Here is a 72089-nt window from a genome sequence, read left to right on the forward strand (position 1 = left end):
ATAAAAATTTAGTAAGTATTACCATTTTGACAATCGCTAGTCTGTCAGCCAATGACAAAGGAAGTTGAATCCACCGTTCAATTTTGGTCATAATGTGGCTGACAGCTTTACCGTAATTTTCTCGTAGAACAATTTCGGGATCCCTGTGAAACCACATGCCTAAATATCACACTGAGTCTTGCTGCCACTCTAGGGGGAATTCTGTAGTGTGCGGGGTAAAAAAAGTGACTTATTCCAATTCATTTGGAGCCCAGAGTATCGGCCATATTTAATGTATTCTCTCAGCAGTGTGACTAGATTACTCTCAGGATCTCGGACGTAGAGCAGCATATAGTCCGCATACATAGAGATGTGTAGTGGTCTCTCTAAAAATTGCAGGGCCGAATAATGATGCCCTTGTCTAATTTTACATGCCAAAGGCTCCAATGCCAAGGCAAATAGGAGCGGTGATAATGGGCAACCTTGCCTTGTTCCCCTTTCTATTTCAATGATATCGGACACATAGTTATTAACTCGAATACGAGCAACGAGCTTGGTGTAAAGTATCTTGATCCATTGTTGAAAGATTGAGGGCAACCCCATTCTCTGAAGTACCGCTAAGAGATAGGGCCATTCTATCGAGTCGAACGCTTTGGCTGCATCCAACATCACCGCAGCTGCTTTGGTGGAGGGTGTCAGGTAGTGTGCTAACGCGAACAATGTTCTCGTGTTATGGGCGGTAGATCTTGTCGGGAAGAATCCAGATTGGTCCGGCAACACTAACGCCATAAGGGGTTGTAAGCGCACTGCAAGTAGTTGGCTAATATTTTAGAATCTACATTTATTAGTGACAGTGGTCTGTAGGAGTCGCACTGCGCAGGGTCTTTCGCTGGTTTTAATAGAGTCACCAATACTGCCTCACGCAGGGTAGGCGGAAGCACAGATTTCTCGAACGCATCCCCATACATTGCAACCATGTGTGGCGCTAACAGATCCGCAAATGCTTTATAAAATTCACCCGTGAATCCGTCAGGGCCAGGAGCCTTGCTATTGGGTAATGACATGATAATCTCGGTAACCTCTTCTACAGTAATTGGGAGGGAGAGGTATTGTCTATGGGTATCCGACAGCCACGCAATGGCCACGTCTTCCATATAGGCCATTATCTCCTCCGTAGTTGCAGTGTGGCGCGACTTTTAAATTGAACCGTATGTAGCCACAAATTCCCCCAGTATGCCCTCATCGGTAGCCTGCAGCTGCCCATCTGCGCACCGAACCTCCAGCACTGCCTGAGGGGCATGGCCTTGGCATATTTTTGATGCCAGCACCTTCCCAGGTCTTCCCCCCTCGCCAAAAGTCCTGTCTCTTGCATGTTTCGTTCTATATTTAACTTCGACCTCAGCTAAAGACTGATGTTCTGTCACCACCTTTCTGATATCTCCCATCAGTTTCGGGTTTTGTGATTGTTTGTATTCTCACTCTAAATTCTGTAGTTTATCTTCACTTTTAGTTAACTGCTGACGAATGTCTTTCAGTATTCCTGAATTAGTGCTTAAACACACTCCACGTACAGTCGCCTTAAAGGCCTCCCATAGTAGACTTGGATCGTCCGTGGAAGGTTCATTAATGAGAAAGAATTCAGATATGGCTTTTGAAATCGTGTCCTTATAAAGCGAGTCTGTCAGTGTCCTTGCATTGAAACGCCAACTATATGGTGGTGGTATATAATGGGGCAGTTTAAGCGACAAGAAAACTGGGTTATGATCAGATAGCGTTCTTGGAAGATGTTTAACATCAGTAGTCCAGAGCGAGACATTGTTTGAACCTACCCAATAGTCTATTCGAGACCAACTGTTGTGTAGAGCAGAAGTGTGCGTTGCTTCCCTACCCTTTGGGTGTTTGATACGCCACAGATCATACAGTGCGAGTTCCATCATGATGTCATTCATTTTTCGCATGGCTTTCTTGTGAGGTTCCACTGTGGAGCCTGATCTATCTAAATGCTTATTCAGTACTAAATTAAATCTCCTCCCCATATGAGCGTCCTATCTGCTACATCATACAGCTTCTGCCATACTTCATGAAAGAATTTAGGTGCATCTGTGTTGGGTCCATATGTAGATATGAGCACTACTTTTTGCCCCCGCAGCACCCCCTTGAGAATGACATATCTGCCCATGGGGTCAATGTCAAATGCATCTAAAGAGAAATTCCGCCCATCTATGCCCTAGTCTGCAGTTGGTATAAGGGGCTAAGTGTGTTTCTTGAAGCATAGCGATGTCAACATGCAGCATGCCTTATCTTTTTTGGATTTTTAAGTCCCCGCACATTCCATGATACGAAATTTAGATGTGTTGATCGTAGCCTATCTGCAGTCATAACTCAAGCTGATATCTGATATCTGATCCCCATGGACGAATATCTCTCTCAGTACATGCATGGTGAATACAGGTATTTTCCCAACATTGAAATTCAAAACATCCCTTGATTGTGCCGTTGCATCTTAAACACTCTGATCTGTAAAACTTACCCCCATCCCCCAACCCCCTTCCACTTTAGCATCCCAATCATGCTAAAGACATACCCTTTCAAATCCCACAACAAAATCATAACCAAGTCGGGGAATACCCATTGAAGGGTCTACCATGGGCACACAGCACCATCCATTGTGATGGATGTGGTCAAGGTAACAATAAAAATACAGCGGAAAACTTAGTAGATGGTGATCATGAAACAGAAGTTCTTTGGCACATATCAGCACACAAAAGAGTCTTAATCTGCTCTGTCTCTTGGCACTGTCCCTGATATATACGTCAGTGTATTAATGCAGCAGAGGATAAGCAGGTATTGTACCCCATTAGTATAGCAGGTTACCAGCATGTTACCTGTAGGGACATAAGTGTAGGTCATGGAGGTGTCTATGTCAGGGTAAGCAGCGATGAGTTGTATGTTCTTACCATTGCATGTTGTAAGTACACAATTCCCATGTAGCATGCGGAAACCATTACCTTCAAAGATCCACCCCAGTCTCTGCATGCCATGTGCAGCTCAAATGTATGAACCGTTGATTCAGGTGTCGGTAATGGAAGGTAGCTTCAACTAGTCCCAGTTCCCAGTATCCGTCCTTATTCCGCACTTGTCAGACGATCATTCTCAGTCCGAGTCCTGAGTATGCTCCTCCCGTCGACGATCTCTGCGTTTTGCGTTGATTTTCCTGACGAAGTCCATCGCAGCTTTCGGAGTTTGGAGCAACGTTGTTTTCCCTTCCCATGTCACATTCAGCTTTGCAGGGTAAAGCATAGCATATTCCACTTTTAACTCGCGCAGTTTTGCTTTAGCTTCTGCGAATTCCTTCCTTGCTTGCTGAACCGCCATGGTGAAGTCGGGATAGAATTCCAACTTATTTCCTCTGTACAGTATATGCTGCTTCTCTCTTGCCATTAGCAGTGCTGAGTCCCTGTCCCTGTAATTTAAAAGTCACGCGATGTTTGGGCGCGGGCTGGGTCCAGGTGGCGGACGCAGTGCTAAAGATCTGTGTGCGCGCACCACAATTAGGACATTGGAAAAGCTATCCTTCCCAAATACTGACCGGAGCATGTCTTTAATATACTTTTCCATTCTACCTGTATCTGTGGATTCTGGCACACCCGCTACGCGTATATTATTGGGACGCGATCTTGCCTCCAAATCCTCAGCCTTAGCCTTAAGTACTTCCATGACTTTTTCCATTTCTTTGCATTTGCTAGTAGCAGTACTTGCCTCATCTTCCACCAGTGAAATTCGAGTTTCTGCGTTGTCTAGACGTTCGCCTTGTTTTCTAGTTTCGCAGCCATGCAATCTACTCGCTGGGTCAGATTGTCTAGTTTCCCATTGATGTCCTGTAGACTGGAGTGTATTGCTTTAAGTACAGCCTCCATGGTGCTAGTGGAGTCTTCTCCCTGTTCTGGTTCTGTGTCCGAATGCGACACCGCACCTTTGGATGGTTTCTTTGATTCAAACGTAAGTTTGGGCTGCTGCTTATCTGGCTTTGGAAAAGGGGGTGGTGATGAACAGAGTGTCTGAATTAAGCAGACCACTCTTACCCAGTCCAAAGATCAGGGCTTGATCCATCACCGTTTTTTAGCTCACTGCATCATCCCAGCTCAGAACTTGGCTATATGCAAATTAGTCTGACCCTGGCCCAGTGCATCATGGGAACAGGGCAGACCAAACTACCAAGCCAATTCTTATACTGGGAAGGAAACAAGCTACCGGGGACCGGTTTCTGGCATTTCAGCCGTCTTCGGCCCGGCTTGCTTGAATCCTGATGGTGCAATGAGCTAGGGACTCACATCTGAGTATACCCTTCCACGCTTATGGTGGACAAAAATGATTCAGAAAAGGGGGTGGTGATGAACAGAGTGTCTGAATTAAGCAGACCACTCTTACCCAGTCCAAAGATCAGGGCTTGATCCATCACCGTTTTTTAGCTCACTGCACCATCCCAGCTCAGAACTTGGCTATATGCAAATTAGTCTGACCCTGGCCCAGTGCATCATGGGAAATGGGCAGACCAAACTACCAAGCCAATTCTTATACTGGGAAGGAAACAAGCTACCGGGGACCGGTTTCTGGCATTTCAGCCGTCTTCAGCCCGGCTTGCTTGAATCCTGATGGTGCAATGAGCTAGGGACTCACATCTGAGTATACCCTTCCACGCTTATGGTGGACAAAAATGATTCAGAAAAGGGGGTGGTGATGAACAGAGTGTCTGAATTAAGCAGACCACTCTTACCCAGTCCAAAGATCAGGGCTTGATCCATCACCGTTTTTTAGCTCACTGCACCATCCCAGCTCAGAACTTGGCTATATGCAAATTAATCTGACCCTGGCCCAGTGCATCATGGGAACAGGGCAGACCAAACTACCAAGCCAATTCTTATACTGGGAAGGAAACAAGCTACCGGGGACCGGTTTCTGGCATTTCAGCCGTCTTCGGCCCGGCTTGCTTGAATCCTGATGGTGCAATGAGCTAGGGACTCACATCTGAGTATACCCTTCCACGCTTATGGTGGACAAAAATGATTCAGAAAAGGGGGTGGTGATGAACAGAGTGTCTGAATTAAGCAGACCGCTCTTACCCAGTCCAAAGATCAGGGCTTGATCCATCACCGTTTTTTAGCTCACTGCACCATCCCAGCTCAGAACTTGGCTATATGCAAATTAGTCTGACCCTGGCCCAGTGCATCATGGGAACAGGGCAGACCAAACTACCAAGCCAATTCTTATACTGGGAAGGAAACAAGCTACCGGGGACCGGTTTCTGGCATTTCAGCCGTCTTCGGCCCGGCTTACTTGAATCCTGATGGTGCAATGAGCTAGGGACTCACATCTGAGTATACCCTTCCACGCTTATGGTGGACAAAAATGATTCAGAAAAGGGGGTGGTGATGAACAGAGTGTCTGAATTAAGCAGACCACTCTTACCCACTCTTACCCAGTCCAAAGATCAGGGCTTGATCCATCACCGTTTTTATCTTATCTGGCCCATGGGGACGCGGTACCTTCACCTATGAATTTCAGAGACTGTACACATTCTCGCGGTTTCGTCAAGAGGTTCTTTGTTCGATAGTGCGGCAGATGACGCCGGACTATTTTATAAAGTCGAGTGCATGCCAGGACATGTGGTGTGTTTGTGCTCGTTAATGATTTGACACAATTCTCACTGCAACCATCAATTCCGTAGGTTCTGGAACTTCATATGCGACGACACCAGTCGCCTTTGTTGCAGGGACCGTTCTGAGCCCGGTGGTGATGCCCATTGGGTGCCCTAGAGCAAGAGTGTCATTCGTTCAAGTCTGCGCAACAATTATGGCAGTTGGTCGTGATATGACCAGTCCTAGGTGTTCTCAGTATAGATCATTACTGGTCCAGCCATAGAGACCGTCTTTCCACCTCCCAGCACCTCACCTCAGCAAGCCAGAGAGTGCCGTTGATGTGTTTATTGTGGTCAGGCATTCAGACGCGCTATAATAATTGCCGCCATTTTACAATCAATCCATGCTGCAAAGTTTAGCCTCGCCTCACCTGTCACTAATAATGTATTCACAGCCTCCACGGGCACGCAGACACGCACACCTCGACTTTATGCACTGCAGAAAAGGGAACAGACCGGTGTTGCATCTAACAGTTAATGTCTTATGTACCTGCTCATGTCCTGTCCGCCATTTCACGTTTTTTGGGAGCGCAGCTGGTCAGCCAGGGACTTGCGGGGGTGTAAGGCTCCCAACCGCACGGCCCCACAGTAATATGCAATTTCGCTGACAGCGGGAAAGCTTTAGCTAATAATGTTCATTTGTGGTAAACTCGCCCGCCCCCGCACCTTGCATTCGGCTCCGTCATTGCGCCCCGGCCACACTGCGGTTCATCCAGCCGTTCTCCTTCTTCCTCCGAGATATAAACAATACCTCTGTGGTGTTTGCGGGGGAGTATCTGGTAATTTACGATCTGCGGCGAGCGGAATGCACACCACAAGCGGTTCCAGTGCAACATTAACCGCGTTCAGGGCTCCGTTTTTCCCACCTCCATTATCTGCGCGTCTGCATCAGGCGGTCGCCATGTTGTCAGTAGGTCACTTAACCCGGGCCGATCATGCCAAAGTGAACACCGATGTCCATGGCACCATTCCGCTCAGTATTTCACCCTCTAATCATGCTGCGTGCCTTCCGATTCGCAATTCTGTCTGTTTCATGATGAAAAGACACTGCTATCCGCTATTTAAAGGCCATTAGGTGAGCTTGACCGGCAGAGCTGTCTCAAGAGGCAGCCATTCCGCAGTGCGCCTTCTAGCGCCCCCCAGTTATTCAGGATAATCTTAACTGCAGACGTAAGCAGAAAGTACAGTAGTGCTTTATCCTCATCAATTAGTGTATCCTCACCTAAATAGCCAGTTATTAGAGTATTAAATTCTTTTATAAGAATACAAGAAAACAATTTGCATACAAATTTAAATATCTTGTTCCAGTATACCGCAACACATTTACAGCGCAGTATCAGATGGGCCAAGTCTCCTGTTTCCTCTTTGCAGTTCCAGAAATCAGGATCAACCCTTATATTTAGCGAATGTAGGCGAGCCAGCATCCAATATGTCTTATGTAGGACTGGGGATATTTTATTTTTGGTGAAAGAGCTCCATAATTGTGGCCAACTGGATTCAGAGATCGGGTTAGAGGAGTGTGATTCCCAAAAGGATACAAGGTCCTTATTAAGGGGTAGATCAGGATCGCGGACAGACTTGAGTACGTCGTGACCCCAGAGGAGGAGGGAACGTCCGCATGGGCTGCGGCGTTCCCTCCGTTCAGATTGGGATGTGACCGCCAGGGTGGCGGTCACAAATTCTATTTTTAACATTACGGCGAGTGCAGCCTCAAGCTGCACCCGCCGCAATGTTAAAAATCCATGCATCGCATTTGCGTGCACAAAGCGGCATGCACCGCGCGGTGCCTGCTGCTTTGTGCACGCAAATGCAGGGGGGTACCATAGGTACCCCACATGTGCACCCCCCACCCACCCTTCACCAAGGGGGCCCGCAACGGGCCCCCGAAGTGAATGTCCATATGCTTTTCCACGTCGGAAAAACCGCTGTGGAAAAGCATATGATTTACTCCATCCTAATATGGCTGGCGGTGTCTGATAGACACCGCCAGCCATGTTAGAGCTTTTCCGTCGCGGTCGGGAGGCGACTGCGGCGGAAAAGCTACAGACAGATTTCAAGACCCACCGCCATCTTAATATGGCGGTGGGTCTTTTGGGCTCCGCAGCGGTTTTCCCGCATCCTCCGGGCCGGCGGTGGGTTCCACCGACCCGGAGGATGCGGGAAAACCGCGATCCTAATCTACCCCTAAGTGTTATTTTGTTTGGGCAAATTATTTTATAGATCCTAGAGACTTGATGACACAATATTACGATTGTCCCATAGCAATTCTGATTTAGAGCGTCTCATACTGATGTCCAGTTTATTATCTAGTTTCAGTAGAGCTGCTTTAGTATTTTTAAAAATTGATTTTGAACAGACAAGGTTTGTGTGTTTAGAGGTGAGTAGGGCTACCGGGTCAAGGTTAATAAGTAAAGATTTTTCAACCTCTAACCATACTGGAGAATAATTAATGGGGGGCCAAATCCAATACAAGCCTTGTTTTACCAGGAAAGCTTTCTGGTATGTTTTGAAGTCGGCTAAGTTGACCCAGCAAGGGATTCGTCCAATCAATTCTGGCCTTTTTACCTTGCCATAAACATTTAGTTAGAAAGACATATCGGTTAATAAAAGAGGGAGCATAGTAATTAGATAATTCACTAAGAGCGTGATCATCATCTTAATAGTTTCAATTCTACCCCATCAAATAATACATTTTGGCGACCACGTGTCTAAGAGAGTTTTAATTTTCCCAGTGTGGAGGTTTCTTTCCGAAGTAGAGTGTGGATTATATTGCTACCAAATTTAATACCAAGATATTTTATGAAGCCTGGTTACCACACAAGGCCTGAGTTGCCTAAAATGTCCCTGGTACTACGTACATTTAGGGGCTTTACTTCTGATTTATCTCTGCTTAGCTTTTATCCTGAGAAAATTTAGTATTTCTCTATGGTTAGCAACAATGCACTACTCAAATGACTCGGGTCTTCCGTACCGTAAGTATAACATCCACATAGGCATCTAGTGTAACGAGGGTGTCCTTGAAGCATATTCCTTTTATCTCGCTATTAAGATATCCTGTATTAAGGGCTCAAGGGCTAATAGAAAAAAGTGAGGGAGAGAGAGGGCAGACTTGTCTAGTACCTTGTTCAAGAGTAAAAGCTTCCAAGTGTGTCCCATTAATTGCAATACGGGCAGTAGGCATTGAATACACAGCCATTACCATATTAATGTAGGACCCCAAGACTGAAGGAGTGCATACCCTGTTTTAAAAACGATCAATATACTTTGTCAAATGCTTTCTCAGCGTCCAGGGTGATTGCTATAGTCGGTACTGACCGCAACTTTGCGTGTTCTAAGACATGGCTCAGCAAGTGGATGTTATTGTTAGACATTTGATTTTTAAGGAATCCAACCTATGACCTATGTATAAGATGTAGAAGGACTCCATTAAGTCTTGTGGCAAGTATTTTTGCATATATTTTGCAATCCACATTAATTAGAGATATTGGCCTTTTGGTTTTTGGGCAGTAGAGGGTCCTTCCCCTCCTTGGGTATAATCATAATGTTGGCTTCCTTTATCAAATTGGTTGTGTGTCCTTTCTGAGCTGTAGTATTGAATACTTTTAGCATGGTTGGCTGGATTGACCCTCCAAATGACTCATGAAAAATGCTGAGAATCTGTCAGGGCCCGTAGCCTTATTATTTTTCAATGATTTAATGGTGTTGGATACGTCCATGTCAGGAATGGTTTTTCCCAGTGCTAGGTTCTCTGCCTTAGACAGCAGAGGGAGGTTTAATGTATCCAAGTATCTGCTGCATTCTTCTGTATTAAGGGTTTGTTCGTTCTTATACAGATTTTCATATTATGACTTAAATGTTGTCGAAATGTATTTTTGTTTAGTCTGTGTTTTGTTATTGTTGTCTTTTATTGATGAAATAGTGTGTTGTCTCTGTTTATTTTTGAGATAGGAAGCTAGAAGCTTGCCTGCTCTAATACCTTCACGGAGTTTGAGGGCTATAAACCTGTTGATCCATACTCCCGCCCATTTACTTAGTATTTTATTATATTCATATTTCTTTTATACTAATTAGTTAAGGAGATTATTGTTGTCCAGCGTGTTAGCGTTTGAGGTCTCCAGGAGTTTAATTTTATGTTCCAAAATAATTAACTCAAAGCTAAGCTTTTTTTTAATTTTTCTTTTAACCCCAATGAACACTCCCTTAATGGTTGCTTTCAGAGCATCCCAAAGGGTGAAAACGTTAGTCTCCGGAAGATCATTATGCTTAAGATATTCTTGGATTGCTTCTTCAGTTCTCTTTTTGTCCTCAGGATCTGAGAGGACATCTTCATTAAAACGCCATCTTTTAGGAGAAGGTGTAGTGTGGCTACCAACTACTTTGGTATTAATACATGAGTGGTCTGAAACTAACCTGGGTGAGCTGTCTGTATGATCGATTAGATGCATGATAGTGCCAGATATTAGTATAAAATCTATCCTGGTATAAGAATTATGTGGAGCAGAGTAGAATGTATAGTCACGAAAGTCCTGGTGTTGGAGACGCCAAGAAACTTTGAGATTGAATTTAGAACAAATTTTCTGAATGATATCATGAGATCTAGTGACTTGGTAATTACACTTGGATTGGTGGTCTATTATAGGAGCTAGTGGTAAAATCAAGACTCCACCAACTATGATAAGATCATCTTGGGGGAAATTTTCGATAGTGTTTGAGATGTTTTCCCAGAAGTTGGGTTCATCTGTATTAGGGCCAGATACATTGACCACAGTCCCTCTACCCCCTCACCTCCCTCCCTCCCCAACTCCGCATTTCCCCCAGTGTTGATGGTATATTTAGCATCCTAGCACCAACCAGGCTCCCTTGCACCATAGTGCAAGAGTGCCTGCATTGTCTGAGGGAAGTGATTGTTTATATACAGGAAGGTGTCTTTTCCTGCACATAAACAATCTTTAAATACAGGAAGGTGTCTTTTCCTGCACATAAACAATCTTTAAATGGCATTTTGTAGCTTAATGCAGCACACATCAAAGTTGCAAAACATCCTGGGCCTCATTTATGAAAACCTTGCGCCACCGGTGCGTCACTTTTTCCCATGTTAAAAGTGACGCACCGGCAGCGCAAGGCCTTCATAAATAAGGCCCCCTATTTTTAAATGATTGTTTATGGCAATAAGGGACACCTTCCTGCACATAAAAAATCATTGTCATTTTGCTGTTTCCATGTATTCTGCACAATGCAGCACACATGAAAACAGCAAAAAGTGATGAAAATGTATTAAACAGTTATCCTCATTGTGCCAGGGTAAGACCAGGTTTTCCCTGGTCTTAATTTTGGCACTGCCAGATATTTACGCCCTGTGTAGATATGGGGCAGCATCCAAATCAATGGGTGTTGTGGTGCAACGCCCACTGAAACACCCTTAGTCCTCCCCTTTCAGGCCAATTATAGCGTGAAAGTGGGACTTATTTACAAGGCAGCGTTAAGCCAAGTTAAGTGACTTAATACTGCCTTCTAGATAAGGTTAAGTCCTCATCGCCACCACAGCATTGTGGAAAGTAACGTTGTGGTGACAATAAGGCTTGTAAATATGCCCCAGAGTCTCCTCCCCTCGCAGTTCTGGACAATACGAAAAACCTCACCAGATGAGGGCACACTGTTTGAAACTAAATGCTGAGAAAACTGAGCTCTTGCTCTTCGGTGGGGCTAAACAGATCTGAGATTCATCCTGGAGGCCAGCTTCTATGGGCTCTGTTTGAGAACCTAAAAACATAACCAAAAACTTAGGTGTACTGATTAACGACTCACTATCCATGCAGGATCATGTCACTGTCACATGTAGCAAAATGTTCCGGCCTTCTTAAACATCTAGGGAGGCTTTTTCGCTGGATCCCAGTTAAATGGTGCAGAACTGTAGTTCAGGCTCTAATCACTAGTAGACTTGACTAGGGAAATGTCCTATATGTTGGAATGGCTTATGCTCTCTTTACTCATTTGCAGGTGATAGATAATACTGCTGCCAAACATATCACAAGCAAAGACGGATACAGTTCTGTATCGGCCTGCCTAAAAGAATTACACTGGCTGCCAATTCGCAAGAGAACTAAATTAAATTCCTTCTGCCACACCCAGAAGGCACTCTACAGTTCTGTACCATTGATCCTGCAATCCAAGTTGGAAATCTATAAACCACCAACAAACCTGAGATCACTAAATCTAGCACTAGCCAAAACCAAACACATGAAAAAGCAAGATCTGATGGATGTTCATTTAGCCACCTAGCAGCGGCCCACTGGAACACCCTACCTTTGGACCTTTGCCTCACCATCAACAATGTTATGTTCATAAGAAGCCTAAAATATGGCTTTTCCCGGAGTAACCCTTTCTACTCTTAGGACCATTTCTTTACTATCCCCATTGTATTAGATGGCAGGACACGTAGCACATAAGTGCCATGATATCCCTCTGGGGATGTATGTTGGTGCTCTACAAATAAAAATAAATATTTAATAAAACAGGAATCCTAGAATGAGCAGGCCAGTCAGACCCCTCACTGCTGTTGTTGCTGTTGATACAAAGGTTTTGCAGCTTCCTTATCAGAAAAACTAAACCTTGTCTGGCCCCCCACAGATTATTTTGTGGCATGCAGGCTCCTATAAATAGACATGAGTGACAGTTGCTTTTGAAGGTTCAATCATTTTTCTCACCCTCCATCTATGTTCCACAGTTTAAGTACACAAATCTGTTTGTACAAATATAGAGACAGAATCAAATGAAATTGGGGAGGTAGGGTGAGCCTTTAGATAAATCGCCTGCCACAGAAGACAATTCCACACAAAAATCATTTTGGGGCAATGTGTATCACCAGATAAAGAGCCAGTGTTTAGGTATTGGAAATCTGTGGGCATGTTGCATCTGGCAATCACAGTCCTAGTCCGCCAGGTGAGGAGAGGCCTGTTGAAGTAGAACAACTATGAACAAGTGTGTTTCTTTTCCTTCTGATATACCTAAACCTCTTAAATTATTCTAACAATTTTTGATACCTTCCAGTTTAGTTTGCGCAGACAGAGTCAGAGAATAGTGTTCTCAGATTGGTCATGTAACAGATGCCACAGTCTCCTCTACCTCATTTAACTCTTTATTGAAGGTGATGGTAGTCAAGTTCTCAGTTATCTCGCTCATAGTTCGGTGAAACCAGGTATTATCACTCACCTCGGAATAATGATTGATGGCTTTAGACCGATGAATTTGAACAAGTTCAAAAATTGGTGAAAGAGATGGTTCAGAAGCATCTGTCGCAGATCCTGCCTTACCAGTGCTGGTCTTCCCCGAAGAATGATCCTATGCCAGGTGAGCAGAAATCGTTAAGGCAGATTGATCAGAGGATACAATTTCCTACAAAGCCTCTATACAACGAGGCTAAGCGTCCAGTAAGGGGATTTCCTTACTGGCTGTCTTAGTTCCCACCTTTGTGTCATTAGCCATAATCCCTACTGTCTTCAAGTTGGCCAGCACATCTCTCGCCCCAAGTGTGCCTGACTTTCTTTTTCGGGGACTGAATTGACCATGATTTAAGCACTTCATCCTTTTTTCCTGTAGCCTTTGCCTCTGACATATTTCTAAATATTAGGGGCTAGGGGCCTTGAAATCATACCCCTATCCACTTGCAGAGCTCGCCTTGCTTGTAGAGATTCCCTGACATGCTCAGGTCTCACAGCTCTAGCAAAGATCCCACTTGGGGTTAATGAACCATCCTCATTACCCTAGTTTTATCAGAGGAAACATCTTTCAGTGATGCATCTATATGTGTCTGACTCCCTGAGGTCACCCTGGTGGTTGAAATGATGCCAGATTGATTGGTTTTATTCCTAGATAATGCTGACAAAACCTGTTCCAAGCCATTGCATACCACCTCCGGCTCGCCCACAACAGAGATAAGTTTATCATGCAGAGCCCCTTCCAAAACCACTCCAAAGTTACCTTGTGCATCTTAGTGTTGCAACAGTAGAGAGGTATCTTCACAAGGGAATTTCCCTAGACCATAGAAGAAGATATGCATCGAGAGGAGCCCTGGAAGAGCTGCTGGCCTCCAAGTGTGCCCATCACCTGCATGACAAACAGTGAAAGTGCAACAGGAACTTGAATACCAAGAAACGCCTCCAGTTTTAGGCGTGTGCCTCTAGAAAATACCTACCATGTAGCAGGTTGACTGGTAGCTTAGCTGGCATCAGCCACCAGGACATGGAGATGGCACGATGAACGGACTTGTGAAAACTTTATGGACAGATGGAACTTATCATAGCTTCCTGAATCAGTATATGGTGGAGGAACGGCATATAGACGTCATATTTCTATGAATAATTGGAAGTGCATAATAGCTGAATCTCGCTTTGGGAAACATTGGATTTTATTAATCAAGCGACATTTACAAAATGAATAGCGTGCAATACGCCAGCCAAAAGCCTTGAGGAAGCCCGAATGGGGCGAAACATGCATCGGCTGTGGATCATTGTCATTTAAGAAATAAAATTTGAACTACTAACATCATTTGTCTACAGGAAATGACAAAGTCGACTTCGACAAAGAACATTGATGGACAAAGAGTGTTAAATTGCACAAGGGATACAAATTACTATATATGATGTGCACTGGTGTAATATTGTTTGTATTGTGACTTAATGCCTCAATTTAGGTTGGGCAGGGGGTCTTTGTAGATGCTCCAGGTGGATGCGCATCAAACACCATAGTAGCACTCAACATTGAATGTGTTGACCTTGAGATTGGGGTTGAAGCGATACTGGACTAAGAGAACATATATTGATGTGCAGGTCATTATAGCAAATTCACCCTCTTGTATTTTGCATGGCAAAAGCTTCAGCACTGGGGAACCAACCTGAGAGAAAAAAGATGGCTGCAGGCTGATTCTGCCATGAGTTCATTCTCTGCTTCTCTCCCCCTTCTCGGCGGGCTTCCTATTTATGCTCGAGGTCCCCTAATCTCCATTTGGGAATCTGATGCAGACACAAGGAGATGATGGACTGAGTGTTGAAACTTTTCAGATCAGCCTGGCTGATGAGGGGTGTTATCCTGAAACTGGTCCCAGGATGCTTGATTCCACTTCAGGAAGACCTTGCTTGACAGTTCAGGCTGGACTGTTCCCAAGAATGATTTGCATATAACTGGGTCTGAACTGAGGTGGAAAAGTGAGATAAAGAACAATGATGGATTCAACCCAGATCTTTGACTGGAGGTGAGTGTCTGAAAAGTTTCAGCACTCTGACCATCAGCTCTGTGTGTGAGATTTGATGGAGATGCCTTTGCTGAATGCTGCTGCTCTCCTTTTTACATAGCTTACAGCCAAACCACTGCTACAGGGAACTGCGCACAACATGGCTGCACAAGTGTCTCTGATGGCTTCCACACAGGCCGCTTTGGAACATGGCGGTCGACAGGCAGGTACACTGCCTGTTTCTCATCATGGTGTCAACAGCAGTGCCTCTGATTCCTACTCACATAAATGTGGCTTTTGCTCGCAGATTGGTTGTGTGGTGTAAATCCCTCTGTCTATGTGTGCTGCAGAGTGCAGCTCAGATTGAAAGATGAAGTAATAAGGAGAACTAAAGACATTTTTCTTTGTTACACCTGTTTCAGGGAGCTGTAGCTTTTTGTTGCAATCCCAGTTTTATTCACCTTAGTAAATCTTGGATTGAGTCAAACACTTTGGGTGGGTGCATCGCTGTGCTCCTGCTCCATCATGTGCCCCCCTGACACAAATTAACACAATCCTGTGCTATACGCTGCCTTACTTTACTTTGTTTTTAATAAACTAATCAACGCCAGGCAAAGTGACTTTACATGGCCTTGCCATTGCCAAAAAGGATTTTGCATTTGTTCTACACCACGATTGTGACTCAACCCTCACACAACACCTTGGTAAATCTGGCCCCAGAAGCCTAACTGTCACTTATCTACTTACTTGAAAGGAAACCATTACCCTCGTTTTTCAGTCACAACAAGCTCTAACAACTTAGTACACACTCTACAACAATCCCCTTTCCTCTCCACCACAAACCAAATAATGGCATTATCAGATCTATTTTTCCCAATTTCGAACTAACTCATGCAGGTTGCGATAGGTGCAATTTAGAACTGTACTGGCATTCATTAGGTGCATAGACTCTGTCTTGTCTTCTGGACAACCTAATATCTTTACATTATACTTTTAGCCACTCAATGAATTACCCCTCAAATCACTAGAACTCACAACACATAGGATGTATTGGGGCTTATTGCCAAACACATTTAACATCCATTGAGAAACCACCAAGTTGACAAACCACAACACACCCATGCATTGGAAGGTTGCAGGCCCAATTCCCATTATGAAGGACAGCAAACATGATATCCTTCACCCTCCAAACCATGCACACACACCAAAGCTGACTCAGAAAAAAATGTCTACACAGTAGGAAACTTGTGGTGCATGAATCGTAAATGCAAATCATAGTCTGTATATGTGTTATGATTCAAAGGAACTTGTGAATGTTGTGTTATATAAATACCATAATACAAGCCAGCATAGTTGTTATGTGGCATTTTATTGTGATAATGATGGGAGGCAGTGTTCAACAACGGCCTGTAGCCCCCGCAAAGCAGCTGTGAAGGGGAGAAGGGTTCAGCAAGCATCTACGCCCGCCATCACAAACACACACCAGGCGCCTGTAAAGCAGAGCTCCTGCGGAGGTGAGAGAAGCTGGTGTGGGCAGAATGTTCAAAGGGCAACACAACAGAAAAGAGAAATAGTGTGGAGACGGGAAATGCCAAAGCACGAGCACAGCAGGCAAAGCTAGCGGGAGCTGCCCACGAGCTAGCACAAACGTCAACAACGTGTGCAATATATTGTGCACGCCATAGCTCCAAAAAAGAGGAAGAATGGCATTAACAAAGGTCTGGCAGTAAAGAGCTCCGCCGGAACAGAGGTTGACCTGGCACCGCAGTGGGCGCTGGCAGCAGGACTATCCGGCAGGGGAGTCTCATTGACTGCATGATATGGACATAGTTAGAAACAAGGCGCTGTGAAGAGAAGGCCTCCTGTTATCTCAGCAACACCAGCCCCCAGGTACGAACACCACTTGCCCGCCGCAACATATAAATTGCACACCCCCAAAGTGAGGGGACTGGGGGCCGAATCCATGTTGCCATCTCCCCAAGATCGAGCCCCTCCTCCGGTGGAGCGTGGGTCTGAAACAAACTGTATCAGAGACCATACCTGCACACCACCTTCACGTCGCCTCCCCTGACACCCTTGCGCCTCCGCCGCCGCAGGACACACGTGGCCGCCGAGTGGGGCGAGCAAGGAACATGGAGCAGGAACTACAACTCCCAGCGTCCCCTGCTTCGACGATTGACACCTGGGGCTTCTGCCTGGGAGGCGCATAAGATCGAGCCCTTCCTCCCGCGTCGCGGGACGCGCGCGGAGGCCGGGCAGAGGGCGGGCCGTCTGTGGCCGTCAGGGGACGACATAGGACAGGACAGGCCACGTCCCTAAAATCTGCACCATAAGAATGGGTAAAAGAAAGCTTCAGACTTCAATCACAGGGGGCACCAGTAAAGTCAAAATTGCACGGAAATCTAATGCTTCTGAAAATATAATGACATATTTAACATCAGCGGTGGGGAAGTTAAATAAAGAAATCGCCGAGAAAGAACGGGAACTTGGGCTGGATAGTGCATCCCTGGACCCTGTAGAGTTTCCGATACCCCTGAGACAACCGATACCTCTAGAACCCAATATTACCATTGCTACTGTAAATGACATTGTACATGAGCACCAAAATACAATATGTCAAGAAGATCCTATAGCTGTTACTGAGGTTCTTGAGCACGACCAAACTTTGGAGGGGGAAGTATACAATACGCAAAAAGCCAGAAAAACTGTGAAAATTCATAAAATACCAGCCCAGCGAAATAGACATAAAACAAAATCACGGCAACCCCCAACTAAGTTCGAAGGTACGTTAAAGGAAATGATCGAAAGGGTCCTAACAGACACCATTGAAACAACATTGATTAATATCTCCAATGATATCGTGGAAACACTAAAAGACTGTGTCTCTGATATACTGGGCAGATGTGATAGAATGAATTCACTGTTACTCAAAAAGGTAACGGAGCCCTTAGCCTTGGAGCCACAGCAGTCTCTAAATCAACAAGCCCAACCAATGGAAGTGACAAAAAACAGTGCCCCCACAATGTCAAATCTAACACCTTTAACGCATACACCTATTTTGGACATTACAACTAAAACTAAAATGTCTGACAAAGTGTCATATACAACTCTTCAGAATATTCCTAAACCCAAGTACAACAATAGACCTAACCCCAACGAAGAGGGCCGACCTAAAGGAATTAGCCAAGGCTCGGGTAATGGACAACGCCCAAAACCTATGGTCAACTTACCACCAGAGGCTACTCCCTTTGTGGCTGTATTGGTTAATGTCCCGATACTTAAACCAGGAGAGACAGAAACCCAGGTCACCCTAATGGAAAATATAAAGAGTTGGTGTGACACAAACTGTTCGGGCCCAAGGGATGTCTCATCATTTATAAACCTGGCAAGAAGAGTTGCTTGGCTGGGACCCACAGGTAAATGTTTCTCTGATGATTGCGTCATAATAAATTTTAACAAACCTCACGTTTGTACTAGGCTATTTTGGGATGCCACTAATATAACACCTGGACAAATTTGTGCAGTTCCATTGGGTTTTTTCTACCCCCGTCCAGAGCAACAAACTCCCTTGCTGATTACGAATGCAAGAATAAACACTCCAAGACATAACGCCCGCCTAGCTACCTGGGCAACACAGCCACCAAGCTTCCAAACAAACTACACCAATAAGCGTATAGTGGATACTGCTCCTAACCTGGAACTGACAAATAGATTTGCAGCCTTATCAGATCTTGACGAAAATAACTGACTGTCTCTCCAAGAGAGGGAGGAGGAACAGTTCTGTGAAATCGCAGAAGTGAGAAATCTGAAAATAATGACTTGGAACATTTCTGGTCTCCGATCTAAAAGGGAAGACATATTATGGTTAGAAATCATAAAACAATATGATGTGGTTGCGTTTCAGGAAACCTGGGACACCGTATGTAATTTTTGGGTAGAAGGTTATGTATCCCATTTCTTACCAGCCCAAGAGTCACATATAGGGAGAAATAAGGGAGGGCTAGGGTTCTTAATCTCAGTGAGTCATATGGGGACGATGAAAGTTTTAAATGCAAATTCCCCCAATTGTTTAGTCTTGGAGGTTCTCATGAGCACCGGAGAAAAAATTATTTACGTTAATTTTTATAATGCTATAGATGGCACACAAGGCAGCGATAATATTCTTATGCTGACCGATTTTTTAAATGAGTATAAAAAGAGTCAATCTACTTTTGTTCATTACATACTTTTGGGTGATTTTAGCACACACTTATGCGAGTTGAATTGTCAGTATGGAGTTTGCTTGGAAGATGACTATCTGGCCCATTCGCACTTTGAACACTCAGCTAAAGGGGGTGCTTTAGAAGAACTGCTGATAGATATAGATATCTCAGAACCTGAATTTGTAAACCCCAAAGATAGAGTGGCAACATATAGCGCTAGGGGCAGTAATACAATAATAGATTTCATTTTTGTGTCACCTAGTATGCTTAAGAATGTTATCTTCTATAATGCAATCCAGTCGACATTTAGTGACCATAACCCGGTAATTATGGAACTAAGTAACAGTAACCCAACCATAATAAATAATGGAACCCAACCTAATTACCCTACAGAAATTTGGGCTCATGACCAGGGTAGACGGGTTAAATGGTCTAAAATAATTCCTGACAACTTTTTTAATGAATTGTGTGGTAAAGTAGGAACAGAAATAAGCATTTGTAGAGACCCTTTGACTGTTGGAGGGAATGTTATAAATGCCTTTGAAACAATATGTAAAAATGTAGCACAGTCACTTACGTGTAAACCAAATCATAAGCCACGTAAAGTGCACGGGTGGTTCAATGCGGAGTGTTCAAAGGCTAATAAAATCCTGCTAGACGCTCTGAAAAGTACACAGCGTGACACTGTAGAAGTGACTAGATTGAGGAAGGCGTATAAAATAACGGTTGAGGCACGTAAGAAAGAAATAAAAGCCAAGGCCTGGGAGTCACTATATGATAGATCAACCCTGAGGGACAGTGCTAAGTTCTGGTCCATAGTGAATACACCTCTGTTTAATGGTAGGGAAAATGAGGTGATGGAGGTCAACATTACTGAGAAACAATGGCTGGACCATTTTGAGACTATCTATGGCAGTAAGATCGCCATAAATCCTTTCACCCCCACAGAATTTATGATCTCAGAAACCCCGCTGAGATTTTCGGTGAAGGAAGTGCAAAAAGCCATAGAAGACACTGCGGGTGGTAAGGCCCCTCGCCCGGACGGGGTTCCCGCAGATATGTATAAGGCACATTCCCAAGTGTGGTCTATAGTCCTTGCAAATGTTTTTAACTTAGCATGTATGGACAAATCTAGTATACCCGTTTCCTGGTCACATTCCATCATAATTCCCATTTTTAAAAAAGGCCAAAGGGGTGACCCAATGTGTTATAGACCGATATCATTGATCGACTCGTCCTTCAAGATATTAGGTGAAGTCATCCTAGAAAAAATTAACAAGTGGGAAAAAGAAAACAAAATTTTGTGTAACGCCCAATACGGATTTAGAACTGGGAGAGGTACAGAGGACCAGTGCCTTAATTTGTACCTGACCATCAGTAAATATACTGTTGCCTCCAGGGGGTCGATCCATTTGGCTTTTATGGATCTGTCCACAGCCTTTGACCTAGTAAACAGGTCGAGGCTGTGGACAATGCTCCTGGAGCTGGGTATGGACCAGGCTCTTGTAAATTTTCTAGCATACTTACACAGAGACCTGACTGCATCAGTGCGCATGACAATTGATGGGAAATGTACGGCTGGGTTCAGATCAGCCAGAGGTGTACGACAGGGGTGCATCCTGGCCCCCATGCTGTTTTCCTTGTATATCAATTCATTGAACAAAATTCTATCTACTGTTACTCCAGATATACCCAGCATGGGAGGGATTCCATTGCCCGTACTGTTGTATGCCGATGATACGGTCCTTATCTCTAGAACCCCAAATGGCCTACAGCAGCTTCTCGATTCTTTTGGGACTTTTATGCAGAAATTAGATCTGGTAGTGAATATGGAAAAGTCACATGTTATGTCATTGGGGAAAGGAAAGAAAATTACGAAAACCCTACGTTGTAACGGTGTTGTGTTGTCAAAAGTTAAAATATTCACCTATCTAGGAGTAATATTCGATGACATGGGCACCTGGACTCCCCAGATTGCAAATAAAGCAATGGCTGTGCGTAGATCGTCGGCCGCCATACTGGGTTTCGCGAAAAGGCTGGGAGGGAAACCCACAGAATCCATACTGACCTTGTATAGAGCCAAAACATTGGCTCTAGCAAGATATGGTGCTGGGATATGGGGTTATAAAGATCCTACCCCAATACAGAAAGAAGAGAACAAATTCCTGTGTTTACTAATGGGCTTACCACATTCTACCCCATCCTTCGCAGTACACACGGAACTAGGGATAGGCTATATCGAGGATACACTTAAAATGGCCCCACTACTCCTTTGGGTGAAACTATGGCTGAACCCAAGTTTGACATTAAATCATAAAATCATCAGTGATTGTATGTGGCGAGACAGAGCCAAAGATATAAAATGGCTGACACACATTAAAACCATTGCTATACAATTGGGTCGCCCAGAACTTTATTTTAATCCCGAAAGTCTGAGTAAAGATGATATTACCTGGATAATAGTACAATTCACGAATAACAGAAATCTCTACCGTGAAGCCCAGGAAATCGAGAAACCAACAGTAAGGGCACATTACTCATTAATATCTACTATGACTATGCAACCCTATTTAACAATTGTGAACAGACCATATCACCGATGGCTTTTGACGAAATTTCGTTTTTATCAAGTGCATCTTTTACTGGGTGAATATATGAAATGGTGTACTCCAAGGGAAAATGTTCCATGCAAATGTGATAGCTTTTCGGATCAAGACTTGATACATTTTGTCTTTTTTTGCCCTTTTTTTGTTGAGGGCAGAAAGAAATACATCATACCACTTTTGAGGGACAAGTGTTTTAAGCAGGTGAAACCTGCATTGATGTTTTTACAACTGATGGTGTCCCCTATAGTGATGTTTGGGGTTGCAAACTTTTTGGTAACGTCTATACGTGCTAAACGGAATAGACTGCTGAGAACCCCAATGACGGAATGTATACAGGGCTAGTATAACTCTATTTCGACAAGAGTAGACAAATTTTGGAATTAAGTAACCCGGTAAAATGAAATTATAGGTAACTTTCATAAATATGACAGATTTAGGATACATGAAGTCTTTTAATATTTTTAATTGTTTTCTACTTAACTGTTTTTATTCGTTTTTATTACTCCCCAGCATTGCCCACTAATGAATTGAATCTCTTTATAATTGAATTGTATTGATGATTTGTGTATATTTGTGTATTTGTATGTGTAGTATACTTTTATGATTTTAAAATAATCGAATAAAGTATTTTTGACTCTGACTCTGATGTATTCTGTTGTATTTTGTGCTGTGTTTGTATGCGCCATTACTGTAATCTGATGTTATTGTGTTACATTATGGTTGAGTAGCGTTCTATTTCGACTTTTTTGTGTTTTGACCTGTTATAATTTTATTGTGTTGTTATGTTGTTTTGTGAAAGCCATAGTGCTACCTTCTGTAGAGTACTTTATAAATATCACTAACTGCTGCTGCATTTTCAGGTAAAAAGAATCAAATGCCTTTACACTTCTTGTGACAAACAACCATTTACCACTTTAATAAGGTGCTACTACAACTCTTCAACTAACTGAGCCCACAGCAGTGGAAAGCCTGTTTCTTAAATAAACAGTTGCAGTGCTCACCTTGTGTGAAATGGCCCATAGAGTGATTCGTGAGCAACCCAGCAAAAGGTTGTTTGTAGATACGTGAAGAGAGTTGGAGAGAGTGTCAACAGACGGATCTGGGGGGTTAAAAGAAAAGGTCTCAATAAGCCAGCTTCAATCATTCGTACAAAAAAGCCCCATTCACTTTTTAACAATTTCATTAACCCAGGGCACTCCTTTCTAACTCTAACTGTCTCACAGCAAGGCATTGCCCACCTTGCCAAACGGAACTCCACACTGATGGTTTGTCTTCTGTCTTTCTTTACTAGTATCCTACTAATTAACACAAAGTGGATGTTTGCTTTTCAAAATCAAAATTGTGTTTTTTGTAACGAGGATAATATTGACTTTTCCTCGCTATGTGCTGTGTTAAGCTAATTGTTACAACCATACTCTTCATTGATCAAATTGATCAAATTTGTCAGGCGTACAACCATATTTCATAGTGAAAGATTTTGACTAGTTAACTCTTAGATCTATCTCGGCCACATATTCCACAAAATGATTCATCAAGTTCTGTAATTTGTTTGGGTGCTCGCCATAATTACTGCATCGTCTGTATACAATAATATGAGTATGGCTCACCTTGGGGGTAATTAACGCCGGCTGAGCAGCTTTGACCTGTGCTCTGCTGAGGCGTTCTGGAGATCCCTTGTCTGTGGGTGGCGGCCGGGCTTTTCTCCGCCGAGCTGCAAGAAGGGCAGTAACCAACTTCCTGACTGGCCGGGCTTGGCTCCGCCGGTCAGGACTTCAACCCCCAGCAGCCTTGGACCTGGGACCCCGCCCCCCCGCCATCAGCCAGCGCTAGGAGACACATAAATCATTGAGTGCGCCCGAGGACTCTGTGCCTCACCTTGGGGGTAATTAACGCCGGCCGAGCAGCTTTGACCTGTGCTCCGTTGAGGCGTTCTAGAGATCCCTTGTCTGTGGGTGGCGGCCGGGCTTTGGACCTGGGACCCCACCCCCCCCATCATCAGCCAGCTCTAGGAGGCGCATAAATCATCGAGTGCACCCTCGTCCCGCGAGGACGCACGTAAGAAGCGCCGGGCGAAGCCCGGGCAAAGGGCGGGCCCTCTGAGGCCCTCAGAGACTGAAAGAGACTGGGCTGGGCCACCCCCCTTGGCTTTGTTATCACACCAACTAAGGTAACCACTTCCCACGCTTGAATGTAACAGGTTGTGGCCAGCGATAGCTCTGATGGAGGCGAAAAGTAGGGCTGCGGCCAAAAAGACCCCTATGCATACACGATCTGCAACCAGAAAATTAACATTGGCGCCAACCCCACTACCTACCCTAACTGCTATTGATAGAATGCTGCAGCAAACAATTGGGGTTGTTGTGAATGTGATTGAAAATACTAAAAGAAGATTATCTTTACCACCTAGCATGTGCTTAATAACTCAATCACCACAAGTAGCAAACTCACCTGCAAATATTACAAATGTAACAACATTATCACATGACTCGCTTTTATTACAATCTTTTGCAGGTCTGCCAGGGAATGATTCAAACCAGGTTGTTGCACCACAACCTTTAGAACCTACTGTGTTTTTCCGCTAGGGAGAGTAGATTATCATTAACACCCAATCTGATAACAAGTGACATACCCCAACCCACAACATTGAATGATGTGCCTAATGATATAGGGGAGATGGATGGTTGTGACATCAATGACATTATCCCTATTGCTGATTCAACTAACACCAGTCTGTTAAGTAGTGTGATCGACCACAGGTCTATATCCGGCCCAAATGGAAATCCACTCACAGTAGGAAATTGTTGGTAGTTAATAAGCTGGGCAAGAGATATAGATGCAAAAGAAAGAAAGTAACCCAAACTTCAATAGACCATGGGAGGGAGGGAGAGGTACTGCAACATAGCGGAAATAAACGCTCAAAGGAAAAACTATCCCTAACTAATATAGCGGGACTGGCGCAACATCTAGAGAATATGATAAAATCCTACATTGCACCAGTGACTGAAATTTTAGAATCCCTAAGTAAAAAAGTGGAGAACTTGGAAAAACTGGGCATAGCCAACTTAGATATTTTAGAGCATCTGGGTACACAAGTCAAGTCATCTATAATTAATGCACCAACTGGGAGACCGAGCAAAAACACGAGAAGCAGTGCAACCAAAGTCCCTAGTATGCCCACTACGGTAGCGACCCCGGTAGCAACCACAAGTGGAACGAAAATGTTACCCACCATCGCCCCAAATGTAACAGCGGGCCAGAAAGTCGCTGTGGGACAAAGGGAGACAGGTGGCCCCATTCATAACAACAAGAACTTGCCAGCACCTAGGAGCCACATTAACAACATCATCCCTGCTACGATTAACCTCCCACCGGAATGTAGACCGTATTTAGCTATTCTTGCCAATGTCCCTAAACTGCAGCCTACCCAATTTGAAAATCAGGAAACCCTGAAAAACAAAACCTTGCACTGGCTCGTGAAAAACGGTGTATTTCCAACACGAGGGGCAAATCAGATTATTTCCACACAGAGAGTAGGATGGGTGGGGCCAAGTAAAAAGGAGATAAATGGGGACTGTATAGTCATAAACTACAGGGCTACTGAATGGGCAAGAGACTCGATTCTAAATGCACCTATACCATCTAATCATAAATATAACACCACGTTGTTCCCACTTGACTATTTCTATAGGAACCAGATAGGAAGACATATCACAACACAGTCTTTCCAGCACCCTAGAGCTGTACATCGCAACTATCCCAATGTACCCTCTGTACCAGCACCATTGTATAATGTATATGAAAATTTCACAATTCCGATCTGCAACAGATTTCAGGTGTTTAACTCATTAGAGGAGAAGGACTGACTGAATTTATCATCTATGGTCCCACATTCTGAATCTACTGTACCTAGTGAAATAGCTACAATTGAACAAGGGCTAGGGGGTCAAATTGGGATAGAAGATGCAACTGTGTTAAATACGACTAGCATTGAACAATGTAAAAATAACTATGTAATTATGCGAAATGTAACCATACTTACAGATATAAACATGAATGTGAGTCTAGAAACACCGTCACTGATTGACAATTCTGAGGTTACACAAGGCAACCCTGTCGACTTTCTAAAGGTCACTACTTGGAATATAGCGGGAATTGCTGCTAAACTAACTACTCCGTTCTGGGATAATTTCATCATACAGGGTTACGACATAATATGTCTGCAAGAGGCGTGGCATAGAGATCAAATACAAGTCAAAGGACATACCTCCTATAGTGTGGCAGCAGTAGCATCCAAGGCAGGCAAAGCAAAGGGCGGTTTATTGATTTTGGTATCCACTAAATTAACGGAATTCAGTACTGATGGATATGTGGAGGTGGGTGAGCATGCATCAGTTTTGCGATTGACACATAGCAAATGTAGGGATTTAGTTATTGTGAATTTTTATAATAACATTGTGGGGCCCAACCGGGGTATGATTGTATCGGACGTTGAGCGGGCAATAGAAGAAACACTTGCATTATCAAGCAAATGCCATGTAATACTCTGATTTACAAAAGGGGGTGGTGATGAACAGAGTGTCTGAATTGAGCAGACCACTCTTACCCAGTCCAAAGATCAGGGCTTGATCCATCACCGTTATTTATCTCACTGCCCCATCCCAGCTCAGAACCTGGCTATATGCAAATCAGTCTGTCCCTGGCCCAGTGCATCATGGGAACAGGGCAGACTAAACTACCAAGCCAATTCTTTACCAGAAAGGAGACAAGCTACCGGGGACCGGTTTCTGGCATTTTAGCCTCTTCGGCCCGGCTTGCTTGAATCCTGATGGAGCAGTGAGAAAGGGACTCATGTCTGAGTATACCCTGCCACACCTATAGTGGCCAAAATCGATTTACAAAAGGGGGTGGTGATGAACAGAGTGTCTGAATTGAGCAGACCACTCTTACCCAGTCCAAAGATCAGGGCTTGATCCATCACCGTTATTTATCTCACTGCCCCATCCCAGCTCAGAACCTGGCTATATGCAAATCAGTCTGTCCCTGGCCCAGTGCATCATGGGAACAGGGCAGACTAAACTACCAAGCCAATTCTTTACCAGAAAGGAGACAAGCTACCGTAAATATTTTTGTCCACCCTAAGCGTGGAAGGGTATTCTCAGATGTGAGACCCTTGCTCATTGCACCATCAGGATTCAAGCAAACCGGGCCGAAGACGGCTGTAATGCCAGAAACCGGTCCCCGGGAGCTTGTTTCCTTCCCAGTGTAAGAATTGGCTTTTGTAGTTTGGTTTGCCCTGTTCCCATCATGCACTGGGACAGGAACAGACTAATTTGCATACAGCCAGGTTCTGAAACTGGGATGGTGCAGTGAGCTAAAAAACGGTGTTGGATCTAGCCCTGATCTCTTGACTGGGTGAGAGCTTTCTGCTTAATTCAGAGACTCTGTCCCTCACCACCCCTTGTTGTAAATATTTTTGTCCACCCTAAGCGTGGAAGGGTATTCTCAGATGTGAGACCCTTGCTCATTGCACCATCAGGATTCAAGCAAACCGGGCCGAAGACGACTGTAATGCCAGAAACCGGTCCCCGGGAGCTTGTTTCCTTCCCAGTGTAAGAATTGGCTTTTGTAGTTTGGTTTGCCCTGTTCCCATCATGCACTGGGACAGGAACAGACTAATTTGCATACAGCCAGGTTCTGAAACTGGGATGGTGCAGTGAGCTAAAAAACGGTGTTGGATCTAGCCCTGATCTCTTGACTGGGTGAGAGCTTTCTGCTTAATTCAGAGACTCTGTCCCTCACCACCCCTTGTTGTAAATATTTTTGTCCACCCTAAGCGTGGAAGGGTATTCTCAGATGTGAGACCCTTGCTCATTGCACCATCAGGATTCAAGCAAACCGGGCCGAAGACGGCTGTAATGCCAGAAACCGGTCCCCGGGAGCTTGTTTCCTTCCCAGTGTAAGAATTGGCTTTTGTAGTTTGGTTTGCCCTGTTCCCATCATGCACTGGGACAGGAACAGACTAATTTGCATACAGCCAGGTTCTGAAACTGGGATGGTGCAGTGAGCTAAAAAACGGTGTTGGATCTAGCCCTGATCTCTTGACTGGGTGAGAGCTTTCTGCTTAATTCAGAGACTCTGTCCCTCACCACCCCTTGTTGTAAATATTTTTGTCCACCCTAAGCGTGGAAGGGTATTCTCAGATGTGAGACCCTTGCTCATTGCACCATCAGGATTCAAGCAAACCGGGCCGAAGACGGCTGTAATGCCAGAAACCGGTCCCCGGGAGCTTGTTTCCTTCCCAGTGTAAGAATTGGCTTTTGTAGTTTGGTTTGCCCTGTTCCCATCATGCACTGGGACAGGAACAGACTAATTTGCATACAGCCAGGTTCTGAAACTGGGATGGTGCAGTGAGCTAAAAAACGGTGTTGGATCTAGCCCTGATCTCTTGACTGGGTGAGAGCTTTCTGCTTAATTCAGAGACTCTGTCCCTCACCACCCCTTGTTGTAAAAATTTTTGTCCACCCTAAGCGTGGAAGGGTATTCTCAGATGTGAGACCCTTGCTCATTGCACCATCAGGATTCAAGCAAACCGGGCCGAAGACGGCTGTAATGCCAGAAACCGGTCCCCGGGAGCTTGTTTCCTTCCCAGTGTAAGAATTGGCTTTTGTAGTTTGGTTTGCCCTGTTCCCATCATGCACTGGGACAGGAACAGACTAATTTGCATACAGCCAGGTTCTGAAACTGGGATGGTGCAGTGAGCTAAAAAACGGTGTTGGATCTAGCCCTGATCTCTTGACTGGGTGAGAGCTTTCTGCTTAATTCAGAGACTCTGTCCCTCACCACCCCTTGTTGTAAATATTTTTGTCCACCCTAAGCGTGGAAGGGTATTCTCAGATGTGAGACCCTTGCTCATTGCACCATCAGGATTCAAGCAAACCGGGCCGAAGACGGCTGTAATGCCAGAAACCGGTCCCCGGGAGCTTGTTTCCTTCCCAGTGTAAGAATTGGCTTTTGTAGTTTGGTTTGCCCTGTTCCCATCATGCACTGGGACAGGAACAGACTAATTTGCATACAGCCAGGTTCTGAAACTGGGATGGTGCAGTGAGCTAAAAAACGGTGTTGGATCTAGCCCTGATCTCTTGACTGGGTGAGAGCTTTCTGCTTAATTCAGAGACTCTGTCCCTCACCACCCCTTGTTGTAAATATTTTTGTCCACCCTGAGCGTGGAAGGGTATTCTCAGATGTGAGACCCTTGCTCATTGCACCATCAGGATTCAAGCAAACCGGGCCGAAGACGGCTGTAATGCCAGAAACCGGTCCCCGGGAGCTTGTTTCCTTCCCAGTGTAAGAATTGGCTTTTGTAGTTTGGTTTGCCCTGTTCCCATCATGCACTGGGACAGGAACAGACTAATTTGCATACAGCCAGGTTCTGAAACTGGGATGGTGCAGTGAGCTAAAAAACGGTGTTGGATCTAGCCCTGATCTCTTGACTGGGTGAGAGCTTTCTGCTTAATTCAGAGACTCTGTCCCTCACCACCCCTTGTTGTAAATATTTTTGTCCACCCTAAGCGTGGAAGGGTATTCTCAGATGTGAGACCCTTGCTCATTGCACCATCAGGATTCAAGCAAACCGGGCCGAAGACGACTGTAATGCCAGAAACCGGTCCCCGGGAGCTTGTTTCCTTCCCAGTGTAAGAATTGGCTTTTGTAGTTTGGTTTGCCCTGTTCCCATCATGCACTGGGACAGGAACAGACTAATTTGCATACAGCCAGGTTCTGAAACTGGGATGGTGCAGTGAGCTAAAAAACGGTGTTGGATCTAGCCCTGATCTCTTGACTGGGTGAGAGCTTTCTGCTTAATTCAGAGACTCTGTCCCTCACCACCCCTTGTTGTAAATATTTTTGTCCACCCTAAGCGTGGAAGGGTATTCTCAGATGTGAGACCCTTGCTCATTGCACCATCAGGATTCAAGCAAACCGGGCCGAAGACGGCTGTAATGCCAGAAACCGGTCCCCAGGAGCTTGTTTCCTTCCCAGTGTAAGAATTGGCTTTTGTAGTTTGGTTTGCCCTGTTCCCATCATGCACTGGGACAGGAACAGACTAATTTGCATACAGCCAGGTTCTGAAACTGGGATGGTGCAGTGAGCTAAAAAACGGTGTTGGATCTAGCCCTGATCTCTTGACTGGGTGAGAGCTTTCTGCTTAATTCAGAGACTCTGTCCCTCACCACCCCTTGTTGTAAATATTTTTGTCCACCCTAAGCGTGGAAGGGTATTCTCAGATGTGAGACCCTTGCTCATTGCACCATCAGGATTCAAGCAAACCGGGCCGAAGACGGCTGTAATGCCAGAAACCGGTCCCCGGGAGCTTGTTTCCTTCCCAGTGTAAGAATTGGCTTTTGTAGTTTGGTTTGCCCTGTTCCCATCATGCACTGGGACAGGAACAGACTAATTTGCATACAGCCAGGTTCTGAAACTGGGATGGTGCAGTGAGCTAAAAAACGGTGTTGGATCTAGCCCTGATCTCTTGACTGGGTGAGAGCTTTCTGCTTAATTCAGAGACTCTGTCCCTCACCACCCCTTGTTGTAAATATTTTTGTCCACCCTAAGCGTGGAAGGGTATTCTCAGATGTGAGACCCTTGCTCATTGCACCATCAGGATTCAAGCAAACCGGGCCGAAGACGGCTGTAATGCCAGAAACCGGTCCCCGGGAGCTTGTTTCCTTCCCAGTGTAAGAATTGGCTTTTGTAGTTTGGTTTGCCCTGTTCCCATCATGCACTGGGACAGGAACAGACTAATTTGCATACAGCCAGGTTCTGAAACTGGGATGGTGCAGTGAGCTAAAAAACGGTGTTGGATCTAGCCCTGATCTCTTGACTGGGTGAGAGCTTTCTGCTTAATTCAGAGACTCTGTCCCTCACCACCCCTTGTTGTAAATATTTTTGTCCACCCTAAGCGTGGAAGGGTATTCTCAGATGTGAGACCCTTGCTCATTGCACCATCAGGATTCAAGCAAACCGGGCCGAAGACGGCTGTAATGCCAGAAACCGGTCCCCGGGAGCTTGTTTCCTTCCCAGTGTAAGAATTGGCTTTTGTAGTTTGGTTTGCCCTGTTCCCATCATGCACTGGGACAGGAACAGACTAATTTGCATACAGCCAGGTTCTGAAACTGGGATGGTGCAGTGAGCTAAAAAACGGTGTTGGATCTAGCCCTGATCTCTTGACTGGGTGAGAGCTTTCTGCTTAATTCAGAGACTCTGTCCCTCACCACCCCTTGTTGTAAATATTTTTGTCCACCCTAAGCGTGGAAGGGTATTCTCAGATGTGAGACCCTTGCTCATTGCACCATCAGGATTCAAGCAAACCGGGCCGAAGACGGCTGTAATGCCAGAAACCGGTCCCCGGGAGCTTGTTTCCTTCCCAGTGTAAGAATTGGCTTTTGTAGTTTGGTTTGCCCTGTTCCCATCATGCACTGGGACAGGAACAGACTAATTTGCATACAGCCAGGTTCTGAAACTGGGATGGTGCAGTGAGCTAAAAAACGGTGTTGGATCTAGCCCTGATCTCTTGACTGGGTGAGAGCTTTCTGCTTAATTCAGAGACTCTGTCCCTCACCACCCCTTGTTGTAAATATGTAATACTCTGGGCAGGAGATTTTAATATCAAAGCATGTAGTCACGCTCAGAAGGGTATCTGTGGACATCGAGAGGAGTACCCTGGTGGCGATAGCACTATCTTTAATCATTTCCCCCACAATAATTACGGAAGTGCATTGAACAATCTGGTAGCTAAATTAGATCTGGAACTACTAGAATGTACAAAGAATAAAAATAACGAGAAGTGCCCAACATTTAGAGGGAGAGATGCCCACTCAAACATTGATCATATCTTGGTGTCTAATGGTTCTGTCTATTCCAATGTCTGGGTAATAGAACAGCCAGTGAGTGATCACAATAGCATATCAATGGAATTAATGGGTTGGGGCCCAAAAACAAATGTGTACGGTAGACCCATCCAAGGGATTATGGCTGAGAGACCAAATGGCATGAGGATCAAGTGGATCAAGTGGACCAAAATAGACCCAAATAAATTAATGGTGGATATTATCCGCAAATGTAGTAGGGAGGTAGGCTATTGCTTAGCCCCTAATGTGATCGCGTCCACTTTACTTTCTAATTTTTTGCAAATAACTTATACTGTTGAGAATTCCCTGGTAGCAAGAAACAGAAAGCCTAAGAGAAATAAAGCTGTGTGGTTTGACAAGCACTATGCCCAGTCACTAAAAAAGCTAAAAATAGCGCTCGATGTTAAACCGAGAGATAAAGACAAAATTAGAGAAGAGCGACATAATTATAAGACTGCCATAGCATCTAGAAAAAAGAGTTGCAAAATGATGCATGGCTGAAATTGGAAATGGCTGCAGAAGCAAAAGACCACAAATTATTCTGGGAAATTGTAAATGGCCCTTTTTTAAAGAATTATAATATTCCTGAAATTAGTTTGCATGTCAGTTGCCACACATGGATTGCCCATTTTACTGGGATTTTTAATTCCGATTTTAATCCAGATGGGTCTATTTTAAGTGTTGATACAGTACCATGCCCTAAATGGCAGAAAATGCAGTTATCTTTAACTTTAAATGAAGTCACAGAGGCAATCAAAAATAGTAAGGGTGGCAAAGCACCTGGGCCTGACGGGGTACCCATGGACTTTTATAAACACGAAATGACTCTATGGGCACCAATATTGACGCGTTATTTTAACGCGGCCGTAGAAGATAGTCTACCAATAACATGGGGACAGTCAATCATTGTGCCGCTCTATAAAAAAGGATCCAGGTCTGAAGCACGAAATTATCGTCCCATTTCACTCCTGGACTCGACAGTCAAAATCCTTAGTCGAGTCCTATTAGTGAGATTGGAAGCTTGGGTTGAGGAAACTGACATCTTATCCCCAGTGCAGTAAGGGTTCCGCAAGGGGATGGGAACAATGGAGCAGTGCGTGAACCTGGAACTAATAGTCAGCAAGTACACTAAAGCTAAAGACGGTAATCTATTCTTGTGCTTTGCTGACTTGAGTTCAGCATTCGATCTGGTGGAACACGCACTGCTCTGGCCTATCTTGCTGGCAATGGGTGCCCCTACTGAAATCATCCATCTCCTTGCCAGGCTGTACCATAACCTGTCCAGCAAAGTCAGATTTGGAACAGATGGAGAGTGCACCCCCTTTTTTAAAATCAAGAGAGGTATCCGACAAGGATGTGTACTTGCCCCACTCCTGTTCTCCCTTTTTATAAATCAAGTAGACCAAATTTTAAGACAAACCAATGCAGATGCACCTATCATTAATGGTAACCTAATCCCAATCCTCTTATATGTGGATGACGCGGTCCTTCTTTCCAGGACCCAAAATGGATTGCAACATCTAATCAATAGGTTCCACATATTTACTGAAAGTAGGAAGCTGAAAATTAATAAAGGAAAGACGGTCACAATGACATGTGGCAAGAAACCAAGAAAATGCAGGTCCTTTTTTTTAGATGGGGAGAGATTAGAATCCGTCAGGAGTTTTTGTTACCTAGGCATCACTTTTTCAGGAGATGGGAGATGGGCCAGTGAACAAAAAAGTGTCCTTTTTAAAATGGCTAGGAATACAAGCTGTGTTTTTAAATTTGCTGCTAAACTAGGGGGTCGTAGAATTCATGAAATGTTATCAATATATAATTCAAGATGTATAACATCAGACATATACGGGGCCGGGATATGGGGATATAATGCCCAGAGTGCTAACTTGATTCAGCGCGAGGAGAATGTGTTTTCAAAATGATTAATTTGTGCCCCGGCTATGGCCTCAATTGAGATAGTAAATAGGGAATTTGACATAAATTATGTTAATGATCTAATTGCTTTACGACCTTTGTCCCTATGGCGCTCAATCTGGGCAAAGGAAGAGACAACATTTACTATTAGGATGTAATTACTGATTGTCTAAAGCTCGATCGCCGCTCAAATTTCCCCTGGCTATGACACATACAACACTGGTATAAGACACTGTATGGTCATAACATCTTTAAAGATTTAATAACGGGTTCCGTGTTGTCGAAGCAGGAGCTCAAATTTTCATTCCTTAAATATACAGATGGGATTAGAATGGAAAGATATGTAAAACAAAGTACGTTTAATCTTTATCTGGAATAAAACATCAATGAAGGCTTCCAAACTTACCTTACTGTTGTTAGTACCAGTTCCCACCGTTTTGTACTGACGGTTGGGGATTGTGCACCACCTAGTGGCATTCCCTACAATTAAGAAACCCGGTCCATGTTTTTGCTCCTGTGATGGTAAATCCAAACAGAGTACTTGTCACTTTTTGCTATTTTGTAACTTTTATACTCCTTTTAGGAAATTTTACCTGAAACCCATCTTTTTAAAATACAATATGCACAGTACAAAAACAGAGATGCAATTGATATTTAATTTAGAGACCCCCAGATGTATGTTTCCATGTGGCCACTTATATTTTAGAATGTATTTTTGCACGAAAATCAATTATTGTATGAACTCAACCAATGATGCATTTTTAAGACAGGTTAGCACTTGATTAAATTGCTTAGCATAGTGAACCCTTTACATATGTAGAAATCGAATACCTCTACCACTTATATCACTTACAGCACTTTATACTGCGAATTTGCACACGTCCTGCCAGTAGAATGTAGTGAGAAACATTCCTAAAGAAACCGGATTTGTGCTGCTAAATGCATACTGCAATTTAGGAAGGATGGTACAGTCACTTTGCACTTTATTATGCTACTTTGCACATCTACTACCAGACGTATGCATTAAATAGGAACCTTAAAAAGAAAATGCCGGACATGTGCCGCTATTGTATATTGTACATAGAAAGAACGGTATAGCTGCTTTGCACTTTATTTTGCCACTTTGCACATGTACTAGTAGAAGTATGCTCCAATGTAAGCTATACATCTGTAAGGATGATATAATTAATTTTGCACTTTAATATTGCTAAATTTGCACATACATTAGTAGACAAATGTACTAAAAAGCACTTTAAAGATTGTCGGATATGTGTTGTTAAATGTATATTGTATTTAAGTAATTAAGCCATTTCGCAAACCAAAACTGACACAAATGTATGCTGTATATATTTGTATGTTTGTTGCTATATGGTTGTATCCATACATACCAAATAAAGCATTTTGAAATTGGAAATTGGAGTATGGCTCTTTGGATGATATGTGGAACATCATGAGCTTTCTCTCTAAGAACCTGATTAGATTATTAATGAAAGGGTGAATAAAAAAGGGCCAGACCATAGCCCTGCCATATCCCCAGTTTAACATCAATTTTTCAATGTATTCTCCATTGATTCCGAACCTGATTCCGGCCTTAGCATTCGCATAGATCTGCATACTGAAATTCAGTAACGAGAAATCAACACCCATTTTGTTCATTAAAGTCTATAGTTTATCATTATTTACCCAATCAAAGGTACTGCAGAGGTCCATAAGTGGCAAATAGATTAGGGTGGGTGAAAGATTCCGCTCCACTGGCGGAGTTTGTAAAGTTTTACCCTTGGCGTGTGAAATTTCGGCAACATTCCGCTAACCAACAGTTTTTCCTCACATGTGGCTCACAAACATTAAATTGGCAAGTGCACTCAAGGATCTACATCCTCTAGCTTGATTTTCGAGTGCTAGAATACCTCCCACAAGATTCCTTAAAGTAGGCAGTCACGGCAGGTCGCTACCTATCACGTTGAGAAAGCTACTGCTCGAGTAGAAAATCTCTGGTGCGCTATTTGGTTCCCTTCACTAAAAATAAGTGTGAGAAGCTCAACATGGAAAAACTCCACAGAACCTCACAAAGGTTTTAGGAAACTCCCCTGAATTAATTGGAATAAAACTCCAAAAGTTCCACCCACACCTAAAACAGATCTCTTGGGTATTTCATTTTTAGCAATAAGTAAACTAAAATTAGGAGACTGTTCTAAAGTACCCACCCCCTTTCTAAAACGATGGTAATTTATTTGCATGAAAAAGTTTTCCTCTGCCAGATCCTTCAGTCTTCTGAGTATTATTCTCCCAGCCACATGCGTTAGTAAATACAACAAGGAAATTTGCCGATAACATGTTGGAGCTTCCCTATCTCCTTTTTTGAAAAATGGAACTATCATGGGGGAAGATCAAGATTCAGAAGGACCTATTCTGCAGTTCATTCGTAAACATTAGTCAGTTCAGTTCGGTTCAAAACTCTTCATTTCGGACACCAGGGCCATGAAATAACAATTCATCACATAGCTGTGTACATGATAAAATATAATTTAAAAAAATTAATTTTCCTAAAAACATGTAGGATATGTATCTATATACAGTTATAAATGGACACATATAAAAAAAGGGCATATCAAAAAATAAAATGGGGTATTGCAAAAGATAACCCAAGTGGAGCACATATAAGACAAAGTGAATGTTGGTTCGTTAAACAGATATGTGACCTAGGGCTTTCCTACGGAAGACCCACATTATACCCAAAAACGTTGCAACAGCGATGACTATTTATAGTGAAGGGTCTGCTCTGAGGCTGTGAAGGGCATCTTGGTTGTTCCATATGCCTATTAGCCTACATATCAGTGTCAGCCACTTTTTTCTGGGTGGATGAATAACCTGGACAAGCAAACATAGCATGTGAAACACTTTCTATCAGATGGTCAAATGAAGGGCAGGAGCTACCTCCTTCACCCTTCCAACCAGCAGTGAATGACCTATGGGGCTGGGTGCATATACAAAACTGGAAATAAAGTTTCCAATGCAGTGGAACCAGTATTATATCCCAGAATAATTCCCACCCACACCGTACATTGATATCCATGTGGTCGCTTGCCAGCTTGGCACTAGTTGACTTCCGAACAACCTTGTCATCTCCGAGCGACTAGTATTTTATTTTGAGCTTATCTTTGGTTGGAAAACAGATGCATTAGGTTGATACTACAAATCATGATAGTCTAATTAATGCAAGGCTGACTTCATATTTGACAGCCATGGAATTGAAGTGAATGGGTCAGCCTTTATTACATCCCTCCAGCTGTCAGTATATTGTGCCAGCTCTGGAGTGGGCTACAAACACCTCCAATACAACAGTGGCCGTAAACTGATTTTGCATGTGGCCCTTGTAACACCTAGGTAACTAAACAATGGGAGTAACAGGAACTAGTTGGGAGAGAAGTCAGGTTCCTAAAAAGATTATTCTCCTATCTTGTGATCTCATCGTGTTTGGCAAATCCCCACAGCTCAGCCCTATACAGGGTTGTGCCCAGACCCTTTGCATCATAAATTTTAAGTTCAAGAGTAATGGTTTAGGAATACGATGTCGAAAACTCTTTGAGTATTATGCCAGAGATCTGTTTTAGCCTAGTTGGGCCTTGCTAATGTGTGGTTTCCAAGGCATACCCTTGACAAAGATAACCCATAGATATGTAAAAGTATTGACTTGTTCAAGAGAAGAGTCACACAGGATAAGGTAGCCCTTAAAAGATGTTTGCTGCCTGAAAGACATCACTTTTGTCATAGAAGTGTTAATTTCCAAGGCTTGATCAACACAAAATGTATTAAACTGATACAAAAGTTTTTGGAGTCCTGCCGGAGTCTAGGAAATCAACAAGGTGTTGTTAGCAAACAAAAGAACTGGAGTTTTAAGACCTGCCAACAATGGGGCATCTGCCTCCAGTTCATCCTAGAAGGAAGCTATGTCCTTAATACAAAGTGAGAACAGGATGAGTGTCAGCATAAATCCCTGTCGAACAACTTTGCAGACTGGTACTTTTTCTGTCAACTGAGTCTGGTTACTTCCCCATCTTACTTGCATAGTTGCCTTTGTGTAAGCAGATTAAGAAGGATAACATATTGGGGGACATGTGGAAGTCAGCCAAAATTCACCACAGTTTCGGTCTAGAAATCATATCAAATGCATTTTAGGTCGACAAACGCGACATAAAAGATGTCACAAGGATCAATACAGTTCTCCACTATATTAACATGAATCGAAAAACCTGATCAATAGTTGAAACCTTGATGCAGAAGCCAGCTTGAAAGTGACTTAGAATATTATTCTCTTCTATCATTAGCCAGTAATGGCCCTCATAGATCCAAATTAATTTTAAAGAGATCGACTGCATCCCATCTGGGCCCAGGGTCTTTCCTTAGTGTGATCCGCTAATAGCATCCGAACGTTGTCGAAAGTAAAAACAAGGAGTGTTGTTCCCTTAGCATCCATGGATTCCTAGGCATAAATACTAGAACAGTTTGTCACCCAATCTTCTTAGCTTATGACAACTTCAATTGTTGGGATATCAGAATCTTTCAAATGGATTATTAACAATTTGACAAAAAGCACAGCTATCTTTACAACTGCTGGCATTAATTAATGCTTTCCCGGCCTCAGAATAAACGTATTGATTCCTATGTGCCAATGCAGTCTTTTTTGCCGACCTTCATGATACTCCTTCATTACTTACTCTAGGTAATCTGTGTACTGCCTCCTTCAGTTTTTTTAGAGCTTTTGTACATTTGCAGTCAAAATATCCGTTATGGCTTCTAATTGATCTCAGTGGGTAATGTGTCAGACTGGCTATACCAAGCTTGCCATTTGCGAGGAAAGCATTTTTAATATCCCATCCTCAGCATTATCATCAAGGCATATATTCACTTGAGCACAGAGTACATTTGAAAGCAAATCCTCGGTGATGACATTGCTCCATTTATTCCATATATGATTTCATGTAGACACCTTGATATCATTGGTGCAAACTACCCTGCTAGTCTTTGCCTTGTTATCTGGACAAGTAATATCTATACATTCTGGATTATGATCACTAAAAACATTTAGATTTGTCCTGAAATTCATAATTAAAAAGCTAAAAGCACATGTGGCTAAGATAAAATCAATATTGGAACTACAGTCTCCACTCATAAAAGTGCACCCAAAAGGAGCATGCGAGTCAGAGATCTCATTGGCAAATGCCAATCAAAATTTCAAAAAATGTGCTTTTTAGTTGCTTGCCATCTGCATCATGACCAACTTGAGATAGACCCTGATGGTCTACATAGTACATATTTCCCTGCCAGGGCTGGGACAGAAGCAGGTGTTTATATCCCCCCAAACCCCAAGCAAGCAGATTATCCCTACCTTTCACATAGCAAAGTGTTTCAAATTCTCTCACAATACTATCAATTGCAAAAGCTTTCTCTGGAGTAACATTTTTATTATAATGATTAGATATACAAAAATATATGCAGCAGCAAATTTTAAGACCAACAACCTGATTATAAGATGAACCCAGCTTTTCTTTAAAGAATGTTTGCTGATAGCATAGTGGTAATACACAATATGAGACCTCCCTTTGCTGTCCCTACCAGGGAGGCAACTGCTTGTGTATGAAAAGTGGTATAGCCATTAATATGGTAACCACCCGTGGCCCATGTTTTCTGAAAACACAGGATCCCAAAATTCTTAATGAAGGGAAGAAAAACATGGTTCTGGATTTTGTTCTTAATACCACCTACATTCCTAAAATAAAAGTCTAAATTTTTTGTGTTGATATCTCTTTTATTACTATTGAATGACTTTGCACACTTTTATCACGCATACAACATGACCAATTGTGCAGTAAGGTAATAACTTAGCAGATCCAGTCAGCATGCTTCTAGTTGCCCACAATGCCCCCAAGTGTTCTTAACACAATGCAGTGCTTATACACATACAATTATTTCCCTTGGGCTCATACAAATGTTCCATGTACCGAAGACTTATGAATATAAATCAAAGCGCTACACAGTATAAACATTTATTGTAATCACACCATCTTGAATAAAGAGGGGCCTGCAATCTAGAGACAGGTACTTCCTCAAGTCTTTTTCGCACGCGATGATCCGGTGTATCGGCACCTAACTTCGTCTCCTAAGCGGATCATATACCTGGTATTCTTTTGACCGCCGCCACGGACCAAGCTTCCCGGCCACACGTTGAGAACGCCAATAACGAGGCGCTCACGTTATCCCCCACAGCGGCTCTTCGATTCACTCGGACCGCTTGTATGGATTAATCTCAATCTCGAAGAAAAAACAAAGACTACATCTGACGTAGTTTTCTCAATTGGCGACTCTGCAACAATTACTTCCGAAAGATTGGGTGTTCAAAATTGGTCCTGAAGTTCCTCTCATCACGCACTGAGTGGCCACATACTGAGTGGTCCACACCAGCGATATCGAATAACTAATTCTCCAGCCCTTGGGCATATTGTTTCATGCTATTCCAGGCCTTTATCAAGTCCTGATGATGATCCCATTATTTTGAGCGCGGTATCGAAACGCCGTCGACCTTATTTTGTAGTCATACAGTTGTTTTATTGTTATTTGTTCATGTATGTTCTACTCCAGGGAATACTGCCAATCTAAATTCTTAAGCAGTACCAGGCTTTTCTCAAACCCTTTCTTTGCCTGATGTATACTGTCCTATTTCTTGCACCCTTTTTCACAATCCTTTTTCTATTACTGAGTACGGCACAGGCTTGTGCCTCTCTTCAAACACTGAATGTTTGATGTTATACTGTAACGTATAAATTGACTTTGTGTCATATATTCCTTAAATAAATTCTTTGCTCGGCTGGGTATGAGAAAAGTGTACATACTGTCCGATTGTGGCCTGTATATTATTGTTTTCAAATATTGTTTTAGGCTTAGGACCTTTGTCTGTTTGAAATACTTGATACCCATGGTCCAAAGCCATTAAGTGGGTCCCCCTTGTTTTTGAAAAAACAAGATTTATTTGAATGCATGAAGGAGCAAGAGCAGGGCGGGAAATGAATAATTGGGGTTGGTCAGAGTAAGCAAAAGATCATCCGCAAATAGCGTGCCTTTGTGGTCATTGGATCCTAAGGGGATACCTTTAATGTTGGATGCACAACGAATGTCTATCTTCAGAGGTTCCACTGCGAGGGTGAACAGTAGGGGGGAGAGTGTGCATCTCTGTCGGTCCCCCTACGGATGTGCACTAGGAAAGAGAGAAGACCGCTGGCCCAGATTTGCATGGTAAGAGCCTAGCCGCCATTATCCAGGATATCAATGTAGGTCTGATCCCAATTTTCTGGAGTACCGCTCTAAGAAAGGCACTGTCCACCCTATCAAAAGGTTTCATTGGCATCCAGGGAAAGGAGGCATGCAAGGATGTCTTGTTGCTGGACCTTCTTCAAGATGGGCCAGGCACTGGATGTTGTCTGCCCCCTGGATCTGTCAAATGAACCCGACCTGGTCTGTGTCAAAGAGACCCAGTAGATAGGGATCCAACCAATTAGCCAGGAGCTTGGTGTATATCTTGCCATCTGTATTAAGAAGGGAGAAAGGGCAGTACGATGTGTAGAGCTACGGGTCTTTCCCTGGCATGGGCATTCGATCTATCTCAGCCATGGTCATTGTAGGCGTCAGGCTAGTGGTGTCAGAGAAGGAACTGTAACGTTTAGGAGGTGGTTCTGTAAGTGGGGCACAAATAAGTGGTGGAAAGACACTGTAAGCCCGTCTAGGCCTGGGGTTCTGCCAACCAGAAGGTCTTTTAACACGGACACACTTCATCCAGTGGTAACTGGGCCTCTAGTCTGCGTGTGTGGACCCACTCTAGAGGTGGCCATGGGCACGAATCAAGGAAAGGCCAACCTCTCCCCTTGGCTATATAGGACAGAAGAGAATATGTGGAATGGCCACTGTTTGTCCTTTTTAGTGTTGGTCCACGTGCCATCTCATTTTTGACCTTAGCGATATGGGAGCGGGAGATTCGGGTACGAAACCGGCTGGCTAGAAGGGACTCAACTTTGTTCCCACCTTCATATTATTTTTGTTTCAACGTAAGGAGTAAGAGCTCTGCTTTGTTAACCCTCAATGCCCACAATTGACCGCATAGCAAGGCCAGCTGCTTCTTGTGCAGCCTCAAAGGTGCAGTATGGTCCAAGTGATCCAGGGCCTTTATGTCCATAGCTAGCCCGGTTTCTATCAGCCGGGTCTCTCTGATATGGGCAATTATGATTGAGGTGATAGTGCAGCAGATGGTCACCTTAAGGTATGCTCATCAGTGTCGGGGAGGGCATTTCTTTTCAAAAGAAGCTTATATCTCTCTCCAAATTTCTGCAATGTTGACCAGGTCACATAAGATGTGAGAGTGCGGTGAAAAGCAGGTTGTCGCCCCAGCACCCATCAGGGTTATCTCAATGTGTGCATGGGCTGAGATAGAGATATAGGAGATGCTCGCTGCTTCAAGGAGCCAGACAAGTGAATGTGATAAGAAGAAATAGTTGATGAGTGAGTACGAGCAGTGGACATGGGAGAAGAAAGTGAAGTCCTGTGCGTCAGGGAACTTTTAGCATCATGTATCTACCAGGCCTAGGGTCATAATGTCCTTCTTCAAAGCGAACAACATTGCCCTCATGCCCTGAAAGGAGATCTTGCTATGGTCCAGCTCATGATCCTAAACCAGATTGAAATCCTCCCTTAAGAGCAGCTACCCATCTTCTTGTGCAGCTAAGTCCTTGAGGAGTGTCCTGAGATATGTGTCCTGAGATTGGTTGGGGCATAGATATTAATCAATGTAAGGGGTATGGTGTTAACCTGAGCTCTAATTTTAAGGTAATGTCCCCCCTGTCATGGACCACTTTAGCACCCTGTAATTTGAAACCCACCTTAAACTGAATAGCAACTCCTGCCGTCCTGGATGTAAAAGACGTCCAGTATTGAGTTGGGTGTTTGGGATGTGCCATGCGGTTTGTGTCTGAGTGCAAGAGATTTGTTTCTTGCAAGAAAATAACATCGGGGTCTTGCAGCACGAGTCATCCCAAACCTGCCTGCGCCTTTTGGGGCACTGAGACCTTTCACATTAAGCTAAATAAATCTCAGTTGTATCATTGGTATTTGTGTGGGGTGTGACAGAGTGTACTGTGAACATTGTTGGCCGACAAGAGAGAGCCCTGCCACCCACAGAGGTAAGTATAGGAGAAAGGTGACAATAAGTTTTTTTACCCACTTATTCAGCAGGAGGCAGTCTGACAGGCCCCCATGACAAAAGAAAGTAGGAAGAAAAAGTTACAGTGACTGACTAACCCCAGGGCTCCAAGGACAAAAAGGAGAAGAAAAAGAGGGGAAAAACAGCAAGAACAAATTCAATAAGGCCAACAGGGCCATAAAGACGTATTCAAGTCCTGGAATGGTCAATTGGTGGAAACCAGGTCTATTCTGAGGTAGTCCCCACTAGGGACCACATGATGCTTATAGTAGAAACGGTCAGAGAGGTTCTAGATGAATTAGCCAAAGAGATTACAGAACTTGAAGACAAGATCAAAAACTCTACAATAATCACTGACATTAAAAAAAAGTTAGAAGATGTAGAGATGGACCTTAAGAGGGTCTATTAGTTTGTTTGGATTCTGATCTAGGGATTATCTATGCCCTTAGAGTTTGCTACACTGTCTTTCTCTACATAGTTTACCTTCCCTACGAGTAGCTAACTGAATACATTGTAGGGGCCCCCTTTTTCCCATAGAATTTATACTCATGGCCTGTCCATGAGGGGTTGTGTTCTTTATATCATTCGTTTAATTTGCTATAGTATATAAGTATTTGTGTCGTGTGAAACATTAGAACACCGAATAGTGTTTACTATAATCTCTCTTTGCCAGATCTGTGTACAATTTACTCATCCATATATACTTTGATGGTCTTCTGGGGTATTTTAGCCAGCAGTTCCGTTTTCTATATATCTGTATTTTCTTCTCTATCTTGTTGTTGTTTTGTTTTTTTTCACCCCTTGTTACTTCATCGTTCTACTGACACTAAATCCAGTTATTGTATTTATTATGGCCACACTCAAATCTCATGGCTTTAGCGACGAAGAATTTGCCTCCATGGTAGGTTCTTCGGTTAGTTTTGATACCAGACACACATCAAATAATGAGAAATGTGAAGATCTACTAAAATTATTGGCCCTTAAAAAGAAAAGTAAAAGAACTGAGTTACATGGAAAATTTATTTTAGACTACTTAAAAGCAGGAGTTATCCCGCAGGGTCTCCAGGTAAAAAACATCCCGGGTTTATTTATCCATTTAAAACACTTTCTTGAACGTTGGTCCCTCATCTCTAATAGATGCTCGAGGGACCACATGATGCTTATAGTAGAAATGGTCAGAGAGGTTCTAGATGAATTAGCCAAAGAGATTACAGAACTTGAAGACAAGATCAAAAACTCTACAATAATCACTGACATTAAAAAAAAGTTAGAAGATGTAGAGATGGACCTTAAGAGGGTCTATTAGTTTGTTTGGATTCTGATCTAGGGATTATCTATGCCCTTAGAGTTTGCTACACTGTCTTTCTCTACATAGTTTACCTTCCCTACGAGTAGCTAACTGAATACATTGTAGGGGCCCCCTTTTTCCCATAGAATTTATACTCATGGCCTGTCCATGAGGGGTTGTGTTCTTTATATCATTCGTTTAATTTGCTATAGTATATAAGTATTTGTGTCGTGTGAAACATTAGAACACCGAATAGTGTTTACTATAATCTCTCTTTGCCAGATCTGTGTACAATTTACTCATCCATATATACTTTGATGGTCTTCTGGGGTATTTTAGCCAGCAGTTCCGTTTTCTATATATCTGTATTTTCTTCTCTATCTTGTTGTTGTTTTTTTTTTTTTTCACCCCTTGTTACTTCATCGTTCTACTGACACTAAATCCAGTTATTGTATTTATTATGGCCACACTCAAATCTCATGGCTTTAGCGACGAAGAATTTGCCTCCATGGTAGGTTCTTTGGTTAGTTTTGATACCAGACACACATCAAATAATGAGAAATGTGAAGATCTACTAAAATTATTGGCCCTTAAAAAGAAAAGTAAAAGAACTGAGTTACATGGAAAATTTATTTTAGACTACTTAAAAGCAGGAGTTATCCCGCAGGGTCTCCAGGTAAAAAACATCCCGGGTTTATTTATCCATTTAAAACACTTTCTTGAACGTTGGTCCCTCATCTCTAATAGATGCTCGAGGGACCACATGATGCTTATAGTAGAAACGGTCAGAGAGGTTCTAGATGAATTAGCCAAAGAGATTACAGAACTTGAAGACAAGATCAAAAACTCTACAATAATCACTGACATTAAAAAAAAGTTAGAAGATGTAGAGATGGACCTTAAGAGGGTCTATTAGTTTGTTTGGATTCTGATCTAGGGATTATCTATGCCCTTAGAGTTTGCTACACTGTCTTTCTCTACATAGTTTACCTTCCCTACGAGTAGCTAACTGAATACATTGTAGGGGCCCCCTTTTTCCCATAGAGTAGTCCCCATGGGGACAAGTTGAACGGGTCATGGCGGCTGAGGCGGAAGTCCACCGTGAGGTAGAGCAGTTGCTAATCCTCCGGCAACAACCGTAGACATCTGGCTCAAGCAGCAGGCCTCAGCCCCTTCGGTCACTCAGGAGGAGGTGGGGGTAACAACTGCCACCCAATTTTGCAGCCCATCACACCGTCAGGCACTGCAACTGTTTTTGTAGGGGTATCAATGGTGGCACTGTGTGGTCTAAGCCTTTAAGGCAACCAGGAAAGATCCCAAAGTGGTCTGCATGCCACGACCCTGCTCATATAAAACCAATGTTTTTTGCTTTCATGAACCACCCATTCTGAGATATATTGGATGGGGCATGTAAGTTTGCCCGATCTCGGTTTAGCATGAGTATCTTGTTGGTGAACCATGGATGACCTTTTCCCCAGATAAAGGAGTTCACCTTCCTCTGGAGGCCTGTGATAGCCATTTGGGGAATGGGCGTAGGAAGTGTCTGAAAAAGATAGAGCACTTTTGGCAGTAGTGACATCTTTACTGCTTTTAGGCAACCAAGTCACAACATAGGGAGGGTCCTCCATCGCCTCAGGTAATCCAAGACAAAGCGCCGACACTCCGGCCAATTATCTCACCGAATGGGTTGCCTATTGGAATGGGGTGAGTGACTGCAACTGCAGGGCCTTCTGCGGCGGAAATGTTAAGTTCAATGCATGCAATTTGTTTGTGTTGATCTTAAGGCCCAAGATTTATTTGAATGGATGAAGGAGCAAGAGCAGGGTGGGAAATGAATCATTGGGGTTGGTCAAAGTGAGCAAAAGATCATCTGCAAATAGCAAGACTTTTTGGTCATTGGATCCTAAGGGGACACCTTTAATGTTGGACGCACAATGAATGGCTATCTTCAGAGGTTCCACTGCGAGGGTGAAGAGTAGGGAGGAGATTGTGCATCTCTGTTAGTCCCCCCACGGAGGTGCACTAGGGAAGAGAGAAGACCCCTGACCCAGATTTGCACGGTAAGAGTGACCTAGCCACCATTATCCAGGATATCATGATAGGTCTGATCCCAATTTTCAGGAGTACCGCTCTAAGAAAGGCACTGTCCACCCTATCAAAAGGTTTCTTGGCATCCAGTGAGAGGAGGCATGCAAGGATGTCTTGTTGCTGGACCTTCTTCAAGATGGGCCAGGCGCTGGATGTTGTCTGCCCCCTGGCACTGTGAAATGAACCCGACGTGGTCTGGGTCAAAGAGACCCAGTAGATAGGGCTCCAACCAATTTGCCGGGAGCTTGGTGTATATCTTGCCATCTGTATTAAGGAGGGAGAAAGGGCAGTACGATGTGTAGAGCTACGGATATTTCCCCGGCTTGGGTATTCGAACTATCTCAGCCATGGTCATTGTAGGCTTCAGGCTAGTGGTTTCAGAGAAGGAACTGTAAAGTTTAAGGAGGTGGTTCTGTAATTGGGGCACAAATAAGTGGTGGAAAGACACTGTAAGCCCATCTAGGCCTGGGGTTCTGCCCACCAGAAGGTCTTTTAGCGCCAGACACACTTCATCCAGTGTAAACTGGGCCTCTAGTCTGCGCGTTTGGACCCACCATAGAGGTGGATATGGGCACGAATCAAGGAAGGGGCCAACCTCTCCCCTTGGCTATATAGGACAGAAGAGAATATGTGGAATGGCCACTGTTTGTCCTTTTTAGTGTTGGTCCACGTGCCATCTCATTTTTGACCTTAGCGATGTGGGAGTGGGAGATTCGGGTACGAAATCGGCAGCCTAGAAGGGAGTCAACTTTGTTCCCACCTTCATATTATTTTTGTTTCAACATAAGGATTGAGAGCTCTGCTTTGTTTACCCTCAATGCCCACAATGGACCGCATAGCAAGGCCAGCTGCTTCTTGTGCAGCATCAAAGGTGCAGTGTACGAGAGTAGGGTCTGCTATCCTTTGGTCACCCCATATTTTTGCTTTTTGCTTCACTGGTTTTCGACTTAATGTGGCTGTGGGCCTGCTAATCAGACCCACAGCCCTGCTTTTCTCTCTCTAAATTCACAACCATGTACTTTAGGTACATCACCAATTGGGATTGGGTCACCTTTTGAGCCCCTGTACAATGTACTATAGGTACCCTGGGCATGGGTGCATCCAAGGCCTACCAGGGACTGCAGCATATCTTTTGCCACCCCTGGCTGGCCATCCAAACTGACACAACTGGCTGATCACTCAGCTGGGGCAAGGTCGTGCAATCACCCCTTGCTGAGATAGAGCATACCTATGTCTAACCTTATATCTGGACACATATACACCTATAAGTCACTCCTATGGAAGGCCTTAGCAATCCTGGAGGCAGAGTGCTTTGTTTTATGTGAGATGGTGCTCTAGCATGAGCTGAGCCTGTCTGCAGCTTTCGGAACCATGTCCTTATAGCTGCTTTGGGATATTGCCATACCATATACTCTTAAGTGCATTATGTACCTCGCGGTCAGATGCTATCTTTGGTTTGGCTTTATCAAAACATGTCGTGTAAGGTGTCATACGCTTTGGAATACTACCCCCTCGCCAATTCTGGAAATGGGGGTAGCATTCCACCCTTCTAGAGGGAGAAGACGTTACTTTCTTTAATCCCGGTTAAAGTTAACCAGAGCCTCAGCATCACAAAATGGATGCTGCTGCCACAAACACAAGTCTGGCCTCCTGTTGCTGGACGAAACTCCAGCAGGGGAAGCCTGGACAATAGGTTTCCTGTCACAGGGAGGTGCTAGCACCACCCCAGACAGGAGATAGTCGATTGGGGCAGGGAGGGCTGAATGAAACTAGACATTGCCTGGGGCACACAAGGTGTCCCATGCATAGGCCAGTTCAAACCAGTGCTGGGGCACTCCAGCCCCAGCTCTGGCGCAAAACTGGACAAAGGGAAAGGGGTGTAACCACCCCCTTCCTGAGTCCCACCCATAGGAGGGACCTATCAGGTAATCCAGCCCTTGATTTGGATTAAAGGTAGGAGCTGTGTCCTTAGAATTAAGATAATCCTGACTGAAACTCTGATATGAAACTCTGGACCCTTCAACATCCGACTCGACGTAGAAGACTGAAGAATTTCCCTTGTGGTCAAGGAGTGACCACCCTGTGTATGCAGGCACCATCAAGTGCTCAATGGTTTGCTTTATCGTTGCTCCCGCTGGAGCTCGAACAACAGAGCCTGACAAGAACTGGACTTCCAAACATCCAACAGACCGATCCACAGCCACAGCAAAGCTGAGACCCGTGAAGGCAACGAGAGACGTGGGACCGGCCATCTTGGAAAGCCAGCAAAGTGCTTTCTGTGCAGCCCCCGAGGCACCCTCGAAGTTGTGCATTGGGGATTTAGAAGCCCCAGCCCCGAGCAGCTTTTGCACCAAAGATCACCTCTCTACACTCAAATTCAAATTCAAATTCAAAGTTTCTTTATTCGACTGTCAAGAATGCAGTCATAAAAGCACATAAAATACATTTATATACAATTCATTCATAACAAATTACAACAGACAGATAAAAAGGGCAATCATAAAAAGATTAAATGATGCTATAGTCCAATATGAGTGTACTTATTTGGGACATGGTTACTTGTATAATACAGTTCAACTTGGGATCAACCTTCCATACTTAGTCTAAACTTCAGGGCTGTTTTTAAAAAGTTACAAGTAAAGAAAGTGCTATCGCCGTGCAACATTTGGAGATATAAAAGTGCTGGCTTGATTTGCACAAAGTTCAACTTTTTAAGCAAGGGTTTTAAAAACATATTTCGTGGTCTCGAGTAAAAAGTGCACAGGAATAAAAAGTGAGCCAAGTCTTGCGGAGACTTGTTGTCGCAGCCGCAGTGCTCAATGGTTTGCTTTATCGTTGCTCCCGCTGGAGCTCGAACAACAGAGCCTGACAAGAACTGGACTTCCAAACATCCAACAGACCGATCCACAGCCACAGCAAAGCTGAGACCCGTGAAGGCAAAGAGAGACGTGGGACCGGCCATCTTGGAAAGCCAGCAAAGTGCTTTCTGTGCAGCTCCCGAGGCACCCTCGAAGTTGTGCATTGGGGATTTAGAAGCCCCAGCCCCGAGCAGCTTTTGCACCAAAGATCACCTCTCTACACTCATCGAGTGCTGCGTGGGGCCCTTTTGCATTTTCCTGCTTGACGCGTCTGTCCGGTCACTTGCCCGTTGGCTAGTTGCCTCTGTGACGACGAGCCTTCAAATTTTCAACACTGGTCTGGTAGCTCCAGACTGTCCCTTGCTCCCCTGAAAAGGAGCAGTCCATCAGACCTTGCTGGTCTGATCCAAAAGCCATCTTTGATTCCTGCATGGGTTGCATTTGCCAAGGCCTGTTGACTCTGAATCGAGAACCGACACCGCCGACAGCGAGAGCCTTTGTGGGACAGTCTGTGTCCAGCACCTGGTTGTCATCGACACCTCCTGGTCCACGTGGCAGCGGAGACAAGCTTCTCAACATCACCTGATCGCAACCCGACATCGCCTGGTTCCTTCCTGGTTCATTCCTGGTCACTGGCTAGTAACCAAGACTCTGTCCCCTCTGCTTTAAGGTACTCTACATCTTCGATCCACCCTTGGATCCAACCGGACTCTTCTCTCCTGGTCGCCTGCAGCATCTTTTCTCCAAGGCTCCATTGAACTCCACGACGAAACCCGACGCACTTTGACACCTATGCACCCGCTTCCTGTGGGTGAGGTAACGTGAGTACTGCAGTGCTTCTGTAGAGGTTTACACCCCTAGTGTCCTAGTTTTAAGTGGTTAAGTTCTAGTCCAGTCAGAGGACTTCCAAATCTGCAACTTTCTAACTTTACGCACCCTTTGACTTCTATAGGTGCACGCGTGTGCATTTAGCCACTGCATCCGCATCCTGTGGGCCTCCTGCTCCCTAACTGCTGTTAGTCCAGTGTAGCCCCAGCGATTCCCAAGGCCCTAGGCCTTACCATTGTTCCTGATGTAATTCTTATACCACTATTTTAGTATATGGTTTTACGGGCCACCAGGGCCTATCCATATTTGTGCAACTTTTGAATGTTATATTAAGTTACTTGTTATACGCTTGTGCTCCTGTGCTCAAAAGTTAAGGGGATTAATTTAGAAATAAATACATATATATTTTGAATATATAACCTGTGTGGTGTCCTTTCATTTGGTATTAAAAGGTTTGCATATGGTAAAACAGCTGGCTTCACATGCCCTCTTGAGTTTCGCCTAAGACTGCTTTTGTCCATGCTACCACTAGGATAGCTGGTCTATAAGGTTGACTTTACAACCATCACCATAAGGGTTGTTTGGACTGGTGCAAGGTGCTCACTAGAATAGTGAACATCATGTACCAGGCCAACTTCTCACATGCAGTATGGTCCAAGTGCTCCAGGGCCTTTATGTCCTTAGCTAGCCCGGTTTCTAACAGCCGGGCCTCTCTGATATGGGCGATTATGATTGAGGCGATAGTGCCGCAGATGGTCAACTTAAGGAATGCTCATCAGTGTCGGAGAGCGCATTTCTTTTCAAAAGAAGCTTGGATCTCTCTTCAAATTTCTGTAATGTTGACCAGGTCACATAAGATGTGAGAGTGCAGTGCAGAGCAGGGTGCCGCCCCAGCACCCATCAGGGTTATCTCAATGTGTGCATGGGCTGAGATAGAGATATAGGAGATGCTCGCTGCTTCAAGAAGCCAGACAAGTGAATGTAATAAGAAGAAATAGTTGATGAGTGAGTACGAGCAGTGGATATAGGAGAAGAATGTGAAGGCCTGTCCGTCATGGGACTTTAGCATCATGTATCTACCAGGCCTAGGGTCATAATGTCCTTCTGCAAAGCGGCCAACTTTGCCCTCATGCCCTGAAAGGAGATCTTGCTATGGCCCAGCTCATGATCCTAAACCAGATTGAAGCCCCCCCTTAGGAGCAGCTACCCATCTTCTTGTGCAGCTAAGTCCTTGAGGAGTGTCCTGAGATATGTGTCCTGAGATTGGTTGGAGCATAGATATTAATCAATGTAAGGGGTATGGTGTTAAGCTGAGCTCTAATTTTAAGGTAATGTCCCCCCTGTCATGGACCACTTTAGCACACTGTAATTTGAAACCTGCCTTAAACAGAATAGCAACCCCTGCCGTCCTGGAGGTAAAAGACGTCCAGTATTGAGTTGGGTGTTTGGGATGTGCCATGCGGTTTGTATCTGAGCGCAAGAGATGTGTTTCTTGCAAGAAAATAACATTGGGGGTCTTGCAGCAAGAGTCATCCCAAACCTGCCTGCACCTTTTGGGGGCATTGAGACCTTTCACATTAAGCTAAATAAATCTCACCTGTATCATTGGTATTTGTGTGGGGTGTGACAGAGTGTAGTGTGAACATTGTTGGCCGACAAGAGAGAGCCCTGCCACCCACAGAGGTAAGTATAGGAGAAAGGTGCCAATATGTTTTAACCCACTTATTCAGCAGGAGGCAGTCTGACAGGCCCCCATGACAAAAGAAAGTAGCAAGAAAAAGTTACAGTGACTGACTAACCCCAGGGCTCCAAGGACAAAATGGAGAAGAAAAAGAGGGGTAAAACAGCAAGAACAAATTCAATAAGACCAACAGGGCCATAAAGAGCCATTCAAGTCCTGGAATGGTCCATTGGTGGAAACCAGGTCTAATCTGAGGAAGTCACTCCCCATGGGGACAAGTTGAACGGGGGCTCAGAAAATCTTCTTTGCAAGTCCTGGCCTCTTGTTCTGGTGGGTAGCCACATAACACAGGGACCCAGGAGAGCATTGGGTCAGCTCCAAACATGAACTGCTCTGAAAATGGGAAGTGAGGGCAGAGCGGAAGCTACTAGGCCAGATCTGAAACCAATCAGGGGACAGCCCTGTCAGGTCAGGCCCAGGGATTCCAGCTCGTGCAATACTTGTCTGCATGTCAAGAAGACCACCAGGGCGGGCACCCAGGGCCAGCTGGAGCACCTTAGTGGGCTGCGTCTCTACTCAAGGTGTATGTAAGAGAGGTGCCACAGAGGCCAGCGGAGAATGATTGGGAGATATAGCGCCATCCATGGAACTGAGATGTTGTACGGTGTCTTGTTTAGCCTTTGAGGTTGACTTTTCCTTGGCCTGGGACGTGTGCCTTGAGCACATACAGTTGTCCGTTCCGGGCATATAGAGATCCTGGGTCGAGCAGTGCACAGGTCAGGGCTGCTAGGGCGGAGGTCCATTGTGAGGTAGAGCAGTTGCTGATCCTCCGGCAACAATCGTAGACATCTGGCCCATGCAACAGGCCTCAGCTTCTTCGGTCACTCAGGAGGAGGTGGGGGGAACACTTGCCACTCAATATTGCAGCCAATCACACCGCCAGGCACTGCAAGGTCCACGCCATGAGCAGGTGCAGAGATATATGTCAAGGAAGCCTCTCATCTTAATGGCGGAACCACAGCCCCAATATCAGCCTCAGGGGTGGGGCAGGTAGGCCATCTGCAGACCCGACACCAGCACACTCAAGGGGGCCCACAGGCTCACCACTGCTCCCTCACTGCACCCTGCAGTCAGGCCCAGACACCTTCGGGAAAGTCGAAGCATGGGCTGCCCCCCAGAGCTTTCCTATGCGAGCAACAGGGGTTCCGATGTACGGCCCAATCCTGGCCGGAGGGACACCTCCTGGGCCCAACCTGAGCTCCAACTTCCTGCCCAAACCAGGGGATCGAGGCTCCAAGCCCCGTGGAGTCGACACCAAAGGTGGCTGTCAAACAACAGTCCCCCTAGATGGCGGCATCACTCTCCCGTGGGCGGGCTACATCTGCATCTCATGGTGGCCACAGCAGTACAGTCTCCGTCTATGCCACAGCAGGAGTCTAAGCTCAAGCAGAGGGCCCGATGCACTTCCAAGATTGTCCCCTTAACCTCAACATACCCTTGCCCCTGCCTGGTTTCAGAATGGCAAACCAAGGCATTTCTGGCTCCCAGGCCTCGATGTTTCAGGTCTGCAATTCGCCCCGAAGGGCCCAGGGCACTCACAAGGGGCAGCAGGCAACTAGCAGCTGGTCAGCATTTGGGCCACTATCCCCGCCCAGGTCCCGATGCCATCGGATAAGTATAGGCCGGCCGCAGGGAAACCGAGACACAGTGAGGTGCGCTCTATTCCATCGCCACAATTTTTTATCTTGGTTAGAAATTGGTTCTGGAAGCTAACTGATTCAAATTGCTTATAACACAAGAAGCAGATAACCTTTCGCAATGCTATTGAAATTGATTCAGTAATACTTGATGCAAACTGATTCAAATTGCTTCGATCACAAGTAGAAGTGTTCTGGCAGATGCTGTTTTGTTATTCTATAGGACTTGATGTGGCTTAATTGTGCCTAATACACTTGTAAATATTACACAGGAACCTTTCCATTTCTTCGTTCCTAAGGCTCAAAACAAATACACCAAGGTCAGCTTGTTGGATCATTGAGTCAATCGTTTTCATCCAATGACCCCAGACCGACAAATTGATTCATAATAGTTTCATTGTATAGGGAGTAATCATGCCTCTGATCAACCATCCGCTTGTTAGCAAAATCACTTATCTCTGGAGCTTTATGAATGAAGCCCGCAGGTAAGGCACTAATCCTTGTATTTACCATTAATGCCTCTCTGAGACAGGGAAAAATATGCTTGACCACATAATGTTTGTGCTGTATATAGGGACCCTCTCCCCCGGAGACCACTCTACCCTGTTTTCAATGGTGTGGCTCATCAATGAAAGCACGTCATCTGACTGGTCCATTCTTTTGTGTAATTGTGTGAACCTTACCCTAAAAGCCCAGCATAGGCTTAACTTTCTGGATCACTGTGAAACAGTTACTAGCAGAGTTTTTAACCACCTGGTTTTGTTTATACCGTCTCAGTCTCAGCCTTCTTGCTGCCAGGTAGATTTCAAATAGAGTTTATTGAAGGAGTTTCTAACATTCCTTCTGTTGAGTTCTGCATTGTAGGTATGCACTCATAAACTTTGATGCTTTGCCAAGGATGCTAGCATGGTACACATTCATTTTCCTTTTGCCCTTTTTGAAGTTTTTGGAGGGCTGAAGACAAAGCTGGATACCGTAGCCAAGAGAGGGGGCCCAGTCTCTTCCAAGCTCCATCGGGTGCAGATGTGTTCCTCGCTGTGGGTGTCACAGAGCGGGACAGAGCACAACAGTTAGCTGGCGCCCTTCCTCCTGTCAGTAGGCTGCTGGGGGATGTAGTCTCAACTCACCAGTAACAATGTGTCCAGAAACACGTTCTGGGCTGCTGGTGTCTCAGGGCTTTTTAGAGCTCGAATGTTAGCTAGCACCCCTCCTCCTGTCTGACGGATTATGGGGAAATAGTACCATGCTAGCAACACCAATGTGGCCAAAAACGCTTTCCACATTACGTATGTCCTAGAGCGCTTCACAGCACAAGAATTTGCGGGCACCACCCCTCCTGTGTGTGGGCTGCTGGGTAATGTAGTCCCACTGCAACAGCATCAATGCTGCCAGAGATGCATCCCCTGGATCATTGTCAATTTACTTGTGCCCTTCCAGTACTCACTTTCAAGGCCCTACTTTTGCCTTAAGCACTCCATGAAAATGCATGGAGTGTTTAAGTATATTTGACTTCCTCCTACATGCTGCATGTTACTTTTACTTGCCAATGTACTTGTCCCCTTTATTCCCTCTGTGGTGTGCTCATCCTTATGTGGTTCTCCCCATGTGATGTTCTTGCCTTAGTCCTTTTCCCCCTGCTTTCCACATTGCTCTCTCTCTCTCCCTCCCTCTCACCCATTTGCTTTGCATTGCCCCCCGCTTATGGTTTCTGTGTTGCTTCCCCCAACTACACCCTATGTATCTTCCACAACTCGCTTTAAAAGTAAAAACACAATCCCATATATATTTCTTTTTTTTGCGATTCAACTTGGATTAGTAAATAAAAAAAACAATGCTATTGTAATTTTGTAGGCGCATTCGTGTTCTGCTTGCCTTCAAAAAAAATTTGAGCTACGGCATTACAGGGTTTTCAAAATTTTCTTCCTTAGCCATATTGAAAAGTATGTGGGATGCTCTATAGATTTGTTAGAACAGCTTGCAAACTAGATAGGTCCCAAAAACGGGACCTATTTGATTTCCCAAAGCTTGTTGCTATATTATCTTCATGTCAATTATTTATCATACAATGTTGCATGCCCACTTTCAGTTAGAGGTGAGAGGCATGTTTCTAAAAAGAACTCAGGGGCCACTGCTCGCCTAAATGCCTCTAACGTACAGAAAATAAGCTCATAAGAAACATTCTAGCTTTACCAACAAGCACCCCCCTGGTCCCGCTACGACTGGACCTGGGAATTCTCCCAATAGAAGATCTTATTTCAGATAGGCCGCTGCTACATTGGCGGCGGCTGTGGAGCACACCTAAACTGAAGCATTATAGGGATGAATTGAAAGTGTTACTTTCATTGATGGGGGCTGTAGGCCGTATACCCTGGTTGTCGTTTATTAAGGACTCCTTCCGTGCCATGCACATGCAGGACCTATGGACCTCGCCTGAGGAAGCATATCCAGCTATCTCCAAAAGTCAATTATCTAAGACTGTGAGAGCTTACAAACTCACAAGAGCAATACAGGGAGTAGCTATGACAAGCTTAACACAGGTGTTTCTGGATTTTAAGTCAGTTTATCAATTTGAATTGATTTTAGACCAGATTCAGCCACCGTTAGCAAGGAGGCTATACTTGCAATTCAGATACAGAACCCTCCCGCTTTATGCAGTAACTAATAAGTCTTTATGGCCAGGCTGCATGGTGGAGGAGGAAACTCTGACTCATGTAATGTTCTTTTGCCCTGCGTACAAAACATCTAGGGCAAAGTGGATCATCCAATTGTGTAAGAACATGGGCATTAGAAATTATCGAGATTTTCTAAGGATTCTTAAATCTGACACTGAATTAGTACATGCTATGGTCTGCTCAAAAATGTCTCATTGCAATATGCCTTAAACGTATGTTTCTGGTAAAGGAAGCTATATAGCTACTAGTGTTTTTCTTCTTCTGGATACTTTTTTATGTACTATGTTGGTATGTTTTGCTCTCTTTTTAAAATTATTGTTCGCTGATTTTTAGATCTCTTTTTAACCTTTTAACTTAAATTATGTTTTTATAGCCTCAATTATATGGTTGATTACCTGCACTCCTACTGTGACTTTTGCACAATGTATGAATTTATATGACCTGAAACTGCAATTGACAATGTTGCTATTGGTTATGTTTTAATGTATTGTAAAAATTACCTTGGTGCTTTTCTGGCTGAAATAGCCGCAATAAAGCTTAATGAATGACAAAAGATTAGTACCGTTTTTGAAAACTGAAATGATATCTTATGCAAATGAAGTCGCCATTTTTGTTCTTTTTTGTAACTATTTATTTTACATTGTCTTTTAGGACGATTTGAAATGTACTCTTCCTGTTCTTAAACCTTTAACTGATCTTTTGGTAAGTGTATTTGTGTCTAATCCATAATGTAGTCCGTCATCTCTATTCAATCTAAGACCCTGGTCTGTTTTCATGCACATGGTCTTTTTTCCGATAAATAGTGTAATTTGTGTATGGCCTGCTTGATCTACAAATGCCACTGTCAGAACAGGGAGCTGATGTGTTCTATCCTGGCAGTGCATTTGTGCATGATATACTTAATCCTCTCTCACTGGGTCTTCACAGATCAAAGGAAATCAATGAAAGTGTGGCTGCTATAAAACTGCTCTCCTCTGTTACCATTTCTCACTTAGCTACCCATAGATGAATAACTGTACTGTACTGTGAAGTCAACACCTTGTGCTTGAAAACATGACAATCTTTTTGACTAACCAGCAAATTAAATTACACTATGAGATGTACATTCATGGTGATGTATAATCTTCCCTTATTTTGAAAGTCTCTCCGTGGTCTCTAAGGATTTAAGGTAAGTGGTAGATGGTAGAAAAGTGCAAGAATACCTTATTAGTGTTCAACTCGTTTCCACAGCCTTGTTGGATACCATGGAAGCATGAATCTCTGCCACCCTCTGTTTCTGCTCCATGTCAGAAGAGGGCAGTATAAAAGCATAGAGAAGGACACCATTAGAATATTTTATTAAAACTCTACTTTAATTCTGACACGTCAGAGCTCACAATTACAAGCACCCCCAGCATTTGGGCATTGAAGAGAATACAATCTTAATCAGCAGGTAAAGTAAAACATATGCATTAGAATATCTCCTCCCACTCCCCAGACAAATGCCTCTTTTTCTTTTGGTTAGAAAGGACCCCCCCCTCCCCCATTACATTTAGGAGTATGACTGCTTTGCCCCTGTTAAGCCCAAGAGCCCCTTTCTGTATCTCTTTTATCTCCGAGTCTTCTGTTTTTTGTTCCCTGTACCTCCTGATCTCTCACCCGTTGGACTAGTGCTGCAACCTGTGCTCCCAGTATATGTTTATTAACAAGATCAATGTCTTAGTTTTAGAATAAACTTTTATAAAGCAGATTTTTTACTTCTTTTTGTAGCACTATTCATACCCAGAAAGTCCTCCTCATGTGGTGTTCGTTCATCCCAACCTCAGGCTCCCTTCTTTTTGTTTGAATTTTCACATACTAAACTAGTATCTCCATCACTTCAATTATGACAATATCTGTCTCCACGAAGGGAAAATAGACCTCATCTTTTCCAAATACATCACTTTAAAACATGCTTGGACTAACCAATTTGTTGTCACTGACCAAAACACGCACTCTGTCCATCTCCTTTCTTGCAATATTGACAACCAATGTCTTCTCAGTCACTCTCCATAACAATCTCAGTATTAGCTGTTTCAAGATCATTGGTGCACCTATCTAACACGTTTTTTTAAAATCTCAAATAGCCCTTATTAAATCTCATTAGCCAGTTTTAGTCTTGCCTACTGTATCCGTTCGTTTTAACCTAGATGTAGAACAACCAAAAACAACTGTATTTTTTTCTTCTCATTGCAATTCCACATCTTCAAGGTACCACATTATCTCTTTCCCGTAATTCATTTTGTCTGCATGCTCCGATGACCACCTAATAATCACCTAGTCATATAGACATATTTACACCTTTCCCTTGCTAGTAGACGTCTTCTCTAGTCAATGACGGAAAATAATAATCAGATAAACATAGAGGTGGGAAAGTACTCATCCCTATCATTCCTTTCCCCTCCAAACAGTGGCGTAACGAAACTTGAGGGGGCCCCCCTGCAAACTACATGGAGGACCCCCCCATTCTCCATGCCTTTCTAGAGCTCTCTGGCCAGCGACCCGCCATACTGCAGGGGTGGCGGGGCTATTGTTATGCCACTGTCACCAATACAGCCATTATAAGTAACACTGAACGGTGGAGGTAAAGGTTGGGCTTAGTCTGCCTGCAGGCTATCAAAGGTGGTGGTCCATTCATTACAGGGTCTCTGCCATCAGTAGGCCGGGGAAGTTTTCCCAATTCTAGGTGGGTTTCCTGATGCAGATTCCTGTCATGATATACAACATCGGGCCCAATCATCGTTCAGTATTGACAAAAGTGCATCCACTGCTCCTTCTCCTTTCCGTTTTAAAACATTAGACAAAGCGACAATCCAGTATTTCCATAGCAGATGTAACTACAAAGAGCACATTTCGATAATACATTTTTATAAGTAGACAATAGCAATCTTAAGAGGCATTGCATAGCTTGATTCACACTTTGACCCCAATTCCACCACAGTCTCTCTCTCTCTCTCTCTCTGTCAGTCTCTCTATCTCTCTCTTTCTGTCAGTCAATCAGTCTCTCTCTCTTAGTCAGTCAGTCTCTCTCTCTCAGTCAGTCAGTCTATCTCTCTCTGTCATTCAATCTCTCTCTGTCATTCAGTCTCTCTCAGTCAGTCAGTCTCTGTCAGTCAGTCAGTCAGTCAGTCAGTCTCTCCCTATCTCTCTGTCAGTCTGTCAGTCAGTCGGTCTCTCTGTCTCTGTCAGTCTCTCTCAGTCAGTCCCTCTCTCTGTCAGTCTCTTTCCCTGTCAGTCCCTCTGTCTGTCAGTCTCTCTCTGAGTCTCTCTCTCTCTGTCAGTCTCTATACCTCTCTCTTTCTGTCAGTCTCTCTCAGTCAGTCAGTCTCTCAGTCAGTCTCTCTCTTTCTGTCAGTCAGTCTCTCCCTTTCTGTCAGTCAGTCTCTCGCAGTCTCTCTCTGTCAGTTTCTCTCAGTAAGTCAGTCTCTCTCTCTCAGTCAGCCAGTCTCTCTCTCTCAGTCAGCCAGTCTCCCTCTCTATCTCTCTCTCTCTCTCTCTCTCTCTCTCTGTCAATCAGCCTCTCTCTCTGCAAGTCAGTCTATCTCTCTGTCAGAGTCCCAGTCTCTCTCTCTGTCTCAATCAGTCTCTCTCTCTCAGTCAGTCTCTCTCCGTCAGTCAGTCCCTCTCTCAATCAGTCACTCTCAGTCAGCCAGTCTCTCTCTCTTAGTCTCTCTCTTAGTCAGTCTCTCTCTCTCTGTCAGTCCCTCTCTCTGTCAGTCTCTCTGTCAGTCTTGCTTTCATCCTCTCTCTCTCAGTCTCTCTCTCTCAGTCAGTGAGTCTTCCAGACAGTCTCTTTCTCCCTATGTCAGTCTCTCTCAGTCAATTATTCTCTCTCTCTCGCAGTCATCCAGTCTCTCTCAGTCAGTCTCTTTCTATCACAGTCAGTGACTCTCTCTGTCAGGCTTGCTTTCTGTCAGTCAGTCTCTCTCTGTCAGTCAGCTTCTCTCTGTGAGTCTCTCTCTCTCAGTCAGTCTCTCTCTGTCAGTCAGTCTCTCTATCGGTCAGTCTCTCTTTCTCTGTCAGTCTCTCAGTCTCTCTCTCTGTCAGTCTCTGTCAGTCAGTCTCTCTCTCTCAGTCAGTCTCTCTCTCGCTCTCTGTCAGTCTCTCTCACTGTCAGTCTCTCTCTCAGCCAGTCAGTCTCTCAGTCTCTCTCTCTCTCTAAGTCTCTCTCTCTGTCAGTCAGTCGGTCTCTCTCTGTCAGTCTCTCTTAGTCAGTCCGTCTCTCTGTCAGTCTCTCTGCCAGTCTCTCTCCCTGTCAGTACCTTTGTCTGTCAGTCTCTCTCACAGTCTCTCTCTGTCAGTTTTTCTATCTCTCTCTTTCTGTCAGTCTCTCTCAGTCAGTCAGTCTCTCAGTCAGTCTCTCTCTTTCTGTCAGTGAGTCTCTCCCTTTCTGTCAGTCAGTCTCTCACAGTCTCTCTCTGTCAGTTTCTCTCAGTAAGTCAGTCTCTCTCTCTCAGTCATCCAGTCTCTCTCTCTCTCTCTCTCAGTCAGCCAGTCTCTCTCTCTCTCTCTCTCTCTGTCAGTCAGTCTTTCTTTCTGTCGGTCAGTCTCTCTCTCTCTGTCAGAGTCCCAGTGTCTCTCTCTCTCTCGGTCAGGCTCTCTCTCTCAGTCAGTCTCTCTCCCTCAGTCAGTCTCTCTCTCAATCAGTCACTGTCAGTCAGTCAGTCTCTCTTTCTTAGTCTCTCTCTTAGTCAGTCTCACTCTCTTTCAGTCCCTCTCTCTGCCAGTCTCTCTCTCAGTCTCTCTGTCAGTCTCTCTCTCTCAGCCTCTCTCTCTCAGTCTCTCTCTCTCAGTCAGTCAGTCTTCCAGACAGTCTCTCTCTCCCTCTGTCAGTCTCTCTCAGTCAGTCATTGTAGAGTTACTTACTTTCTTTAAACAAAAATCCCTAAGTTGGAGATACTTAAAAAAGTTAGAATGTGGGATATGATATATACTAGTCATTTCTGAAAAAGCTCTAAAAGTTCCATCTGGCTGGTATAAATCTCCAATTTTTACCACCCCTTTTTTACTCCATTCCTTAACAACATAATCCCAAAAAATTGAGGGGAGAATCTTCTCTGCTGAAAAGGGAGTATGAAATATAATTTTCTCTAGTTTCATTATATTTTTAACTTTCCTCCACACTTTATATGCTGAATCAATCACCTTAAATCGTGTATGTTTATAGTAGTTCCCTTCCAGCTCTTTCAATAGGCACCCCTTTGAATATTCTCCCAATAGTAGATAGAATATTGAGGGAGCCTCTGTCGAATCCTCTATTTGTTCACCAGTCAAGAGAATTCGCATTCTCTGTAAAAAACATACATAGTAATAAAACAAAAAATCTGGGATCCCCCGCCCTCCTCTCTCTTCCGGGAGTGTTAACCATTTCTTTTTTTTTTCAAATTTTTATTCAAGTTTTTACAACATATTATTTATTGCCCCTGGATTATGACCCCCCACCCACCCCCCAAGAGGACAGGTACTTCTATAGTTACATACATTAATATTTCAGTACACACATATAATTTCAGTAAGGAAGGAATAAAGGAGAACAGAAAAAAAAGGATAAATATTAGCAACAAAGCTCAATACACTCTTAATCATACCTTTCCTTCTATAATGTTTTAATGAGACCTAATTTAGTATTATCAAAAAAAAAAAAAGGGTTGTGTTGCGTTATTTGGTGATTAAAGAATTTAGCATTTAACTAAAGTTTTTTCAATTCCTGTATTCAGTGCGCCTGAATCCAATCTAGCAGAGGTGCCCAAATTTTCATGCCTCTCTTCCGAGTATTATGCCCCTTTTGTTTATAAATGGCGACCTCGAGGGTACATGTCGCGAGTAATCTAGCCTTCCATTGAGGAAAGGATGGTGGAGTGGGATCGAGCCAGGCTGATGCGACACATAGTCGAAAGATAGCCATTGCCACGAAAATCAGCCCTTGAACTTGTCTAGGACGTTCTTTATTAGAAATGCCCAGCATAATCTCCTCCGTTGTTATGTTAACCCTAGCATGAATAACCTCCGAAAGAAACCCTGCTATTTCATTTATAACGTTTGTTAGGATATTACATGTGGCGAACATATGAACACTATCAGCAGCGGGGAGCGCACATCGTGGGCAAGTGGTACCTTTACCTGTCCCCCATTTAGCAATTTGATACGGTGTATAATATAATGAAAAATATGTTTTATAAAACTGCGCCTGTAATTTTATGGACATTAAATAAGTAAGTGACAAATCATATGCCATAAGGGGGACATTGGGTGGAACTTCTAGTTTAGTTTGCCATGCCACCCCATGTTTGTCCATATCATCTGGGAGTATGGCGTTAAGGCTATCATATATCTCCCCGATTCTTGGCGGCGTATTGCTACGTATATTTTCTATGATTTGACACATTTGAAATTTAATACGGCCACCCCCCTTTTTTAATAGGAAGTCTCTCACCTGAAGATATTTAAAAAAATCCCTGTTGGGAATATTATAGTTTTTTTTATTCTTCAAATGCTTTAACCACATCGCTGCTGTGGTTATTTTTCCCCTGTGCTGGAAATTGCCCTTTTGCTGGTGTCATGACGAGCTCAGCTCGTCATCAGCACAGCTCAACCGTGCCTCATGACGAGCTCAGCTCGTCATGAGCATGGAAGGGGTTAATTCCCTGAGTAGAGAAGAAACAACCGAGTTGCTCTATCCCTAATGCACACCAGCTCCGTACATAGGAGTCATGAAATATTTCTGGGAGATCTGTATTCTGAAATATCGGTGTGTAATGTGAAAATCGGCCAAGGCCAAGTAGTTTTTTAACCTTCCTCCAGACTTTGACAACACTTTTGATGGTTTTGAATTTCACTTTTTTAAGGTGATCATCATTAACGTGTCGCCAGAGACAGCCTGTGCTCCCGTTCCCCAGGATAAGTTCTTGCGGTGTGGGAATACTCAGATCATCTGGGTTAGAGTTTAGTAACCTTATGCTGTAATTCATAACTGAAGCCCAGTAATAAAGCATGAAGTTAGGTAAAGCCCACCCCCCACGTTCTCTGGGTAATGTAATCCATTTTAGTGCTCTCCGTGGCTTGCTATAACCCCATAAAAACTGTGAAAACATTGAATCTATATTCTTAAATAAATGTGTTGGGAATTCTAAACATATTGCCCTAAAAAAATACAAGAACTTAGGAAAGAAAACCATCTTCACTAGATTAGTTCTACCTCCAATAGATAGATGCAAGTTATCCAGACGTGACAGTTCTCTCTTAGTGTGCAACATAAGTGGCTCCAGATTATTATTTACAATGTTCCCAACATCAGCACTAATGCTAACGCCCAGGTATGTCGCCTTATCAGTTACTCTCGGATCTCTCATCACAATCTTAGTGTTAAGCACGATCTGTGTCTTACTAGAATTTAGCTTGTACCCCGAAACTCTACCGAGGTTCTGTGCCTCTTTTTCAATCCAAATCATAGCATTTGTAGGATCCCCTGTAACAATGGCGATATCGTCAGCGTACGCTAAACATTTTGTTTCTAAACCATGCACACATATAGGGAAAATTAACATGTTTTTTTCGAGCCTGTGTATGAACCCGTCAATATAAATGGCAAAAAGGAGGGGCGAGCAGGGGCATCCCTGCCGTATCCCCCTGTTGATTTTAAAATTGTCGGATAACTCCCCATTGATCAGTACCCTGGCACAGGGATTAACATATAGCTTTTGGATCGCTGTAACATATTTCTTACCTATGCCACAGTTAGGCATGGCAGCCTACAGGAACTTCCAGGAGACCCTATCAAACGCCTTCTCTGCGTCAAGCAGTATAAGCGCCATAGGGTCTCCTGTAGTTCCCGTATAGTCAAAAAGGGATATGGCTCTTTGCACATGGTCAGTCGTAGATCTCCCTGGTATGAACCCGTGTTGTCTTTCAGAGACTATATTATGAATCCGTGTTGCTAATAATTTAGATTAAACTTTGGAGTCCCCATTAATCAATGTAATTGGTCGGTACGACCCCATTTCCTGGGGATCTTTGTTTTTCTTGGGGAAAACTATTATTTTGACAAGTGACCAGGATTTCGGTGGTTCCCTCCTTGAAAGATGTTTTGAAATAGTTCAGTCATGATAGACTTGAGTTGTAGTGCGTTGTAGTGCAAATTTAATATAGAATTCAGTTGGAATCCCATCCAGGCCTGCGGCTTTCCGAGTGGCTAAAGAATTCATAGATAGTAAGATTTCTTCCCAGCATAATGCGCTATCTAGGATCTCCTGATCTTCTAGTCCCAAGCCCTCTGTCACTGATGGATCTATATAACTCACGGGATCCTCACATTCATTTTCATCCTCATAGTACAACTTCTGATAAAATACTTGGAAGGCTTTTCTAATATCTGCCGGATTCGCCTTTAAGCCAAGCGCAGGATCATTAATTGCTTTAATTAGAGTACTTGATGTCTCTTCCCGGATTCTAACCGCCAAGTGGTGACCCACTTTCTCACTCAATTCATATATAGTCTCCCTACGGGTAGTTGCTCTCACAATTGCTTTCTCAATTAAAATTTCCAATATATAGTTTTTAGCAATTGCCACCTTGTTCACCTCCCTGTCTGTCACCTCGTTATCCTGTACTGCCTTGATTAGACCTTCTTCCGCTTTCCGCAAGTTTTGTTCCAGGGATATCATTTTTTGTCTTTCTGTATTGTTACGTCGGAATGAAAATCGCATAGTTTCACCCCTAACACATGCCTTCATAGTATCCCAAACAGTTTCTATTGAGGTGGACCCCAGATAATCCTCCAAAAAGGCCGGAATCCAGTTCCTCATATGCATACAATATTCTTCGTTATTCAGTAACGCTCTTTCAAACGTCCAACTAGTAACTGTGGGTCTATCAGCCCCCACTGTGATGGTAAGTTCAAGTGGGTTGTGATCTGAGAGAATTCTCGGGAGTTTTTTTATTTGGCAAATTGATTTTAAGGTACAGGACATAAGCATGTAGTCCAGTCTTAGGAGCCTGGAGTTAGGGTGAGAATAATAAGTATATCCAGGATCTACCGAGTGTGTCTCTGACCACCCATCTATTAATCCATGGAGTACACACAAATTTTTCAGAGATTGATATACTTTTCGTTTCCTACCATGATAACCAAAACCTGGATCAGATAGCCACTCACCAGATAGATGAATGTTAAGATCTCCACAGACAATAACAGGGAGGGGCCAATGTACCAATTCGTTGGAGATCTTGTTCAGCACTTCCTGATCATCACTAATATTACCATAAACTGTGCATAATGTCAATTTGCTTTTCCCTTTATTAGAACAGCACTCGGTTATCACATATCGCCCGAATTTATCCGCGATTGAACGCGAGAACTGGATCCCCCCTCCTTTTGCCAAAATGGCTACCCCTTTTGTGCGTGACCCCTGAGATGTAGCAGAGATGAGTCTATATCCAAGTGTTTTCAATAGATATTGCTGTGACCCCTCAATATGAGTCTCCTGGATACATATGATATCTGCAGCTGATAGCCTAAACCCTTCTGCCACTTTCTGCCTTTTCTTAATATCATTCAGGCCGCATATATTCAATGAAAGTATTTTTAATTTAGTCATCCATATCTTTCTGATTTACCAGATAGATCAAATACGATCCCTGAACACAGCCTTTCCTCCTTAGCCTCCATACCAATCTCCCCCTGTATACATCTTTGCCCCTTGTGAAAGTTCCTGTCCCTGTCCCCGCCCTCCCCCTGATGCCCCTCTGGATCCCTCTCCCCCTGTCCCTACCCCCCCATCTCCCCACCATCTAGTGAGACTACCTGGTTCCCTTGGAACCAAGTTCTGGGCATCGTGTGTGTCATCGGTAGCTGGTGTCTCCGCGTCCTAACCCCTGTTGCTATGGAAATGGGAAGGGGTTTGTTATTTAGTCATTATGTTTTTCTTAGATTCATTGTACACAAACATAACATCTGTCTATGTAACATAAGATACCCCACTCCCTCCCTCTTTCTCAAAATGTCTTATTCCTTATGCCGCTACTGCCTTGTTGATAGGTATTTATTAATGACCTATTCTTCCCCGGGAGTTTTTCCCCCTCCTTTTTTAGGTTTTTCTTTGCCGTCTTTGTTTTTAGTAATCTCTTCGAGATAGGTTTGCGCTTGAAGTTCACTGGTAAAACTTCTGATGACTCTGTTATATACGATTTTCAATCTGGCAGGATTCTGTAGAAGTACAGTGGCTCCCAGCTGTTCAAAGGGATCAAAGAGTTGCCGTTGTCGCCATCTTCTTTCCACAGTTGCGTGGGCAAAATCGGGTCTACTAAAAAACGTATACCCTTTGTGTTCTCTTTTACGGGTTGGGCGTGCGAGATCAAAGATGGCTTCACGTAGAAGAAAGTTGCCAAAATACACCAGCATTGCTCTTGGGTATTCCTCTGAAGAGTGCGATCGTTTGTTGAGGGTTAGCGGAAAGTGATGGGCCCGCTGGATTTCTTTGTCCCAGTCCCAAGTGGTAAGCTCCGGAAAAGATTCTTTAAAGAGGGATATCATATAGCCCCTAGAGTCGTTCCCCTCGACACCCTCCGGTATTCCCAAGAGACGTAAGTTATTCCTCCGGGCCCTGTTTTCCTGGTCCTCCACTTTCATCATCAGGTCTCGCACAATTCCTTCGTGCTCTTTTCCCTGGTTTTGTAGAGCGGTTACATCCTTTTCGAGGTTCTCTGTCCGTAGCTCGACCGATGCCATTCTGTCTGATATTTCTAGACAAGTTTGCCCCACCTTATTGATTGCACCTTGAAGTTTCAGGATTTCTTGAAATTTCATAATTGACTTAAATACATCACCCAGGGAAGGCTCAATTTGACCTCCCATCTCATGGGACGTTTTATGTTCAGTTATATTAGTATCTCTTGGCGAGTTATATTTTGGATCGGCCGTTGATGTACCTTGTGTAGGTGGATTCCTGTGGCGATGATCAATCCGATCGGTGTTACTTCCTTGATCAGTGGTATCTTCATCAATAAATTTATTATGTCTCCTCAATCTTCTTTTCTTTTTATCTTGCCTTTTCTTTGCACTATTGTCTTTAGGAGAGTCATCCATCTTTTTGGAGTTGGGGTAGGAATTGGAGTCAGATGTTTCTAAGTTTTCAGAGTGAATCTGTTCGTGGCTAAATCCGTGTGGCTCGCTTGAAGTAGACATTCCTGTCTCATATACTTCAGACTCCGAAGGTGATTCTGACTCTAACTCAATTTCAGATCCAGCCCTGTCCGGGAATAAAGCTATATTGCCGGGGGTCCCATCAAGTCTGAGAGGCGGATCAGTCTTTTCCAGCTCTGCACAACCTGAGCTAAGAGGCATTGGTAAGAGGACAGTTGGAGCAGTTCTTGATCTGTAAACATTCTTCAGATGGTGGTGCATTCAAATTTACCGTTGGTCCTTTAGGTTCGGCTGATGTAGCCCTGTACATCTCTACTGTTAGTCCGGTCGTGTTTCTCCCACTTGCGGCCGCCGGGATCTTACTCCGATTACCGGGTATTTTGGACAGTTCGCTTGGGTTGCTGTCAGCTTCTGGTTGTTTCTCTTCCGCAGATTGTCCTTTACTTACTGGGATAAAGATGGTTGAGATCCGGGGTTGAGCATCGTTGGCCTGACCGCAAATTTTGGATGCTGACTTCAGGTTTTTAATAGCTTGTAGCCGCTTGGCTTTTTTTTTGCCAATAGTTCCAGTTTAGCTGCTGTCTGCAGATTATCAGGACCCTCTTTCATATTATATTCTTTAGCCAAGTCATTTGCTTTGTTTTTATCTTTTGTTTTGTCTTTCTCTTTGTCTTTCTGCTCCTTCTGTTCCTTCTGTTCCTTCTGCTTTTTTTATCTTTGTCTTTATCAATATTCTTGGATTTTTCGTCTTTGTTTTTAGCCCCCCTTGTCTCGGGTCGCCGTGTTAGATTAGCCGGGCATTGTAAGCTTGCATCTTCGAGCCGGTTTCCTGCCCCCCGTGTGCTTGTCACGGTTAATTCACTCTGAACACTCTCCCTGGACTGTTGAGATGGCTCATACCCCTCCACCTCAGCCATGCTGGCCACTTTCTCCACCGTCGGTCTCTGGCACCACTGCGGCTTCCCTTGGGCCTTTGCACTCCGGTTCACGTAAGAGCAGACAGCTCTTGATTTCTGACTGTATTCCCTTGTGTACACTTTATGCCTTGCCTTTGATGAATTCCAGCACAAAGACCAGCAAGAGAACCGCTTCACAGTGCCACCAGTACCACCAATCCCCGGACGGGACACGTACCACAAGAGCGCTGATTCTAGGCAACCAAATCCGCTGGGGCAGCAACCTGCACGGAGATACACTAAGACCGAGCCTAGACCTGCCCGTGAGCTCCGTGCATGTGTGCGCTGCATCAAGTCTTGTCAGCGTCTTGCAGTGTTTCCCCTGGTGTTGCCCTGGCAACGTAGACTGGGAGAGCAATGGAGCACCGAGACAGAAAAAAGGCCGATCTACCTCGAGGTTAGACCGAGAGTGCAGCTTTGGCAGAGTCAGCGGTTCCGAGACAGTTCTTTTCTTCCCCTCGGCAGATCCTCACGGTGGCGGCAGGTTTCTTTTTTTTTTCCCGTAGATTTTCTACCAAGGGCTCCTGAATCGAACCCTCTGCACACTCACACCCAGCGGTAATAGAAGACGATGGTATATCCCGATAAGTAGAGAGCTGGAAGTTGAGATGTCATAAAGCCGTAGGTTAGCACGGCACCCGAGCTTCTCAGAAACTGCTTAATCCACTTAAACCGGACTGCTGCGGCACTGCTGCGGCACTTTTCACATAATAACACACCTTTTCCTGATAGCACTTGTCCCCTGAAACGCCGTGTACATGTCAATTACAGGGTAGGCAGAGAAAGCAAGATGCAGGCAGGCAGGCAGGTGTTCGGACATGGCATGGTATGTCAGTGTGTTTACAGGTCTACGGCCCCATTCAGTTTGTCATAGTTTGTCATAGTTTGTTATAGTCAGAGTCATGGCTTACTTGTTCACTTGTAAGCTGTCCGTGTCCGTGTCCATCTCCGGCAGCAGACCCTCAGCCGAGGCACATCGTCGCCATCATTTATCCCCCGGTAAACTCAAAGTGCACCTTTGTTACTAAATATTCTTATTCATCGGCAGTTCACAGTCAATCTCTCAAGCTGAGCAGTGTTGAGACCCATTGCGTCAACTATTAGCAGCAGCAGCAATAAGCTTCAAGCTTCTCGTGTCTATGTCCGCATCTGCATCTGCATCAGGATCACCCAAAGGGTCAGGACCTCGCGGAGCGCAGCTAGCAGCACCGATCACACCGACGCCATCTTGTCCGTTGAGTGTTAACCATTTCATGGCTCGCCTGGTTTTCCTGGGTGCCCATAGAAATGTAGTACATACTGATTGCAGTTTATGTATATAATTTGGAGGTATTTCTAGGGGGATGCTACAAAATATATATAGTATTTTGGCTAAAACATTCATCTTTATAATGTTGCCTCTCCCAATCAAAGAAAGTTGAAGTCTCCCCCACCTATCAAGAGATTGTTGAATTTGTTGCATTATCTTACTCCAGTTAGCTTCCACTATCTCTTGTGTATGAGATTTTATAATTATTCCTAAATATGTCACTTCTGAGATTACTCTATTGTCATTAAATTGAAGACTATCAGTACATAATACCTGCGTTTTCGCAGCATTAAGTTTGTAGCCGGAACTGTATCCAAATTCAGTGGCTAGGTGCTCAATCTCTATCAATGCTTGCCTGGGATTTGTAGTAATAATAGCTATATCGTCCGCGTATGCAAATATTGAAAAAGGTATATTGGATACGATAAATGGTTTGATGTATGATGATTCCTGTAATTTAATTAAAAAAGGATTCATAAATAACCCAAAAAGGAGTGGAGAACAGGGGCATCCTTGGCGAGTACCTCTTGTGATATTTATCCTATCAGATTTTTGCCCCATAGCCACAACTCGCGCATTAGGCGATCGATAAAGCACCTTTATGGCTGTTAAGAATTTTTTACCAAATCCTGTCCTATCCATAACCTCCCATAAATAAGCCCACTCTACACGATCAAACGCTTTCTCAGCGTCAAGTAATATCAGCGCAAGATCTCTTTTTTGAATTTCTGCTATATCGATTTTGAATTTCTGCTGTATCCCTTATTGATATGGGATACAGTTCCTCTTTTTGGGATAAAGCCATGTTGGTTTAATGATACTAAAGGTGTTATAATCTTAGAGATGCGGTTGGCTAACATCTTTGAGTAAATCTTACTATCGCTATTTAGTAAGGAAATAGGCCTATATGAAGCAGGCTGTTCTGGGGGTTTCCCTTTTTTGGGAAAGACAACTATTGAGGCATCATCCCAAGATTGTGGAGCTTTCCCTATTTGCGCCCTTCTAAAAGTTTCCAGCATAAGGTTCGTTAGGGGATCAAAAAAGCATTTATACACCTCCCCTGGGATAAGGTCGGGCCAGCTGCTTTCCCATGGGACATATTTTTTACTGCGCTCTCCAATTCTTTCATTGAGAAGGGTTGATCTAGCACTTCTTTTTCTAATTCTGTTAGTTTGTTAAATGTGGCTTCCTGCAGAAAAATATCGGGATTTATGTTAGCTTGTTTAGTGTATAGTTCTGTGTAGAATTGATAAAGTATTTCCAAAATTTTTTGTAGGTCTTCAGATATCACTCCATTTTTATCTTTTAATATAGTAATTTGGCGAGTTGATTCTTTCATTTTCAATGTTAAGGACAAAGCCCTACCTATGGCTTCCCCATATTCATGCATATACCTCCTGTATATTAAATATTTCTGTGCTATCTCCTCAGACCATATTCCTGTAATGTTCGCGCAACGTTTAGCAATTAAGCTCTCAAACTCTTGGATTTTGGATATATTGGATATATTGTCAACTCCCTTCTTAATTTCTATAGTTAGTAATTCTTCCGCTTTAGCAAGCTGGTCATATAGATCTCGCATTTTTTCTCGTTGTAAATTTTGGTGATGAAAACCATAACTCGTTGTTTCCCCTCTAAAACATGCTTTCCATGTGTCCCATATTATTTCAATATTGGCTGAGCCCATGTTGTTCTGTATAAAATCTATAATCCATTTAACCATGGTCTCTCTATATTGTGGATCCAAACATAATTTCCTATCAAACGTGAAATTCCTAATCTGCTTCATTTGTCCTATATGAGCAATCTCAATGATCATTGGACGTGTAAGCAGCAAAGTTTGCCACAGACCTTTGCAGACCCAACTGAGTCTGAAGCATTATAACTGCATCGTCTGCATACAATAAAATCCGGACCGGGGAATCCCTAATCATTGTATAATCATGCTGTTTCTCAGCCAAAAACTGTTTGAGCATTCTCCCTGTTTCCCATACTGTACTCTTACTCCTGCCCCCCTGTATAATTCCTTTATAAACGTTATCAGTGATGGATCCAGATCTAAATGTTTCATCTTTAAGAGTATCCCACCGCATGAAGTGTTTTACACAATCAAAAGTGGAACTTAAATCTACAAAAGTAAGAAAAAGTTTGCCCTTCTTAGATTTGGTGTATTCATCAATGATCAGAGACACATTTAATCCCTGTTCAATGGTGCCTACGCCTGCTCGAAAGCCATATTGAAACATTGATAGCACTCCATTCCAATGTTCCCTCTAATTATTTTCCTCTGTGTGCAGCAGTGTAGGGTCTCTGTGCGCTGCAGCCATGGCTATGTGTGCCAGGAAACAGACCACACTTGTGGGTGCAGCGCCAAATATCAATTCAAACTTTTTCTTAACATAGTAAAAAGACAGTGCATTTTCACACATACAGCACCACGTTAATGGTCTTAAAGAAGATTTGCAATTTGGATACACACGCCATGACATGAATTGTTTGCACAGGCGAGTACAGTTTGGGTTTAGAAAAGCACAAGACTCCAATGGTGTTACCATCATAAGATTTTACTGCTGTAGGTGTCATGTTACTTGTTGTATTATATATCTCGATGCAGAGACAGAAAGATGCAGCAAAGTACCAGCCGGGTAGCACACTATCTAAGCAGAAATTCCTTAACTTCTCCCAGCCAACTAAAAGTTCTCCCCCCTCAAATATTCATGCTACGTTGAAAATTCTACACCAATATCTTGTGGGAAATTGTTCAAAGTCACTTTTCATTTAGGCAATTT

This window comes from Lissotriton vulgaris, chromosome 7, assembly GCF_964263255.1.
Source record: "Lissotriton vulgaris chromosome 7, aLisVul1.2, whole genome shotgun sequence".
In the NCBI taxonomy this organism is placed as follows: Eukaryota; Metazoa; Chordata; class Amphibia; order Caudata; family Salamandridae; genus Lissotriton; species Lissotriton vulgaris.